The sequence below is a fragment of the Pteronotus mesoamericanus genome, unplaced genomic scaffold (assembly GCF_021234165.1).
Source record: "Pteronotus mesoamericanus isolate MK-2021 breed Mesoamerican mustached bat unplaced genomic scaffold, CSHL_Meso_final contig_78, whole genome shotgun sequence".
NCBI classification, from domain to species: domain Eukaryota; kingdom Metazoa; phylum Chordata; class Mammalia; order Chiroptera; family Mormoopidae; genus Pteronotus; species Pteronotus mesoamericanus.
The window spans coordinates 23985743-24057831 of record NW_026555258.1 but is presented as its reverse complement, the minus strand read 5'-3'; the positions used below and the strand labels follow the sequence as shown (position 1 = coordinate 24057831).

General features: G+C 35.6%; 1 protein-coding gene across 1 annotated transcript; it reads left to right on the top strand.

Moving 5' to 3' along the window:
• Positions 1-14992: 14992 nt before the first annotated feature.
• SMC2 (structural maintenance of chromosomes 2) lies at positions 14993-63534 on the top strand. Its single transcript, XM_054584593.1, is given in 27 exon segments — positions 14993-15114; positions 15949-16174; positions 16799-16948; positions 18555-18677; positions 20315-20353; positions 23063-23173; positions 23332-23376; positions 24722-24955; positions 25148-25297; positions 30418-30651; positions 32068-32227; positions 32710-32827; positions 33631-33769; positions 34144-34263; positions 38751-38955; positions 40834-40969; positions 43612-43736; positions 47475-47668; positions 48643-48786; positions 50783-50854; positions 50856-50904; positions 50907-50977; positions 52716-52916; positions 54958-55074; positions 58047-58207; positions 62184-62331; positions 63308-63534. Coding segments are annotated over 26 exon segments (3603 nt in total). The 5' UTR covers positions 14993-15114; positions 15949-16006; the 3' UTR covers positions 63497-63534.
• The last annotated feature ends 8555 nt before the right edge of the window (positions 63535-72089 follow it).

Here is a 72089-nt window from a genome sequence, read left to right as displayed (position 1 = left end):
TCCACATTTTCCTTTCTAAAATGAATTGTGTGTTTTGTTGTTGTCATATAATGACACCTGCAGTAGACTGGGACTCCCTTTTTCTCTTTCCTCAGACTGCCAAACGCTCCTCATCAAGACCATGGGTTACGATGACACAGTAGGCAGGAACCATAGTAGTTTCACCTCATGGTTTCCAGCAGAGAAGAGGTTTATTTTGTGGGAGGAAGAATCAGGAATGATGAGTATGGGCAACTCTCTCTGCTTCCATGTGGAAGGAGTGCGTGCTTAGTTAAAGGCTGACTGTATCCATGTGAATCCTCTACAAATGAGCATAGGGATCTCACAGGGCAAAGCTGTAGGTATTCTGCAGCATAGAAATCAGTAGTTAAGCATTCTTACCTCTCTGTCCCCAAGGTCTCCCAGAAAGCATGTATATTGGGAAGCTTATCTTGTCTTTGGAATAAGACACTTTTGGTGTGTGTTGTGTTACAGTCCAGGAGCCAGGAATGTGTGCCCCACCTCTATTACCCAGAAGGTAATAAGCCTGTTTTGCCTACTGCTCTGATTCTGATCTCCCATGTAGCATTAGCTTTGCCTGATATAAAAATGTATTAACCTCATCAATTCCCAGTTGCCTTATTTATTACAGAAGATGCAGTTGGAAATCAGAGAGGGAGAGCGTTTTGTCAACACAGCCAGTAAATACCAAAACAAGGAATGTAACTCAGTCGTTCTGCTTCTTAAGAAAAAGTTCTTTCTGCTATACTGTTCTTCCTAAATGATTATTCCCTTTGGTTTCACTGTTTTTTCCTCTGAGGTTTTATTGGTATTTGCTAGACAAAATCGGGTTTTATAATGTATTTCTAGAAATAATGTTATGTAAACATAAACTTTAGTCTCAGTATTATGTAGGTCCTCGGCATGCAATATTCTATCCCCTGACAGGCTTACAGTCACATAATTTCAGAGCAGGAAGGGAGCCTCAAAATGATGGCTGGACACTGTCAATTTTCAGATAAGTCAAAGGTGAAAAGTTAAATGTAAAGAGGCTATTTGCCCAGTGTAACACTGCTAACAATTGGCAGGACCACTATCATATTAGCTTTTTCTAATTCTAATAGTGAAGAATAAAGTAAAATTCAGCTGCAAAATCCTATGGGGCAGAGATAACTACTATTAAAATATTGTCTATTTCTCCAATCTAATTATTCATTAATAGGAGTATAGATAAATAGATAATGGTATGTACTTAATACCATACTAATTACTACAGTCCTCTTAGGTTTGATTTCAATTTGAGCATTTATTAGAAGTGTGACCTTGGGTAATAATACTTAATTTCCCTGACTCTCAGTTTTCCCTCAGTTTACAGGGAAATGGTTTTGAGAATTAGATGTAATCCATGAGGAAACTATGAACAGTATTTGCCAATTATCAGTTTTTGATAAAGCATAGCTATTACTCTGTCCAAACAAGTGAATACATAAACCATGCATCATTATAGTAGGAAAGATATTTTTATATTTTATATATATTCTATTCTATACACATATACTTATACATGTATAACTCTATATTTTAAAAATATGTGTGTTTCTCCTTTGTTAAAAAAATCTGTCAGATCAACAGAAACGTGAACTCTGTTGACCATGATTTTATCTTAGAAAACGGCATCCTGTCGGGTCACTCAAAAAAAAAATTAGGTCCTGAAACAGTTCAGTGGAAGCATTTAGATCACAGACCCAACTGCACCTTGGTCTTGGGCAATTAGATTCATATTTGCATTATAGTTAAGAAAAAGTAACAAGGCATGTAATATATCACCTTAGCTATATATTTTAAATTGTTTATTAATATTAGGAATATGTATATAACACACAAGCATACATTTAATTGGGAGAGAATATGCCAGAATGGTATGTACTTTTCTATATTTTCTGAATTACCACTATGAATTGGAATACATTTATAATTAGAAAATTTTAAAAGAGAAATAAAGGGCTGCCTTCTCTCCAATATGAATTGTTTAGATATGAACCCGTAATACATTTTTCTTTTTAATTGAAGACAAAGTCAAACCTTTGGGTGTACAACTTAGACGGATTTAATACATTGCAACATGTCATGAGCTGGGGCACCCCTTTGTGTTTTTGCCTATGTTGCCCCCACTGCCTGTATCCCTTTTTTTTTTTTTTGCCTCAAAAGCTCCATCATCACCCTAAAAAAAGACCTAATCATATCTCCAGACAAAACTTGTTTCTCTTTCTGAATTAAAATTTTATTAATTACTCACAAATGACCTCTCCCACCTTTGTGACCCATTGGAACTTGAACATATATTTGTCATAAACCTGAAACAAATCTTTGTACCTTTCCAAGTATATGTCAGTACCTTGGGATTGCAGAATCTGTCTAATTCATCTTTGTTTCCTTAGTATTTTGCAGAATATGTGCTCTCTGAGTATTTGTTACAGATGGGTAGGGAAGGAGAAACAAAGGAAGGAAAGGAGACTGGACTCCGGTAAATTGGAGCAAGTGTATAAGTGATTATAAAGGACTCTACAAGAGAATTTTCTTGAAGAATGGAAGGAATTAGTATGAAAAGAAGCTGGTCCCTTTCAGTGTTTCATTTTTATTCGGATTTGTCCTAACCCAACTATGATTGTGTATAGGTCCAGGGAGAATGAAAGGGGCTGTGTGTCAATTGAAAGGTCTATTTCATTAGACTCAGTAATGATCTGGGACTTAAAATAACTGCTTTGGAATACTTCTTTCTACAAATGAACAAAACATACTTCACAAGTGCAGAGAAGTTTGCATTTTGGCAGCAGTAATGCTGGCTCATGCCATCCTGCGCAGCTGGACACGGTGCCATTAAAGTAAAGGCAAAGCAGCTTCGGAGGCCAACAGCTAGGAAATCCCCATCAGACTAGCAAATCCTGAGAGCGCGTGGTTTAATAAATGGCAGTCATAGAAATGGACTGATTCTAAGGACAGTGAGAGCTATCTCTGCTTTGAGCAGAGATATACCTTTTAGGAGTAATATCTCTTTAGAATTGTTGAAGCCAGTGGCTATAGAATCCTGAATTAGTTAAAAGAAATTAACTTCTTCACAAATTCATTCATCATACTTGTTTAGTGCCTACTCTAAGTCATAGCCTAAAGTTTTTGCCAGTGTTAGATACATACTTATGGAACAAAACAAATAAATGTTATGTTCTCATGCAGCTAAAATTTTAGGTGAAGGAGACAGAAAATAAATAAGTAGATGAGTAAGTAAGTAATGTAATTTCAGGTATTCATGCCCAGAATGTGAAAGAAAGGAATCAAGGATGAATTCTAGGTTTTAGAGAATGGTTAACTAATTTCCTGAAATATAGGAACATAGGGGTTTCTGTGGGAAAAACCAAGTGTTTGGTTTTGGACAAGTAAATTTTGAGATGCTGTCTCGATATTATCAGAAATATTGATTAAGCAGTTGGATATGGGAGTGTGGAGTTTGATGGACAGGTTGGAGTACAGCAGTAAATCTCCTCTGCAACAGGCATGGAATTAAGGATAGGAGCATTCGTAATGCAGCCTGGAGCATAAATAAAGGCCAGACTGATTCACTATCCATCTAGATGCGTTCCCACAAATGTTTAAGGATGGTTACTCTAAAAGAAAAGAAGCTACACTTGTTCGGGGAGCATGTGGGAGCTTGAAATGAGCAAGATTTGAGCACTAATGCTGAGGAGATCTTAATACCTACAAATTTGTAAGGTATGTCATTCTTTGGTAATAGATACACATGCAAAATGCTATGTAATTGTTAAACAAAGTGTCCCAGTCTGATGATTCATTTGCACTGTATAATTTAACTTACGATTAACATTTATTAATGTCTACAGAATAGTGATATTATACTAGTGGAGACAGGGATGTATAATGGGAAGGTACTGGATTCAAAGCCAAAATGAGGTGATTTTTCTTTCATGAAGAATTTGCTGCCTCAAGCTGCTGGGAGTCCTTTTGGCAGTCAGCCTTCCAGCTGTCACCGCCTTCAGGGATTGCTTTGGCTGCAGAGAACCATGTTCCCCAAGTTCACACCCCTTGGGGATGGGGGTGGCACATCCAATGTGGAGGGACCATGTCAGGAGGCCAGAGAGAGAGCTGTGCTTGAGGAGTCCCAACTGTTCTCACACCAGATGTTTGAGTCTTCTCAGCCCAAGAGGCATCGCACACGTGAGTGAAGCCTTCAGGTGACCTCAACCCCAGCCATCACTTGATTGCAACTGCGTGACAAATGGCAAGCTGAGCCTAGTTAACCCTCAGGTGAGCAAAATAAATGAGTGCTATTATTTTAAGCCACTGTTTTAGAGTGGTTTGTTCACAGCTATAAATAACCACAAATACAATTAAATTATTTCCCTTTTTTCAACCTCAATTTCTCTATCTGTGATATGGAAATAATTTTATTAAAACTTTCTGAACCTATCTCATGAGCATATTGTGGAAATAACCTTAGAACTGTATGTAAACTTGCTTTACAAACTCTGAGAGGCAACTAGAGGTACAATTTATTATAACTATCATCATAAATCATCTGTAACTTGAAGAATAGTGTACAGAATACCAAAAAAGCATGGCTCCTGACTTCAAGGTACAATGATACAAGCTTTCAGTTCACAGTAAGTTATCCTGACCACATAAAGACTTGTGGCATCATCTATGGAAAAAATTTTAAATAGAAATAGAAGGATCTGGAATGGGAATGGGAAATGGAAATCAAGAGGCAGACTTACAACTAATAATGCAACATTCACTTTTGTTTATCTAGCCCCTCTGTACAGCTCAGATCAGAAGGGTATTTTCAAGTATTCTTGTAGAAGCACAATCTTGTTTGCTCCAACTTCAGACATGGAAACTTGGCACTAGACAATTCCCTCTTACACTCTCTAAAACATTGCTCTGTCCTTTTTTGTTCTCTCACTTATATCCTTCGAATGCATGGCTCTCCAACTAGGTATGTGCCTTTAAAAAAAATATCAATATGTTTTCATAGTCGTGCCCCAAGCATAACCACCGCAGCACTTTGTAAATAGAAGGTAACTAATATGTGTGTATAATAGAGATAAATATAAAATCTAAACAATACAAACATGATTTGAAAGGTGAAGGATTATTGATTACTTACTACTAAGCTTCTTTTTATTATTTGAAAATTGAGGATTTAATTACGTTTTAACCTGATTTTTCTTTTCTTTTTAAAAAATCTTCTATATTCCAAGTTTCCCCCCAAGTCTTTATCAGAATAGCTTGCCGAGTGGTCCAGTCCTCCTCCTCCCACCACTGTGCATTTCCGGGCACATTTTGGGATGGCACTTCCCTAGCCCCGTGTGGTAAAAAGTTGCTGTGAATTGTAAGTAACATGTGTCATTTCGGATGGAGTGTTTAAATTCTGGTTCTAGACCCCCCCAGAGCTCTTGTTCCCTCTGGCAGGATCTGCAAGGTTCTAGGTACTTGGCTGCACCGTTAGACTGGCTTCCTTAGTGATTATGATGATGATAAGCCAAAATACTTCCTTCCCTGTTGACCCCTAATAGATAAGTAGCATGAACAAGAAATAAACTGTTGCTGATTTTTAAGCCCTTGATATATATATATATTTTTCTTTTCTCACAGCATGACTTCCTGACAGAGCCTTCAACAGTGTCCCTAAAACTTAGTGGTCAGAACTGATTGATGAGTTTGGCAAAGCTGAGAACAGAAGAAAGATTTTTCTCCTTTCCAGATTTTAGTCTTTGGAATATAAACGAGTTTAGTAATTCAGCACTTAACTTGGGACGCCTACTTGATACCACACAGACCACAAGTCAGCACTTCTAATGACTGAATCATATGTATTCTTTCAGCTCTCCAAAGTTTAAGTTAATTTGTGTTAAAATTGCCTGTAGTGTCTCAGGTTATATCTGGAATTGTCTTGGGTTGGTTCCATGGAGAACAGACTGAGGTGAGACAGATTTGTATGCAGGTTTGTGTGGGAGTGCTGTGCAGAACACCTGTGACCTAATACAGAAAACAGAACTGGCCACAGGAAGGAACCACAGTATGATGTGGTCGCTAGGCCTCAGCTGATGGTATGGGAGCTGTTTAGATGGCCCTTTATAGTTTTCCTGGTTAAAGAAAGAGGCTTTTGTGTCCCTGCATCAACCAGTCAGTCCCTGGATATGGGTGAACACAGAAGAGGTGTAACTTTCAGCTTCCTTCAGTGGAGGGCAATGCCTGGAAAGTGAGCCACCTGCAGTCAACACTCCTGGCAACGGGAGGATCTTGTGCCTTCGTCCTAAGGGGGGGATTCTGTGTGGAACAACATATTTTCCACTACGAGAGTAGTATATATTTCTAATGAAATCACTGGATGTCTGTCCTAGGTTATCTGCTATTGAAACCATTGCCTGTTAGTGTTTGTCCGCAACGATCTGTCCACTTGGACTATTTCCCCATCTCCAACTGTCAGAAGCATACTTATCCTTAAGGATCTTTAATCCTCTCAGAAAGTATCTCTTGATGGTGATCCCAGCCATGATATTTTTTCTTCTTGTGGACTTTCTTGGCACTTTTGTACCAGTCCTGTTATAAATTTGCCTTGTGGGAGCAAAAGGTCTGCTAAGTGGGTGACTACGGGGTTGCTTCTCAAACATGTGGCATAGAGAAACTAAGAAGGAAGGTGGGGGATGGGGGGATAACAGGAGGGATTTGGGACACTAGTGCCATTTGTTTCTCTGGAGTCCCACACAGATGACACTAAGCCTGTAAGTCCCAGAGTATCTTGTTGCTATAGTGTCTCGTAAGCTAGATTCTCCTTTTTACCATATTCTATGGCTTGTTCTCTCATTATTGTTATTAAATCTTTAGTAAAGGGTTGTTTACATATTTCATTCTTGACTTGGTCTTGTTTCACAACCTTAAAAGGAGAGATCATTTCAATTCCTTCTCAGGCCTCCTGTTCTCATTCCCACCCCCGACTCCATCCCCATCCATGGCTGAAGCCTGCAGGGTGGCTGCGGTGTTACTTTCTGAAGGATTTCATGGAGGGAGAGGGACATGTCAGAGAGTAACAGCCTGGGCTGTCAAGTCTTACTGTTCTTTTGCAAGTATAAATCCTCCCTCAGAAGCTAGCTCTGATTATCTCATTATTTTCATTTTTATTTTATAGGGAAGCAACTTTTTACACTTTGAATTAAAATTATTCATACATATATTTTACTACCTTATTAGACCTTCCTTAATTTACTTGAGATAAAGAGTAAATTTAGGAAAATCACTAGAAGCTTTAATTTCCCGATTGGAAAAGGAGCGGCTGTAATTCTTCAAGGGCTCTTTCAGTTGCAGAACTTGCTGATACTATGTGAGTCAGCCAAGATATCATAATTCTGGAAAGGTTGAGAATACCTTATCTCCCGTTTCCATATTAGTTTGCTGGCAGATATGCTGCTTACATCTTTTTGTTACTGTCAAGTGAAATAGCTGCTCTGGAACAGAGGGCGAGAATAACACAAAGAAAGAAAACAAAGAAATTCCACAACAGCTATCATCAGGAGCTCAGGGGCAATTTGACTTAAAGGAGCTTCAAATTTTAGAAGAAAAAGTGAAAATGCAATCAGTTTTTTCATTTGCTTTTTTTCTTCTTTAAACAAGCACACTCTCTCTCCTCAAAGATTTTCCCCTAAAAAGAAATACATTGCACAGCTTGACCTGTAATTTAAATCACAATTAAGCTTCCAGTTAGAATGTGTCTTCATCATAAACCTGCTATAAATCCCCTAGTGTTGTTAAAGTCCCTTATCCTCTTAAACAGCATGACCCCAGTTTTACTTTCCTATGACATAAAATGCTGAATTATAGCTTATTTATGAGTTTCATGAATAAGACTAATTTGATTGCCATTTTCAGAGAAATTCTCACCAGGTTATTACACTCCTAGATCCCATTAGCTAATAAAAATATACAAAATAAGAATTACTCCCAATTAGTTATACAAGCAGAATTGCTGGCAACATTTCTTTGTATTAAAAAGATGCCACCAACCAGCACTAATAACGTTTCCTCCTGTTCCCTTGGCTCAGTGCTCCTACCTAGGCTACATCCCATCTGCCTTTTATAAATATTTACAAATCTACATTTTAGCCTGTTACAGCATTTATTACTAGTGCGGCATTGCTTCTCCACAAAGAATTCACTTTCCATGAGCAGTGTTCAAAGTGGTTCAGGTTTCAGTACGTTCATGTAAACCTGGGTACTTCATGTAAATCCAAGCTTGACTGGAAATGTCCAAGCATCTGGTAAAAATATAGGTCAGCTGGGGCTTCAGTGACATGAAAAGGACAATTTACTTAAGTGATTAAGACTGATAGCTACTCCTAAGGCAGTATAAGATTATAGTACAAAGTTATACTTTATAATCAGTAAAATAAGAATTGATATCCACTACAAGATCCATAAAGCAGAAATTTTTGTTGTACTGCTCACTGATGTTGTAAGTACTCAAGCATGTGCTGACTAAATGGATGGACTTTGGTCCTAGTGCTGCTCTATGATCATAGTCAAGTTCTATGATCCTGCTTCTTCATCCATCAAGTTGAGATAATAATAATAGAGCTGTTGAATTACATGAAGTAATTTAGGGAAAGTGGAACTCAGCACAGTACAAGTAGGTATCAATATTTTAAGTAATAAAATTACTTAACAAATAAAATGGCTTCAAGCTAAGTCTGAAATAAAAGATTATTTTGAATCCTCGAAGAGAAATGATGAGGAAAACTTGTTTAACAGTTGCAAGCATTGTTCTTTTCCCTAAAATGTGAAGGATTGAGTAAACTTTTAAGTACAAAACGCCTCTGTTTTTGTAATTATCTGAATGGATACTCGTTTGTACAAATGTAGAGCAACAGGACCCTGCTGGAATAGAAAGCTTTTAGACATGTAGCACCAAAAGAATAAACAGCCTTTGCTTAATATTGTAACGTTGATATTGATGTAGGCAGAGTCTTTTTCTTTAAAAAACATGCTTCTTTTCTATTTGTTGATCTAGACCATTCTATGCCTATAGATTATTGCTTGTCCTTAGAGAAGTATATGAGCATTGGTGTTTTGTTTTGTTTTGTTTTGCTTTTTCCCCAAGTGTTACCTGTAGTGCATTGGGAAGGAGGACCTGGAAATGACTGGAAAGACTTAGAGACATGATCTTTATTACCCACTAACATAAAGAGAACCAAATTTGGATTGCTGAAGCCCTACCCAAACTCTGCTGTGAAGATCTAACAAGTGCTTATATTTTGAAGGAAATACCCCTCAAACTCTTAGAAATGTATTGATGATTATACCAGCCTGGGAACCAAAGGGCAAGACCCCACCCTTGTGGGTAGAAGTGGGATTTGGGGAGAATGGAGTATAGGGAGAGTGAAGACTGAAAGGGAATACATTGAGGGCTATGGAAGTTAATATTTGGAGATAAGGCTGAATGGGAAAGGGAGGAGAGAGAGTGATAGAGATAATTACTGAGTTTCTATGCATGCTAATGTTTGATAGAATGTGCAGGTAAATACCTAGGAATTTAAATAAGAGTAAAAATAACCAATGTTTATTTGAAAGAACTAAAAAGCAGAGACTGAATATTCCCTGGTTTAGGAAGAATGACTGCTTTTATAATCTTTATCCATTCATGTAGTTGTTCCTCACTCAATAAACATTTATGGAGCACATATCTGTGTCATGAACTGGCCTGGATGCTAAGTTGCCAACACTAATAAGGAAAGGACATTGACATCAACGTGCTCACAGTGGGCAGAGACAAGGATATAGATGAATAAATAAAGTAACAGGAGTCTGTGTGAGTAATAAAGGAGCACAAGGGAGGGGTGGTAATTATACCTGGGAAGCAATTAAGAAATGGTGATAGAATTATGTTCCTTCAACCTGAAACTGCAGCTTTTCCATAGCATAGTAGGAGCTTGTTTTCATTTTACAGGTCAAAATATCAGAACAGGAGAAGTATATGGTGCTGAGAGCCCTGAGGCAAAAGCTGGACCGTGTATTCCACGCCAGTCCTCAGCCTTGTGAATGTGACAGTGGTCGCCGATGGTATGACACAAACAGAACATGTTGCTAGATGGCTGAAAAAAAAATGTATGTCAGATCAATGAAAATAATCACTAACATTAACTTGTTGAACCTTATAATATTGAATAGTTTGTAGACTATATCACATATTTCGATATTCAACATTTTCAAGTCTTTTTTTTAAATCTATTCTTTGCCTTTACCTTAATCAGAAAGTAGCAAATTAACCTTCTAAACTTACTCATATTCAACGAATATTTATTGTATGCTATGTGCTAGGTTCTGAGGTATGTCACAAAGGAATAGAGGTCAGAAGAAAAATCTGGATGAAGGATTAAGGAATTACAGAAGAGGTTGCAAATAATTCTTCCAGAAAAAGTCATATTCAGGCTTTGAAATATAAATAGAAATACACATGGTGGGGAGAGGGGATGATTATTTCAAGTTCAGCACATGCAAAGACACAGAGATAGAGAACATCAATATTTCAGCAATGACAAAAAGTTCTTTAAAATGGCACATTAAATCCTCCGTAGTCTGGCTTCTGAGCATTTCCTATACTAAATCTTGTTACTTCTTGCCTCATATATTGTGTTTATGTTCTATGTCCTTGCCTGTGCAATCTTCTCTGTTTATAATAGCTTTCACTCTTCCTCTGGCTATGTCTTTCTATGTGTCATCTCTACTCAACTGTAGACTCCTTGGAGACCAGCCCATATCTTATTTATCTTTGTATCCCAGCACCTAACACAATCCTTAGCATAAGTTAGGCATTCTATAAATGCCTATTGGATTCCTTCATTCATTCATCTATTACTTACCAAAGTTAGCTAAAACAATTTTTTTTTCTTTGTAATTGGTAGGTGCTTGGTTCATCATGGTAAATAACAACAAAACAGCAGGAGAAGAATCTGGAAAGGTAGGTTGAGAATAAATTGTGAAAGGCCAGGCACGCCACCTTATGTGGTTAGAATTTAATTCAGTAGGCAGTTTTCACTAAGGGTTTATACAAAGTGAAGAGATACCATACTTTTGATGTAAAAGTTTATTTTGTAGACTCAATCTTTAGAGAGGGCAGAGATAGGAAGCTAAGTATTGTTGAAGTCAGAATTTAAGTCACAATTTGAAGACGGTGACTGCAGAGGACTGTAGAATGATGTAACAGGCAAAGGAAACATCAATTACAGAAGAGGCAAATCTTGTGGGGAAAAAAAGATTAGAATCAAGCATCTTTTGGGGTTTGGTAAAAACTGAGTTGGTATGGATTTGAAATGAAAGGTAATCAGGGACGACGGTGACAGGGAGAATGATGAAATGAGAAAAAACACTTGAGAAAGAGAAGCCAGTGATCAACCCCATAAAGGAAAGGATGTGGCAAAGCAGAAGAGAGATGAGATGAGTAGCTTTGGCTATAATCCAGCCAGGAAGTGAGAAAAGCCAAGGAGAGCTGGAAAAACTGAGGGAATAGGAGATAAGTAAGAAAAGACTGGATTTTATAAGTAGTGGGTAAAAATATTTTCTTAGAGCTGGTACCAGATTTCTTTTGAAAAAGCTACCTTGATTTTGGAATGTCAGAATCTGAAAGAAAGTCTTGCCAGGAGTAAAACATAGATCACTGATGTTTTCCATAAAAAGAAAATGAGAAGACCCCCTCCAACATAGCTGACTGAACCCCCTTTTAAAAACTCATATTTATTCTGAGTAAAATATAATTATTGTTATGTGAACTACATTCCAAGCTCAATAACAGAAAACAATAAACAGGAGATTCTTAGGCTTGCAACTGATATGTTATGGTACCTGGATAATTCAGGAACCACCAACAGAAAAAATCATTTGCCGACGCTCCCAGATCTTTAAGAACCAAAGAACTCCGGCAGAAGCAAATACATAACTGTTCCGAAGGGACTCTTTTTCAGCTTGGAGCATAAGAGATTCCCATAAACAAAACAACCCCATCCCAGAAAAGCATCACAGGAGGAAATAAATCACTATGAGTAAGAGTCAGCAAGTATTAAAAGTGAAACTCAAAAGCTTCAAATAATAGAAGTGCCTGAAAGAGAAGATAAAATACAGATATCTACCTTGATTAAAGATGCAACGTAATAGAAATAATGAAAGAACAGGTGGATTTCACAAAGAACCAATGGAACGTGTGGTGTTGAGAACTACATTGCCATTGAAATGAAAATAAATGGGTCTAACCAGATGTGGTGGTGAATAAATGTAATCATCTCCTTTCCTAGTCCTCATTCTAAATTATGTTCAGCTGCATTTCTTCTCAAGTTTGTCAGACAGGTTATACATGGTGCTTTCAATATGTGCTGCTTCTCAATACAATTTTATGGTATGAATTTCCTGTCATTATCAGTGTATCCCCTTGGAGCCAAAATTAATCTCAACAAGTTGAATTGTCTTATTTTTTTTTTTAAAGATTTTATTATTTTTAGAGAGAGGGAAACATCAATGTGTGGTTGCCTCTTCTGCGCCCCATGGTGGGGATTTGGCCTGCAACCCAGGCATGTGCCCTGACTGGGAATCGAACGGGTAACCCTTTGGTTTGTAGGCTGACACGCAATCTCTGAGCCACACCAGCCAGGGCTCAACTTATCCTTATTTCTACAGTGAAGTCCTTTCACTTTTTCTTCTGTCCTCAGTTCCAGGAAAGGATTCACCCAGGTCCTTATAAGAACTACTTTGGGACTCCAACATTTGCGAAGTGTACCTGGGAAAGAGGGTCCCTCCCAATGCCCTGGAAGAGTAGAAGGCCACATCTTTTTCCTGGGTCCCACTTGATGACTTTGATGATGCCTTTGCTGGTGCTGCTATGTTGCACATAAGGACTCAGACTCCTCTGGCCTGACAGTTGAAGCTTTCAAAAGCTTTTGCTGCATGGCTATAAAGCAAGAACAGTGTCCTATTTATACTACATCTACCCTACAGTCTACCTGTACTGCCAGTCCTTACCGCTCCCAATTTGGGGGGTATCAGTGCCTTTGTGCCTTGGTCTTCTCTACCTCCCTGTAATCTTAGGAAACGGTTATAACTGAACCATTAGTGATTCCACCAGCACTTCCTTAGTGTTTCTGGCCTGCACTAAAATTGATCTAGATCTCTCCCTTTATATGCAATTTTCATTTTAATAAATAACTTTCAGTAGCAGTACTTAGAAGTGTATATTCTTCTGCTACCCCTAAGTCTTTATCTGGCAAAAGTGCATTTGCCTTTGTTTTCATCCATTTATCATAACTATATCTGCTAGTTATCAATCTATTAAGTGCAAAGGCTAATAATATGTCTTAACACCTGTATTTCCACCCCAAAGAATTATTTCACAATAAAATTCATGTTAGAGTTCGTTGGCAAATTAAAATTCTTTATTCACAGATGGAATGAAGGGGACATTACTGAAAATAAATGTATTAAGATTAAATAGGATCAATACAAGTGAACAGCTATGGAGTGGAGGGGATACAGGAATCAAGGTCGACAAAAATAAATGCTTAATTGAATTGATGTCAGGCCTGTAATGATTAACATTACCGAAGTGGGTGGGATATGAGAGTAAATAAATTCTTTCTTAAACAACCCTCCAACCCCCCCAGAACTTATTTTACACTTTCAGGTAGAGAATCTCAAAACATAGGCACATTCTTGGTAGTGTAAGACTGGTGTCAAATATTGCAAAGCCATTCCAGGGCCAAGAAACGAACTCTGAACATAAAGCCTAAAATATACTGGCAGCGCCGTCTTTCTTTATCTTAAGATATAGCACCACAGTGCACTCTCAAAACTAAGCTCTTCCCAACCTACTGGTATCAATGTGCTCAACTCTGAGAAAATAGGCCAGGTTTTTGTCTTTGAAGGAAAAAGAACAATACACACTAGTAAATAACAAGATCTGTTACTAGTACTGGATTCTGTGGAATGAAAAAGGATACTGTAAAATATTTAAGAGAACGCGCGCTGGTAGACTGGAGCAAACCCCAGCTTCTCCGCTTTCCACTTGGAATAAGATGCTTAACTTTTGTGACTCTATCCGTGTGTAAAATGAGAACATCACGGATTTCAAACGGTACCTACGAGGGCTTTATAAAAGCCCTTGAAATCCAGACTGGCATACTGAGCTCAAGAAGTATTAGCTGTCGTGAGGATGTTTGAAAAAAAAAATTCTCTGAAACGTTAATTTTGCTATTGTTTACGATCAAACAGCTTTTCGATGTAACGAGGCAACACCTCTTGGTCAAGCACCCACTACCCCCCCACACCTCTCTGGGCCCCAGGTAACGAGTAGAGTCGTCCGGTCCGGACCGGAAACTTGAGCTGAAAAGGCCGCCAGGATTCGAAGTCGGCGAGGGGCGGAGCCAGGACGCAACTCGTCTGATGGCCGGCGCCTCCTCAGCCCCAACAAGGTACTACTTCCATGGTTTTTTTTTTTTTAGGAATCCGAGCCAACGCGGGGAGATTCTGAGGCTTCTAGCCTCCCTGCCTCTGTCGCTCTGAGAAGAAAGCGGACTGCATCTCGGAGCCCGCCTAACCCGCGAGAAGGCGGGACCCACAGTACGCGGCCCACAGCCTGACAGCGCCCGAGGCTGGGCGGAACCAATGAAGCGCGAGGCCCCGAGGCTGAGGTGAGGGCTGCCCGGGGTGTGCCGGACGCCGACCTCAGCGTGTGCCACCTGCTCCGCTGTCCCGAACCTTCGCTTCCCAGGAGCTGGCATTGTTGCAACCCTCTTTCCTATCTCTTTGTCTCTTTGATTGCTGGATGGGAGGGGAAGATGGAACCCTGAAGTCAGGCACCTCCTAGACACCAGTCAGTGAACCGGGCCGTGGAGGTGGGGTCCTTTGCTCGCGCCGAAATTCAAAGGTATAAATATTTCCGGCAGGGCTGCAGAGCTGGTAGCGAGCGTTTTAGTTGCCATGGTGGGAATCGCTCTGTAGCGCCCGAGGCCGGGCCAGGTTGGCCTGCTCTCTGCCTTTGTGACTAGGAAGAGCATTTGGGGGCCTCAAGCCAGGCGTCCGGACGCAGCGGTGAGGCGGTGCGTGCGCGCGGTCGCGAGGGCCTAGCCTGGCCTTCCCGGCCGGAGGTGGCCGCTGCGGGGCGGGGAAGAGGGATAGTAGCCGGGAGGGACCTTAGGTTAGTATTAACCCTAAAGGGTTCTTGACTGAGTGGCTAGCTCCTATCCAGCCTTGGATTTGGGCGAGGAAGTGTGGACAGGAAGGCCTGGTGGGGCGAGCAAGAGGCTGGAGACTGTATTTAATAAATGTGTACTGACGCCACGGCATCCCCCCGCCCCGCACGCCCTCCAGTCCAGCGCTATTTGGGCACCTAGTGGGGGACGGAGGCGAAGATAGACGAATGAATAACTACTGTTTGGTGTCCGTTTTAAGTTCAGCGAAAGAAAAAGGAAGCAGAGTAGGGGCATGTACAGTGGCGCTCTTTTATATAGAGAAGTCAGGAAGGACTCCGGTGAGGTGACAGGTGGGCAAAGACCTGTGGGAGGGGTAAAGCAGAGTGAGCCAGGCCAGCACCGGCGAGGACGTAGTGGGCGAAGAGCATGGCTTGTGAAATAACCAGTGGTCTGTTAGCGAGGGTATCGCAGCGGTAGAAGATAGGCCTGGGAAAGTAAGTCGTTGACTTCCAGGTTGAATTGGTGGTTTAATGAACTTCCAGGGGAACGGCTAACTCTTGCATGTTTTTAAATTGGAGAAAGATTTCTTTACATCAAAGGAAGTAGCTTGGCTTGGCAAGCAGCTGTTTTGTTTGTCTTGGGCTGTCGTTCTTACGATTTAGTCTTTTGCATTCTCTATGTATGATTCCAGGTTTCCATTCCACTTACGTGTTGTTATTTCTGTTTTGCGCAGAACTGCTTTGTGGCCTATTTGATTCCCTGCAAAGGTTCACCTGCCCAAGTTAGTGAAAATGTATATAAAGTCAATCGTTCTTGAAGGATTCAAGTCCTATGCTCAGAGGACTGAGGTCAATGGTTTTGACCCCCTCTTTAATGCTATCACTGGCTTAAATGGCAGTGGGAAATCCAACATATTGGACTCCATCTGCTTCTTGCTGGGCATCTCCAACCTGTCTCAGGTAAAGTTTAAGCTCTCTCGCTTACGTGAATTTCACTGTGGGGAACCTAAAGTTGACCATCGCTGGACTCAGAAACTGTTGCCAGTATTAACATTTTTTACTTTATGTGAATTATCTTACACTTCACTACAGTCCTTTAAAGGTTGGGATTATAACTCCATTTTTAAGGTGAGAAAATAGAAACTTGCTTGGGTTGCATAAAGTTCATCTTCTTATGATATATGGAGCTATACTCAAACTCAAGCTTCCTTACTTTAAGGCAGTCTCATTCCAGGGTCTGTTTTCTGCGCCCTTTCCCCCCAACCCAAGCATTAAAATGCCTTTTCAGGATCTGCTAATAGGATTGGATGAATAGTGAAATTCTTAGACAATGTATACCCTTAAATATAAATGAACTTTTGTTAAGTTGAATTGAGTAGAAAGCAACTCAATTCAAGGTTGAAAAAGTCCTGTGGAAAAAGGCGTTCAGTTCAGGTGATTGCCCAGTTAGCTGCCTTCCCTGCATGAGTGCGTCTGCCTGCCCTTGGCTGTTTGATGGGTGGTTTTCCAACATCATGAAACCCATTGGCAGTGCCATTTTGTGCACTATGGGGTTTTATAATTGATAATCTTTTTTTATTTTAGGTTCGGGCTTCTAATTTACAAGATTTAGTTTACAAAAATGGGCAGGCTGGTATTACTAAAGCTTCAGTCTCAATCACCTTTGACAATTCTGACAAAAAGCAAAGTCCTATAGGATTTGAAGTTCATGATGAAATTACCGTAACAAGGCAGGTGAGTGGCTATTAAGTATTTGGATACCGAAGAACTTGTAAGCACTGTATTTTTTGTTGATAAGACTTTGCTGGAGAAAGTTTATGAGGAATCTGTGCATCAAATACTGACTAGATTCCTTAAGAATATCTTCTTGTGTTAAAATTTTGATCATGCAAATCTTACCATTCACCATGAGGATTGAAAGGGATTTGGAAAGTCATCTATTACTCTAAGCACTCATCCATGCTGCAGTCCTGAACCACAGTTGAATCTTCTGTCTGTCCTGGAACATATAACAGTACTTGGGAGCTTGCTATCTTCAAACCCATTCTGGTTTTGGACAGGTCTAATTAGTCAGGTCAGGATTAGAATTGTCATTTCTTTCATTTTAGGTACTCTACTTCTATTTTTCTCAATATGATACTGGAGAGTTAATAATACCTTATGAATTCAGATCTGACTTAAAATTGCACTAATTTTTTTCATGTGTGCTATTAGCCATGTTATTGCCATTTCTGTATGTAAGCAAGTTTTTGAAACTAATACAGGACCTTACATTTATCCCTTAAAATCTTTTTTTCTTATAGTCAGTGTTTTTAGTTTGTCAAAGTTTTCATTTTTAAAAATTCTAACTTCATTTCCTCTCCATCTTAATAAATATAACTTATAGCTATCCCTCTATTTTAATGAAAGTCTCTGGTAAAAACAACATTGACTAGGTTGGGACAGAATCCTGTTCTACCATTAAGTATCCATCAAATAAGCACTCTTCAGGAATCTTCAGTAAGTTTGTTGCTAATCTCTCTAAAATCTCTGTTCTCCTGTCCATATGCCTGTTATCTTCATCAAAATTTTGTTATAAAGACTGTCAAATTCCTTATGGTTATACTAGGTCTTTTGTTCAAATATATTAATATATGTTCCTTCAGTCTAATAAATAAATCAACATTTATTCAATACTTATTAAGTGCTTGATATATGTTGGACATTCTAGAATGCTCTGGGAAATACAGGTAGAAAGAAGAATGAGAAACAGATCTTGTCTTTACAGACCTAAAAATATGAGTGAGACAGCCATACCCAATACATGACAATGGAAGTGCTATAGTAGAGTCTAAACAGGCTGGTGTCTGATACACGTTGTTAATGAATCCATGCTGAAGCTCCATATTACTCTTTTCTTGCAAGTATGCACAAGTCGTATCTTTATTAATCCATTTTAGAATCTTGTCAAAGATTGCTATCAAACTGCTTATCTTTAGTTTTTAGTATTTGACTTACTGTTTCTTTGAGAATGAAAGGTGAAAGAAGAGGGATTAACCTCTGAGTGTGGAAAAATTGCAGAAAGACAATGACGGGGATAGAAAATATGTTTTACACATACTTAGAAACAAAGTTAGAAGTGACCTTAGAGACCTGGTCCAGTGACATTAGGAGTCTCATGAGTGGTTACATAACTAATTTAAAGTCCCTGGAATAGAAGCCAGTTGTCGTGAATCAATCTTGTATTCTTGACCATGTTACATATCCTCACAAAATGTAAGATAATATATTTGAGAATTTATTATGTTAGCTAAGATGTGTGTGAGTTTGTTTATGTCTTTAAAAATACTTCCCTTTTTAGGTTGTTATTGGTGGCAGAAATAAATATTTAATCAACGGAGTAAATGCAAACAATACCAGAGTACAGGATCTCTTTTGTTCTGTTGGACTTAATGTTAACAACCCTCACTTTCTCATCATGCAGGTATTTTGTTTGTGATCCTTTTTATCTCTTTCATAATGGTTTTGACATCTTTTATTGTTTGTTATTACAATAGAAGGACTTTTTTTATTTTTCCATTTACTATTATGCTGGTGTTTGGGCATCTGTTAAGAAGTTGGGGTTAGTTATTTGTATACATTTGTATTTTGAAGAGCATCTGAAGTAATTTTCCTTGACTGACTTTGTTACTATAAAAACAATACATGTTCACTATAAAAAACATTTTTCAAAATTTTGTCATAGTATATCTTTTTAAAATGTTGGATTTAATATATATTTCAAATATACAAGGTCTTCCCAGAAAAAGTCCAGCCATTGTTAATATAATGAGAACAGTTTGCGCCACATCTAGTAGGGAGAGTGGGCTGGAATGCGCATGCATAACAATGATGACTTCACTGTAGTAGCCAGTGGGGGTGGTGGACACCATTGAGTGGGCATGTGTACTGTGTGGCTGTCAACATTCAAAATGACCGAGTGAGTGGAGTAACGAATCTGCATCAGATTTTTGCATGAAGCTTGAACATTCCTTGGCTGAAATTATTCAGATGATTCAAAAGGCTGCAGTAATTGGCAGCTTCATCACCGCAAAGCTTGCCCACTCATGCATCATGTCTTGTACAGAGTTTTTTGATGAAACATCAAATCACCCAGGTGACTCAGCCCCCCTACAGCCCAGATTTGGTGGCCTGTGACTTCTAGCTTTCCCCAAAACTGAAATCACCTTTGAAAGGGAAGAGATTTCAGACTGTCGATGAAATTCAGGAAAATATGACAGAGCAGCTGATGGCAATTGGGAGAACTGTGTGAGATCCCAAGGTGCCTGCTTTGTAGGGGACTGAGGCATCATTATCCTGTGTACAATATTTCCTGTATCTTCTTCGATAAATGTCTATATTTTTCATAGCACATAGCGGGATACTTTCTGGAAAGACCTCATATTAAATTTTAAATAATTTTTTTTGAATGAAAAATAAGAACTAATATAATCTTGCCCTTACATTATCTCACTTGACACATCCAGCTATCCTTTGGGAAAGTTACGGCGAGGTCAGTGGCAGGATCTGTATAGACCAAAATAAAATTATTTTCCCTATATCACAGCCTCAAAACTGAAAATTTACTTCAAATTAAACTAAACCTTAAGTAATATTCTCAGAGAGTCAGCAGCCTTTTGTGGGGTATTAACTTGTCTTTGGGCACTGAATGATTTTGATGATTTTTTGGCATTGAAAGAAAGCATTTTATTATTCAATTTAAGTCATAGAAATAGGCTATCATTCAAAAAAATAAAAGAATGTTCAATAATTATGCTATGATTTATTGATAGATCTGTTTTAGAATTGGATACTACTACATCATTAGTATTAACTGCTGAGTTAACTTTGTGTCATTTAATAACTTCTGTGATTTGTATCACTGTTACGTAGGGAAGTGAATAGCAAGATTCTAGAATTAAAAGATAACTTTAGTTTCAAATAAAAGAAACATCTTTTCATGTGTGTAGAAGAAAGAATTCCCAAAAGATTGATGTATTAGGATATAGTAGCTTCAGTGCAGATAAACATGTATGCCTTTAATTTGTTATCATTATTGTAAGTTTGCCATTTTATTTTCAGGGACGAATCACAAAAGTATTGAATATGAAACCTCCAGAGGTAAGATAACTACATTACTGACAGTAAAAATAATAATAATAGATATTGTTTTAATTCTCTAGATAATTTTTAACATACTTTCCTCCATTATTAAATTGTTAGAAACATTTAAGAGTGATTAGCAAAGACAGTAGTTTTTAAAAAAAATTTGCCCAATATTTTTATTGCTTTAGTTTTATTATCCATAAATTGGAGTCAGTAATCCTAAACTCAGGTCTGTGCTAAGGATTAAATGAAAAGGTGTAAGAAAAGGCGTGAGACATTGTTAAGCAGATTTTTAAAAATTATTTTATTAACTTAAATATAATTGACACAGTTTCAGATGTACAACATAATGATTCAATAAAATATGTATATGGCAAAATGATCACCACAATAAGTCTAGTTAACATCACCACAGTTAGTTTTTTTCTTGTTATGAAAACTTCTAAAATGTATTATCTTAGCAACTTTCAAATATAGTATCATTAACTATAGTCACCATGGTGTACATTACCTCCTCATGATTTATTTATGTTACAACTAGAAGTTTATACCTTTTAACCATACATTTTACCCACCTTCAGTCCCACACCTCTGGCAGCCACCCATCTGTTCTCTATGAATTCATTTTTCTTTTTTCTTTTTGAGAAAGAATATGAGATTACATGGTATTTGTCTTTCTCGTTTTTGTTTTTTAGCGTTATGCCCTCAAGCTGAATGTCCATCCATGTTGTCACAAACAGCAAGATTTCCTTTTTTAAAATGACTGAATTGTATTGCATCATATATATACACTAATATACATATATGCACATATGTATATATATACAGGCATAGCCCAGAGACCTTGTGGGTTTAGTACCAGACCACTGCAGTACAGCAAATTAAAATCTTTGTGCTGGTGGAGGGTCTTGCCTTCAATTTGTAAAAAACACATCTGTGAAGTGTAGTAAAGCAGAGCACTGTAAAGTGAGGTTGCCTGTATACCTCGTTTTCTTTATCTGTCGTTGTTTCTATGTCTTGGCTATTATGAATTATGTGGCGTTGAACATTGAGATGTCTTTTCAGTTTAGTGTTTGTCCTTTGGATACATACCCAGAAGGAATTGCTGGATCATTTGGTAGTTCTATTTTTAATTTTTTGAGCAACTGCCAAACTATATTTTTCCATAGTGGCAACCCCAATTTACTGTCTCACCAACAGTGCACAAGTTTCCCCCTTTCTTTACATCCTTGCCAGTACTTGTTATTTCTTATCTTTTTGATATTACTGTCCTAACAGGTGTGAGATTATAGCTTGTGGTTATGATTTGCATTTTCCTGATGACTAGTAAATGTTGAGTGCTTTTTCATGTACCTGTGGGTCACCTGTATGTATCCTGTGAGAAAAATGTGTATTCATATATTAAGCCCATTTTGAATTAGATTTCTTTTTCCTATTGAGTTCTTTATACTTTTGAATATTAACCCCTTATTAGATACATGACTTAAAAATGTTTTCTCCCATTCCATAGGCTGTCTTTCTATATTTATAAATGGTTTCATTTGCTGTGCAGAAGTGTTTGTTTTTTTGTTTTTGTTAAGTTTGATATAGTCCCACTTTTTAATTTTTGCTTTTGTTGTCAAATCCAAAAAATCATTGCTAAGATGGATCTCAGGGAGTTTACTGCCTATCCCCTTATTCTAGGATTTTTATGTGCCCAATATTAAAAGAAATTTTGACTGCATAAAGCAGCCTTTCTCAACCGGTGTTTCATGTCAGAGTTCAACCCTATAGAAAAAAACTACAGAAAAAGAATGAAATTAATTCATTACATATGATAGATTACTTAGGGCATTAAAGCTTAGTTTCTCTTGGATTCCCATTGAGAAGAGTTGGTATGAAGGAATGAATGTTTTGAAGAGAACATAAGCTCTTTAGTTATTGAGAAGAACTAAAAAGACTGATAAACGGTAACACCTATCTAGTTTGAATGTGGGGCATGCTTATTTTCTTTAGATAACATCTTATAACTTCTAATTTAAAAACTGCCAAATACGTAGAAAAGTGATTTTCAGAGACATAATTCTCTTGAGGTAGAGATTGGTAGTGAGTAGAAGCTTCTGAAAACAAGAGTGCTGGCAGAATTGCCTATATATAATTATAATTGATTGATATTTGCCTTTTTCAGAGTGCCTTTCACATGAATTATTTTGTTGAATTCTCAACAGTGCTGTGAGATATTATCAGTATTCTGTGGATGAAAAAACTGAGGCACAGAAAAAATTAAGTTACTTGCCCAAGGTCTTGAAGCATGTGCCACCGTTGGGCTACAGACAGCTTCATCTCTGTAGGCATAGAATGGCTGGTCTTACTTGGGACAAGTTTAAGTAGAGACTTCCAAAATGAAAGCTGAATGGCATTAGCCTTTACTGTTTTTAGATTTGTATTTGAAGGAAGAGAGAAGTGAGGAATTACTGGCTTCAATTTTAAAAGACATGTACTCCGGAACCTTGGTGTAGCATAAAATTTGATACTATAATTGGAGTGAAGGCCAGAAATGTTTCTGGAAAGCAAGGATTATGGCTAATATGTACATTTTTCTGTACTTATCTTTTCTGGTCCATTTGGTCCATTTATGGTAGGATGCTTAGTGAGGGGATGGCTTTAAAATGATATACTTAATGTAAATTCCTATGAGATTTATTGTTTTAGATTCTTAAAACAGTAACACAACTGTCTTTCTAGATTTTGTCCATGATAGAAGAAGCAGCTGGGACCAGGATGTATGAATACAAAAAGATAGCTGCCCAGAAAACTATAGAAAAAAAGGAGGCTAAGCTAAAAGAAATTAAGACGGTAATTACATTTATATAATTTTGTGTTTAAAGTTTCTTTTCTCTACAGAGGGAAAGTCCCACCTCCAACCCCATCCTTGGTTCAGTTTTCCATGCTACTTCTCCTTTTTTAGTTTTTTTAATGATAGTTTACATCATTGATTTTTCTTTATTTTTCAGATACTTGAAGAAGAAATTACTCCAACCATTCAAAAATTAAAAGAGGTATATACTGTACATGTGAGGACAGCCAGCTAGAATCTCTCACAGTTGGTGATGTATCCAAGATCATATACACAGAGATGAAATGTGTACCGTGTCTTAGGATTTATTTTCTGGGATGAGATGAAGAGAGTCGGTACCCCATACCCAGCCTTCTGGTCGTAGAGGACATGTACCTTGTACCTAAGTCATAGTGACTTTGGATAATCTCAGATAATGATATGCCAGATTTTAATACCTTTTTGAAGAGAAACACATCCATTTTTTTTTTTTTTATAATTAGAATTGAACAGAACATTTCTGAAAGATACAGCACTCTTAGTAAGTGGTGTTGGTAGAGTGAACAACTTGTAGAATACTAGAAGTATCACTACAATTACTACTTTGAAGGCATTTGGGTAAAGAAAGGTATTGAAACATAATTAAGTTTTCTCTAATCTTTACAGCTTCTGATGTTACAGTGTTTCAGGAAAGGAATACATTTATATAGCACATTGTTTTTAAAGTTATACATATCGGAATTTATTAAATTCTCATTAAAATTTTTTTCTTCTCAGAGCTGTTTTGTGGCTCCGTATAGTACCATAAGTATTATTAGAAAAAAATGGAAAATTGTGATCTTGAATGCACCCTATTTGTAAGCATGATTTAGTAGAAAACACTAGATCACAGTTTAAACCTAGACTTCACATCTGATTTTGACAACATGGAGAGATCATTTAACCACTGAAATTGTTTCTTTATCTACAAATTAGGAATTTTAATTGTTACTTTGTGTGCCCCAGCAGGGCCTCAAGGGAGTTGGGTTTAGTATTGTCTGAGTAAATGCTTGTAAATAGTTACATGAATGAATGTTGGGTAGGCATTTTGGTAATACTACATTTTGTACTATGCCATTTTATATAAGGTACTTGAGCATCTGCAGATTTGGGTATCCACAAGGGATCCTGGACCCAATCTCTCATGAATAAAGAGGGGTGATTGGACTATTACAAAATACATTTAATAATGTATCATTGGTAGTTGTATAAGTTGTATTTATAGACTTACTATGAACCCCAGTCTCTATGAACGTGTGTCCACATTTATGTGTTAAACCCAACTGCCTGATTATGTATTAGAAGAAATAGCCACATAGGCTTCACTAGAGTTGGTGTAATGCTATATAAAAGCCAGAGTTCTGATGTTATTTCAAGTTTCCTAAAATTTATTATCCATGATCACTTAGTCTAAGAAAAAATCTATTATGTAATGGGAAATTTTATACATGTTGCTGTAGTTTGAGTCTTTTCCAAATTTGTTTAAAAATACAAATTTTGAGTTGTGCCTATGTGATGATTTCTTTCAGGAAAGATCTTCCTACTTGGAGTATCAAAAAGTAATGAGGGAAATAGAACATTTGAGTCGTTTATATATTGCTTATCAATTTTTGCTGGCTGAAGATACCAAAGAACGCTCAGCTGAGGAGTTTAAAGAAATGCAGGAAAAAGTTCTAAAGCTTCAACAGGAATTGTCTGAGAATGATAAAAAAATAAAAGCACTTAATCATGAAATAGAAGAGTTGGAAAAAAGAAAAGATAAGGTCAGACATACATTTAAGACAGATAACATACTCTGAACAAATACTCAATTATATATAATAATTATTTAGGATTCTCTGGGCATTGTCAATCTAATCTTTTAAAAAGTAAATAATTCATATGGAAATCATAAGGGAATGATGACATGAACAAATTTTAGGTATGCTGATTGAATTGGGTACATTTGATTACAGGAAATTGGAGGTATACTTCGATCTTTAGAAGATGCTCTTGCAGAGGCTCAGCGAGTTAATACCAAATCTCAAAGTGCCTTTGATCTCAAAAAGAAAAATCTGACAAGTGAAGAGAACAAACGCAAAGAACTGGAAAAAAATATGATTGAGGTCAGCAAATAAGCTTAATTTAATTTCACTAGTAAACATTTATCCATTCTTTTAATATTTATTGAGTGTCACCAGGTGTACTTGTTTGGGCTGGGTATATAGCAAAGGACAAAATGACAGAAATAGACGAAATGCCTTGTGGGTCATTCTAGTGAGAAAAAAGGTGATAAAATAAGTGAAATATATAGCATGTTGTGTAGTGATAACTGATGTAGACAGAAAATAAAGGAGAGGAAAGGATTAGTAGTATATGAGAGTGTTGCAGTTTCGGCTTTTACTTTTGATAGCCATTGAGGATCTCATAGAGCGAGTGATATTTCTTATAGACCCAAAGGAGGTCAGAGAACCATCTAGATAAATTGGGAGGCTCTGGGCAAAGATGGTCCAGGCAGAAGAACAAGGAGTCCCCCAGGGCCTAAGGTGTTGGAAAAGCGAGGGCATCAGTGCGTAGCACTAAGTAGAGGAATGAAGAAAGGTAACGGGATGTAGGTTCACATGTAGTTTTATAGGGGAGTGTGAGGGACTTGGACCTGTATTTCCAGTGATGTAGGAAGCCACTGGAGTTGGTTGAGGAAAAATGTGACATTTTTTGTTTTAATTGGACTATTTGTATTTTTGTTTATTTTTAAATTATAATTGACATACAATGTTATATTTGTCTCAGGTACAGCATAGTGATTAGACATTTACAAAACTTACAAAGTATTCAACTTAATAAGTCTTATACCCATCTGACACAATACATAGTTATTACAATATTACTGACATTCCCTGCGCTCTACTTTACATCCCTGCAACTATTTTTATGACTGCCAAATAGTACTTCTTAATCTCTTCACCTTTTTTACACATCCCCCAAACCACCCTCACGTCTGGCAAATGTGATTTTGTTTATTTGCTTATATTGCACATATAAGTGAAATCATATGGTATTTGTCTTCCTCTGATTTATTTTACTTAGCATAGTACTATCTAGGTCCATCCATGTTGTAGCAAATGGCAAGATCTCATATTTATGGCTGGTTATACTCCATTTTTTTATATATGTATTTTAAAATGTATACCTGTGTGTGTATATATATACATGTATACTTTATATATGTATATTTTATATATCTATAATTTCTTATATACATATGTATGCACACACACACTCCCCACCCTCATCTTCTTTACTCCATTTGGTGTATGTATATGTATATGTATATAAAATCTCACATCTTTATTCATTTGTCTATCAAGGGAAACTTAGGTTACTTCCACATCTTGGCTATTGGAAATAACTCTGCAATGAACATAGGGGTGCATATCTCTCAAATTGGTGTTTTGGGTTTCTTTGGATAAATACACAGCAGCAATGGGATTACAGGATCATATGGTAGCTCTAGTTTTAATTTTTTGAGGCCCCTTATACTGTTTTTCATTGTGGCTGCACCAGTTTACAATGCTGCCAACAGTGCACAAGGTTTCCCTTTTCTTCACATCCTTGCCAACACTTGTGTGTTGATTTAATGATGATAGCCATTCTAACAGATGGGAGGTTAACACATCTAATTCTTTGCAGTTTTAATTTGCATTTCTCTACTAGGGACATTGAGCATCTTTTCATATGTTTGTTGGCAGTCTGTATGTCCTCGTTGGAGAAATGTCTATTCAGGTCCTCTGTCCATGTCGTAATTGGGATTGTTTGTATTTGTTGGTGTTGAGTTATATGGGTTCTTTATAAATTTTGAATATTAACTCCTTATCATATGATCCCCTCTGGTGAATATGTTCTTCCATTGAGTAGGTTGTGTTTTTGATTCGCTGATCGTTTCCTTTGCTGTGCAAAAAATTTTAATTTCATGTAGTGCCATTTGTTTATTTTTCATTTGTTTCCCTTGCCCAAGGAGAAATATCCAAAAAAATATTGCTAAGAATGATGTCAAAGAGTTTACTGCCTGTGTTTTCTTATAGGATTTTTATGATTTGGGGTCATACATTTAAGACTTTAATTGGTTCGAGTTTGTTCTTCGAGGTGGTATAAGAAAGTGGTCATTTCTTTTTTTTTTCCTAAATGCATGTATCTGTCCAGTTTTCCCAACAGCATATATTGAAGACTGTCTTTATCCAATTGTATATTCTTGCCCCCTTTGCCATAGATTAGTTGATCATATATGTCTGAGTTTATTTCTAAGGTCTCTATTGTGTTCCATTTATCTCTGTGCCTCTTTTTATAATAGTACCATGCTGTTTTGATTAATATAGCCTTGTAGTATAGTTTCATATCAGGTAGCTTGATACCGCCAACTTTGTTCATTCTCAAGATTGCTTTGACTATTTGGTGTCTTTTGTTGTTCCATGTAAATTTTAGGATTATTCTAGTTCTGTTTAAAATGCTATTGATATTTTGATAGAGATTGCACTGAATCAGTAGGTTGCTTTGGGTAGTAAGGTCATTTTAATGATGTTAATCCTTTCTGTCCACGAGCACAATATATCCTTCCATTTATTTGTATTTTCATTTTCTTTGATTTCTTTCTTCAGAGTCATAGTTTTTTGACTGGAGGTGATTTAGCTCCTTGTTTAAATTTATTCCTAGTTATTTTATTTTTTATATAATTGTAAATGGGATTGTGTTCTTAATTTCTCTTTCTGATAGTCTGTTATTGCTGTATAAAAATAGAATCAATTTCTGAATATTAATTTTGTATCTTGCTATTGTACTGAATTCATTTATTATTCTAATAGTTTTTTTGGTGTAATCTTTAGGGTTCTCTGTAGTGTCAAGTCATCTTCAAGAAATGATCGTTTTAACTCCTTTCTTTCCAATTTGGATGCCTTTTATTTCTTGTTCTTGCCTAATGGATTTGGCTAGGACGTCCAATACTGTGTTGAATAGCAGTGGCAAGAGTGGGTACCCTTGCTTATTCCTCCTGAAGGTAGAGGAAAAACTTTCAGCTTTCACCATTGAGTATGATGTTAGTTGCGTTTGTACTATGTGGCCTTTATAATGTTGAGGTATTGTCCTTCTGTCCCCACTTTGCTGAGAGTTTTGATCATAAGTAGAGGTTGGATTATGTTAAATATACACTGATGTGATCATATGATTTTTATCCTTTATTTAGTGTATGTGTGATATATCACTGTAATTGATTTGTGGATATTGTACCAACTTTGTATCCAGGAATAAATACAGTTTGATTGTGGTGTATAATCTTTTTAAAGTATTGCTGAATTTGGATTGCTAATATATTATTTTGATGATTTTTACGACTAAATTTATCAGGAAAATTGAATTATAATTTTGGGGGTTTTTTTGTAGTATTTTTTTCTGCTTTTGGTATTGGTAATGGTCACCTCATAAAATGAATTTGGAAGCCTTCCCTTAACCGCAGTTTTTTGGAATAGTTTGAGGAGGATAGGTATTAATTCTTTGAAATGTTTTGTAGAATCCATCTGCAAAGCCATCCAGTCCAGTACTTTTGAGAGTTTCTGGGAGTTTTTTGATACTGATTTGAATTTATTAGTAGTTATGTATCTGTCTAGAACTTATTTTTTTCCAGAGTCAATCTTAAAAGATTGTATGTTCCTAGGAATTTATCCATTTCTTCCAGATTGTCCAATATGTTGGCATATAATTGTTTGTAGTATTTTCTTTTAATCCTTTGTATTTCTGTGATGTCAGTTATCACTTCTCTTTTATTTCTGATTTTATTTGGGTACTCTCTTTTTTTCTTTAGGAGTCTGGCTAAAGGTTTATCAATTTTGTTTATCTTTTCACAGAACCAGCTCTTGGTTTCATTGATCTTTTTTACTCTATTTTGTTTATTTTCACTCCGATATTTATTATTTCCTTCCTTATACTCATTTTGGGCTTTGTTTAATTATTTTTCTAGTTTCTTTAGTTGTAAGGTTAGATTGTTAATATTTGAGATTTTTTTTGTTTCTTGAGGTCAGGCTTGTATTGATGTGAGTTTCCCTCTTATAACTGCTTTTGCTCTGTCTCATAGATTTTGGTTTGTTGTGTTTTCATTTTCATTTGACTTTGGGGTGTCCAACCGTGGCCTGTGGACCATGTGTAGACCAGGATGGCTATGAATGTGGTCCAACACAAAATTGTAAATTTACTTAAAACCTTTTTTTTGCTCATCAGTTTTTGTTAGTGTTTGTATATTTAATGTGTGGCCCAGAGATGCCAAAAGGCTGGAAGTCCCAAAGGTATCTTTTGATTTCTTCCTTGATCTTGTTGTTAACTCTTGTATTGTTTATAGCATATTATTTAGCCTTCATGTGTTTGTGTCTTTTCAGTTTTTTTTCTTGTAATTGATTTTTAGTTTCATACCATGTGGTCACAGAAGATGCTTGATATGACTTCAGTCTTCTTAAATTTATTGAAACTTGTTTGTTGTCCTAACATAGGTTCTATACTAGAAAATGTTCCATGTTCTAGAAAAGAACGTATATATTCTGCTGCTTTTGTTAAGTGCTCTAGAAATATCAAATCTGTCGGATCTAATGAGTCATTTAAGGCCACTTTTGCATATTAATTTTCTGTCTGGATGATCTATTCATTGATGTGATTGAGGTGTTCAAATTTCCAATTTTTACTTTATTACTTTCAATCTCTCCCTTTTAGGTCCATCAACATTTGCTTTATGTATTTAGGTGCTCCTATATTGGGTGCATAGATGTTTAAAAGAGTTATATGCTCTTACTGTGTTTATCCCACCATCATTATGAAATGCCCTTCTTTGTCTCTTATAACACTACTTAATGCTAACCATCGCCTCTGTTTTAAAGTCTGTTTTGTCTGATGTAAGTATTGCTACTCCAGTCTTTTTTTTTTTTTTTTTTTACAATTTGCATGAAATATCTTCCAATTCCTTTATTTTCAGATTCTTCTGTAGCATATGAAAGTGTTTCTAGGAGGATAAGAAGTACATTTATCCTAAAAGCAGGGTGAATGTCAAAATGGAAATAATGTATTTAAAGTAATGGTTAAATTGTTTTTCTTATTACCATGCCTACTTCAAATTTCTATGAAATTTGATGACATAAGTGTACATGTTTCTAAGAAAAATGGATTTTTTTCCCTAAAATGTAATATAATTTTCATCTAAAATCTTTACTTCCTAAAGGATTCTAAAACTTTAGCAGCAAAGGAAAAAGAGGTTAAAAAGATAACAGATGAGCTGAGCACCCTTCAAGAAGCAAGTACTAAAGATGCTGAAGCTTTGGCCGCAGCGCAGCAACACTTCAATGCTGTCTCTGCTGGCCTGTCCAGTAATGAAGATGGAACAGAAGCAACTCTCGCTGGTCAGATGATGGCCTGTAAAAATGACATAAGTAAAGCCCAGACAGAAGCCAAACAGGTAAATGTAGACATTAGGCACTGTGTGAATATTTTTTTGTTTTTGAGAAGATGCTTCACATTTATGCTTGGGAAATTGTTATAAAATGTTAAAAAAATAATCAGATCAATGTCAAGGAACTTACTTTATTCTGCTACTATATAGCATCTAATACAATGAAATTCAAGTATGTTCATTGCTAAATATCGATGATAGTTTAAAATGCTTTAAAACCCATAATCCCTTTTTATAGTTTACTGAAATTTTTAGTGCAATAAATGTTTCATTCTGTTTCCAGCAATGTATGGAATATTTGGGGTTATTCGATCTATTTTTATTTTTTGCCGTATTTATTGACATCATAAACTTGAAGTGCTAAGCTTTAAGAGGAAAAGAAAAGCGTCCTCTCCATTTCTGTGCCCACTACATCTAGTTCTTAAAGCCTTGGTTCTGAAACTTTATAACATACTCTTTGGAAGTATCTCTACCTCCCATTTACCCCTGTTCTATACTTTGGTTTTCCTACTCTGATTTCATAATCTTCAGAGGTTTGTCAGTCTTCTAGAATGGTTTTCAAATTTGTTGAGATAGTCGTACAACTTAAAGTCCTATGAATACAAGAATTTTGATGGCAGAAAGAAAAAATGTATATATACATATTATTTTAGTCCTTTTTGAATGGAGGACCGGGCTCTAAAAATATATACAGACGTGTGTGTTTGTGTGTTAACCCTATTCAAATTTTCTATTGCATATTTGCCACTTTTTCATTCAGCGACGGTGGTCACAAAAAATCTGTAAAAAATCAATAGAAAGTCCTCTCACTTTTTCTGCAAACTTATTTTGTATTTGGAGAAGTCCATTATTACTCAGTTTATGAGGGAGGATATAGCCATACCGACAGAATACTAGTTCATGGTTTTAAGGAATAGTGCTCAATTATATAAACTAGCATTTAAATATCAGACTCCTTGCATTTAAATTACTGTCAATTTAACTTCCCTTTTTTATGTAATGTTATTTCTAATAGCTCAGAACAGCTTCTCCACTGTTAGACGGCACAAATATACACAAATACAATCTCGGTGGAAAGGAAAAGAACTAAAGTTAGGATTTCTGGCTTTCTGTTGTGTTTTTAATTTAACCACCTGATGGACAAGTATTCCTTGATATAATTTTGAACTCATTAATGTCATACTTTATAAATGTTAAAAATGTGGATTTAAATTGCAAATTATTTAATGATTTATGTTAAGCATATATTAGTTTATACTCTAAGTTTTTGAGAAAATTTTGGGAAGTGATTGATCTGTTGAGATACTAATCCAAGTACCCAGTTACATTTTTAAGGCTGATTCTCTTAAACCAATCTGAATCTGTGAGCATTTAATCACTAGCAGCATCTGTTTCAGATATCTGTTACCTTTTTCTTTGCAGGCTCAGATGAAGTTGAAACATGCCCAACAAGAATTAAAGACGAAGCAAGCGGAAGTTAAGAAGATGGATAGTGGCTACAGGAAGGATCAAGAAGCTTTAGAGGCCGTGAAGAAACTTAAAGAAAAACTTGAGGCCGAAATGAAAAAGCTAAATTATGAAGGTTTGTCTTTAAAGCATGCTATTAGATAATTAGAAGGTTGTGATTGTTGGTAGAAACAAATTTAAACGAAATAGCAGGTAGGAAAATTAGGTATTAGTACAAGAAGTTTGTAAATACAGTAAAAAATAATCTAAGTATAAAACAGTGCTTTGAATTTTTGAAAACTCACTATTCAGGATTTCCTGCTTCATTCAGTCTGAAGTGTCACTTGAAAACTCAAAAATGTCATTTGTACATTTTTACATTAGTAGGCATTCAGTTCATGTGTTGTTTTTTGGAATGGAAGTTGTATTACTTGTCAGAAATGTCTCCTTGACACCTGATAGAAATTTGAATGTTAAGCGTGGTTTTTATTTATCAGAAACTTGAATTTTGCTTCTAGAAATGCTTTGGAAATAGAGGTTACTAATAATTTCCTTCTTACAGTAGAATATTGTAATTTTTAAAACTTGGTTTTAATTTACTTATGATTTACTATTTAGAAAACAGGGAGGAAAGCCTTCTGGAAAAGCGAAGGCAGCTATCCCGTGATATCAGTAGATTGAAAGAAACATATGAAGCTCTCTTGGCCAGATTTCCCAATCTTCAGTTTGCCTACAGGTAAGAGATTTAAATCTTGAATTCTAGTGTAGTAATAACCAAGATACATTTTTATTTTGGCTGGGAGACAATCTGAAAATTGAGATTTCGTGGACATTAACATTTTTGTTTGAAAATTATTATAAACTGCTTTATTGGAACTTTTCCTTAAATGTTTCTTGAAATGTTTCAAATGTGGACAGACAAAATTCTTTCTTGTGACATTTAATGGCTGTTAATGCCACTAATCTTAAAACCAAAATGAGGGGAATTTATTCTCAGTTGAAAGTTTCTTTAAAGTTTTTCTGTCATTAATGTTAAATGTCTACATTAACATTTTACAATTTGATTTCCTACATGGGATTTTTTTCATGGAATGCTATGGTAACATGTACAGGGTCTGGCAGAGGTAAGGCCTGCTTGAGTGTGGTTGGTAGGGTAACAATATGGGTGTAATTTATAGTTTTAATTTGAACATTTCACCTAAAATGTCATATGGTGTGCTTGAGTGTGATATTGTTTAGGTATATAATTGACATGCTTATGATTTTGTAATAAAAAAGTGGCGTTTTTTTGTGCCAGACCCTGTATTACAAAGATTAAAGAGTCTTAAGTTCTTTTTGATACTAAAAGAGCTGTTGATTGATTTAAAAGCAATAGCTTTGGTAGTCGTCTGGGGCATTTTAAAATTTTTGTTTTGTTAAAAGTGTATGAGTCTTCTGCTTTCAATTTACTGTGTTGTCAGAAAGAGCTTGAGTATTAATTTATATGCAGTTTTTTCTATTTTTTTAGTGTAAGATTAATTTTTGTAACTTCCATTTTAGGGATCCAGAGAAGAACTGGAACAGAAATTGTGTGAAAGGACTTGTAGCTTCTTTGATTAACGTGAAAGATAGTTCTGCAACCACGGCTTTAGAATTGGTGGCTGGGGAACGACTTTACAATGTTGTAGTAGATACAGAGGTAAATTGATTTTAGTAAAGTGAATTTATAATTGCTGTTCAACTTGAAAATCATGTGCTGCTAGAAGATTTGGGTACTTGATGTTTTAAGCTTCTCCCAGGGTTGCTTATCTTCACAAGGTAAAACTATTCAGTTAATGACATTTTTATTATTGGTTATTACTGTATTTGATTATCTGTATTTCAGAGAAAGTATGCTTACACAGGAATCCAGAATGCATATTATCAGTCTTAGACTTTGAATTGTTTAGAATAGTAGGTACTAAACATTTAATTGATTATGGATTCCTAAAGTGTTTATTTTTCCACTGGAATGTTTTCTGTCATAGTTAATAATGCATATGTATTTTTTATTTCACACTCACAATGTTTCAGGTTACTGGAAAAAAGCTACTAGAAAAGGGGGAATTGAAGCGTCGATACACCATAATTCCACTCAATAAAATTTCAGCCACATGTATTTCTCCAGAAACTCTGAGGATTGCTCAGAATCTTGTAAGTGTTATTTATGTTTTATCTCTTTTCTTGCAGAACCACAAAATTGTATTGTTGCCACACTTTAAAAAATTAAGATACAAAAACATAGAGTTGGTGTTTGTGAAATTAGATGGAAAGAGAATAAAAATGTTGCAAGACTAAAACTCTCTTTGATGTTTCCAAGTTGTAGTATTAGAATGTCTTTAATCCTTAAGTCACATGACTATGAGATAGTAGTAAATACAGTCACTCACCCCATAAGGACATTTCAGATAACAAAGGACCCTAAGTAAGGCCTTGGTCCTGTGAGATTATAATGGAGCTAAAAAATCCTTATGGTTTAGTGGAGTCCTAGCCTTAGTAATGTCATAGCACAACATAATATAGAAATACTTAGCATTATGTTACAGTTGCCTACAGTATTCCATATAGTAACATGCTATACAGGTTTGTAGCCTAAAAGCTATAGGGAAACAATGTGTCACCCCAAATATGTCCATGTAGCATAACAATTATTTTAGGTTTGTTAATTTTAAGAAACTGCAGACCTAGGAAAAGGTCTGCAAAGGAAGTAGAAGTCACCCTTTGTAAAAGATATTTACGTTTGTAAGGAGTTTCTCCATTTGTAATGGCACCTCCCTCTACATAGGTATAGGGGGCTGACCTTATCTTTGGAAACTCACAAGGCAGAAGACAACTAGTTAAATCTGCATAGGGACCTTACCTTTGTTTACTGTGCTCTTTCTGGGGACCTCCCATAACTGACTCTCCTCACCCCAGCACCTTTTGTCTTGCACCATAGATGGTATTTAAGGTGAAGGCTTGAGCCATTTGAGGAGTTACTCAATTTTCCTGGTTATCTCTCATGTCTAGAAGAGGTATATATGTCATTAAAGTTTTGGGTTGTTTTTTTTTTCTCCTGTTAATTTTTTTTATAGGGATGCCCCAGACAAAAACCCAAAGGGTAAAGGGAAAACTATTTTTCCTTCCCTACAGATCATTAGGCTAGTTGTGTAGGCTCTACCATACCATGTAGGTTTGTGTAAATTACACTCTAGGACGTTTGCACAATGATGAAATCACCTGAAAATATATTTCTTAGAACATATTCCTGTCATTAAGTGGAACTGGATTGTATTAAATTTCTGTTTTCTTAATAGTGGGAATTACAGAGTTTATAAATACCAGAATTCATTTTTTTTTTCCATGCCATTCTTCAACAGCAAGAACCATAATGTATCTATTAGACTTGCAGAGAAGATTCTCTGTTAGAGTTCTTCTACATTGCCTTTCAATCTGTGGACGTTGAAAACATGTGACTGAGATATCTAGCCATTCAGCTGCCGAAGTGTATATGAAGTGGTATAGCTATGAGTAAAAAAACAGATGAGTATAAGGAAACTAATTTAAAGGGCTATTACGGTTGTATAATATTAAATAGAAAAATGAAGTCATACATAACTTTCATCACCAATCTAAGGTTATTTTTGAGAAGTCATTTCAAGAGCGTGAGTTGAAAATATAGTTCTGCGAGACCTAGCCGTGCATTTGCAATTAAGATACTAAATAGATATTCAGTGTATTTGCTGAAATTGAGAAGCCTTCAATGAAAATTACTTCAAAGCACAATTACATTGATCAATGCACTCACTGTCAGGAGATAGAAGATGAATGCACAGTAACTGAAAGGTGGTATTTTTCATTAGTACTATTTTTACTTTGAAGGCTTTGGAAGTTATTTTAGCCTTAGGTCAAGTCCCAGTGTTGGAAGTAGATTGGGGTTTCAAGTAACAGTCTAGATTCCTTAGCCAGATGTGTCTAATGGTAGCTGCTATGTCAGGGTACAATGCAGAACATATGTTATATAGAGCTGCCTTTATTTTGACTTCTGCTGCTGCTAAGCTTCATGAAGAATGCTTAATTGTTGAAAATGATAGGCAGACGTAAACACAAATTTCTCTGAGCCTTAGTTTTCCCACCTAAAGTGTGCTATTTCATAGCTTTGTTTTCAGGGAAAAAATATTTGAAAAAACAATTAACTGCAAAATATTGTATACCATAGCTGGGGAGACTATATGTCCCAGGTTTCCTGGGATAGATGTATGTCCATTATTCTGGCTTGATTTTTTAAGAGTGCCTTTCTCACTGTCAAAAGTTGAGATGTTGAGATGAGACAGTTGGATCCAAATACAGGACAGAGGGATTAATTTTTTTTTTTTTTTAACTCTCAATTATTGTATTTTTATTTTTGAAACTGGCAGGTGGCTGCCCTGGCATATTTAATTTCAGTGAAAAAGTATTCACCTGTGGAAAACCATACTACCAAAAATTGAAACAAACTATTTTATGTTATAGTGTTGATCCAGCAATTGCTGTACTTTAATAAAGAAAGTGTGCCCAAATAGTCTTTTTTGTATTTAGAAGCTTGGTGGTAGCTCTTGCTTGATAGAAACCCTCATGATGCTTGGTTCTTTAGCTAAGTATTTTACTTCACAGTAGTGAAGTAAACACTTTCAGTGTTTAAGTTAGAATTATTTCTTCTAAAATTCTTGAGGTTTCCATAGCATTTTAGAAAGGCCAAAGGAATTATAGTGTTAAGGTAAGAATTACCTAAATGTTTTTAATTTCACTTTTTATTTATTTTTAAATATATTTTATTATGCTATTACAGTTGTCCCATTTTATTTCTCCCCCTTTATTCCCCTCCATCCTACACCACCCTACTCCCCAGCATCCCCCCGCGCCCCCCTCGTTTAGTTCACGTCCATGGTTGTACATTTAAGTTCTTTTGCTTCTCCATTTCCTATATTCTTAACCTCTCCCTGCCTATTCTGTACCTACTATTTATGCTGTTTATTCCCTGTCCCTTTTCCCCCATCGTTCCCCCTCCCCGTTCCCTGTTTTACTGTTCATTGTTTTTGATCTTCTTTTAGAAAAGTCCCTTTAACATTTCATATAATAAGGGCTTGGTGATGATGAACTCCTTGAACTTGACCTTATCTGGGAAGCACTTTATCTGCCCTTCCATTCTAAATGATAGCTTAGCTGGACAGAGTAATCTTGGATGTAGATCCTTGCCTTTCATGACTTTGAGTACTTCTTGCCAGCCCCTTCTTGCCTGCAAGGTTTCTTTTGAGAAATCAGCTGATAGTCTTATGGGAACTCCTTTGTGGGTAATTGTCTCCTTTTCTCTTGATGCTTTTAAGATTCTCTCCTTATCTTTAATCTTGGGTAACTTAATTATGATGTGCCTTGGTGTGTGCTTCTTTGGGTCTAAATTCTTTGGGACTCTCTGAGCTTCCTGATCTCCTGGAAGTCTATTTCCTTGGCCAGACTGGGCGAGTTCTCCTTCATTATTTTTTCAAACAAGTTTTCAACTTCTTGCTCTTCCTCTTCTCTGTCTGGCACCCTTATGATTTGGATGTTGGGTCATTTAAAGTTGTCCCAGAGGTTCTTAAGCCTCTCCACATTTTTTTGAATTCTTGTTTTTTCATTCTGTTCTGGTTGAATGTTTATTTCTTCCTTCTGCTCCAAATCGTTGACTTGAGACCTGGTTTCCTTCTCTTTACTGTTGGTTCTCTGTATATTTTTATTTCAATTTGCGTAGCCTTCATTTTTTTCCCCCATTTTGTGACCATACTCTACCAATTCAGTGAGCATTCAGATTTGTAGTGTTTTGAACTGTGCATCTGATAGTTTGGCTAGCTGTTCATCACTTAGCTGTTTTTGGAGTTTTGATCTGTTCTTTCATTTGGGCCATATTTCTTTGTCTTGGTGCACCTTGGAAATCGTTGGAAGGGGTGGAGCCTTACGTATTTGCCTGGTAGGGGGCAATCCAGGTCACTGCATTGTGAAGCTGTCTATAGGGAAGGGGTCCGAGAGGGAACAATGCCACTTGCTCACTTGGCTCTTGGCTGGCTTTCAGTCACTTTCCCCACTACCCACAAGCAAATTGGGCCCTTCTGGTGTTGATTCCCTGGGTGAGTGGGTTTTCTGTACATTCTAGGACCCCGTAGGTCTCACCAACGGACTCCCCTGCGAGGCTGGGAGTTTCTCCTGCCACCACAAGCCCCACAGGTTTTTACCTTCAGAGGTTCTGAGGCCTTCTTTTCATGCACTGGAACCCTGGGTTGTGCAGTCTGTCTTGTTCCCCAGCTATTCCTCCTGGTTTATCTACATGCAAATGTGTAACTGCCTGGTCCTCTCCGCCACAGCTGCCCGTCTCTCTGCCCCTCCTACCAGTCTGGATGAATGTTTCTTCTTTAGCTCCTTTGTTGTTGGACTTCCATACAGTTCGATTTCCTGGCAATTCTGGTTATTTTTTTGTTTTTAAATTTGTTGTCCTTTTGGTTGTATGAGGAGGCAAAGTGTATGTATCTACGCTTCCATCTTGCCCAGAAGTCACAATTACCTCAATTTCTATTACAGTAGTTCTTACTATTTTATAAAATAATTTTTGAAAGGGAAGGAGTGATATGTACTATGACGTATCTGTTTTCACACAGGTTGGCCCTAACAATGTTCATGTGGCACTTTCCCTGGTTGAATACAAACCAGAACTTCAGAAAGCAATGGAATTTGTCTTTGGAACAACGTTTGTTTGTGACAATATGGATAATGCAAAAAAAGTAGCCTTTGATAAAAGGATAATGACTAGAACTGTAACTCTAGGAGGTGAGGTATTTGATCCTCACGGGACATTGAGTGGAGGTAGGTTTTATATCGTCTTGTCCTCATAATTCTGTATGGTAAATAGGATGGGGTTGGAATAACTTAATCTAGAGTTTTAGTCCTAATCTAGGGATTTGGTTTTCTTTTACCTACTCAATCCCTAGGTAGATAGGGAATACCTACCATGTGACAGGTATTAAGTAATATTGAGAGATTATATGATGTCATAGTCGTCAGGGGTTCTAGTCTAGGAATCAATCTTACAGTATTTTTATTCATCTCCAGTAAGTGTATTACTCTTTGTTTATTTTCTTTTGCATATTGCCCTGTTAGGATATTCTAGTCACTGGGAAATAGAAGTCTTTTTATTCGGTTCCCTTTTAGCTTAACTACCCATTTCTCCTTTAGGGAACATTAATTTCTAATTTGTGTATATGTCATTGCTCCTGTCAAAAGTAAAACAAAAATAATCTGTCCTTGAGACTGTACTTTTTTAATGCTTTAAGAAAGGAATTCTTAGGAAATGATAATATTTTTCTTGTTCTAATTTTTGCCACATTGAGATTCCAGATCTATATAAAGTGACCATATAATAACAAACACTGAGTAATATGTGCTGTGTACCAGTGTTGGAAGTCCGTGCTGCCCAAAATAGTATCTGTTAGCCACTTAACGGCTCTTTACATCTAATAATCAAAATTAACTAAAGTGAAAAACAATTTTCTCAGTTGTACAAGTCACTTTTAAGGGCACAGTAACCATAAATGGTTAAGTGGTAACTGGAAAGTGTAGACATTGAATATTTTTATCATCTCTCAAACTGTAAGGGCTTTAGATAATTAACTCATTTAATCCTTATAGCAACTATGAGGTAGGCATATTACTATCATCTCGAGTATACAGTTATAGAGAATAAGGTACAGAGTGGTTAAATAACTTGATGGCAATTGGCAAAACTCAGAATTTGAATTTAGGTAGTCTAAGTACAGAGTTTGTGCTTTTAACCAAACCAAGAGGTTGTATAACACCTCTTAAAATATCAAGTGACTTAATTTCTTTCTAGGCCAAAAAAACAAAAAAATGAATCCCATGATCAAGTATCAGGTTCCTTGGTACACAATAAGATGACTAGTGATTACAATTGGAAGATAGACCAAATATTTGTAAATATCTAAAACAGAAGAAGCTAGATTTCATTGAAGTTCCTAAGGGATGGCAAATATATAACCCAGTATCATACTAACAAAGTACTCATAATGGCATTGCTAATTGACCTTTGTATTCTATCAAACCTACAGTTTTCTTGCCAGTATAACACGTCAGCCTGTTATTGCCAGACAAATACAGTTGCTTCTAAAGTGCCCAATTTTTTCTGCTGTATCAGAGCTCAGACAAGGCTATGATGTTATAAACAGCCCCCAAATCTCAATGGCTGACAAGTGTTTTTCATAATTACGCTACTTCAACTGTAGGTTAGTTGTTTCTGTTCCATGCTAATTTCATTCTGGGACCCAGGATGCAGGAGAAGTGGGCAAGGGGGGAAATATGGTGAATTAGGTGCTGCCTCTTAGGGCTTACTTTCAGAAGAGGCACATTTCCCAGCTTGTTAACCAGAGTAAATTACATGGCTAAACCAGATGTTAGTGGAGAGGAAAATGGGAGTGGGAGGAATGGGCCCTATGGGCAGGGGGAGTGATTATTTTAAGTAAATAATCAAGCACTTCTACTTGGATATAGGTACCAAGTGTGTATAGTCTAAGAGTTAAGTGATGAAGTGAATTTTGTAGCTTTATAAGCTCACTATAAAAGATTGAGTATGAAATCATTTTAAGTATAATTCTCTTAGAAAACTTTTTATTGTTTACTAAATATGTGATAACTAACTGTCCAAGGCATCTTTCAATTTGCTTCTGTCAGGTGCTCGATCCCAGGCAGCTTCCATTTTAACCAAGTTTCAAGAGCTCAAAGATGTTCAAGATAAGCTGAGAATCAAGGAGAATGAGCTACAGGCTCTAGAAGAGGAATTAGCAGGTCTTAAAAACATTGCTGAAAAGTAAGATTTATGTTAAGTTATACTTGATATCTACATAGATCAAAGATTTGCATGGTAGGAAGGGAAACAAATTTTATTTAGAGAAACACAGCTTCTCACTTTTTTCTTAATATTCCCAGTTTTAGTTGAATAAATTGTGAGTTGATAACTTGTTTATCAGTTCTTTATTTTTCTCTAATGAAAATAATATCTTTGTTATAAGAAATTAGGGAAAGCTAATTAAACAAAAGGAAGAAAAAATAGCCAAATATATTCCCTTTTCCTTTTGAGATGCACTGTGCTGGGATTGGTGAGGAAACCCCACAGGTACTCTGGAGGTTGCTAGATACTTGAGTCTTTGATTTGAACTGATGTGATACAGTGTAGCATTGATCAGGTATCTGCACTAACTTCAGCAGCATTATGGCTGTCCTATAGCTCTTGAAGATCACTAGCTTGCCTATGGAGGAGGTAAACAAGTTTTTGTCAGATAGTTACTGCTAAAATTAAAGTGTGAGGCATGTCCTTACCGTGTTTCTTTTGTGGGGTGTGGATATAGGTATGTATGTGTAACTTTCAGTATTACTTCTGATTCATGGGACCATGCTGTTGCCTGTAACCATTTTGTCACATTATTCACTATGGAGTGACTCCTCTTATGTGCCAGATTCTTAGAGGAGCTGGAATACAGTGACAAATCAAACAAATCTCTTCCTTCATATTGTCTATATACATATATATGTGTGTATATATGTATATATACACATATACACGCATATATACATATATGTATACATATACATATATACATATACATATATATATATAGTTGGGGGAACAAACAATAAAAATTAAATTGGTAAAACACATGTTAGAAAAAAGTAAAACAGGAAAGGAGATATCAGCTATCCAGGGCAAACAGGTGCTGAAATTTCAGACTGGGTGTCCAGGGAAGGCCTTGCTGAGTAGATGGCTCTTGAATAAACACAGAATGATGTGAGTGAACTTCACATGTGGTTATCCTGGAGAAGAGTCCTTACTTGCTTTAAAAGCTTCAGGAGTTAAATGCCACAAACTTACAAAGTATAATATTTGGAAGTTGGGGTTTTTTTTTTTAAAGATTTTATTTATTTATTTTTAGAGAAGAGAAGGGAGAAAGAGGGAAACATCCATGTGCAGTTGCATCTTGTGCGCCCCCTACTGGGCGCCTGGCCTGCATCCCAGGCAGGTGGCCTACACTGGGAAGCGAGCCAACGACCCTTTGGTTCGCAGGCCGGCACTCAATCTACTGAGCCACACCAGCCAGGGCAGAACATTTAATTGTAGTTTTTTCCCAGTCCCTCTGAAGTGGGCAAATGGCAACTGAGATAAAATTAAAATCAAACATTTTATTTAGGATTCACAATATTGAAGTAAGGATTTCAAAAATCTAAATAAACCTTGAAATGAAATATTTTGGTAAATTTGTTAGCATTCATGTTTAATAATATCAAAGCTTAGAATGGTAACCAGAATTTTAGGACACTGTATATTGAAGAAATTGTTATAATTGGTTAACGTGGTTATTTGAAATAAATTGTATCAAAATGCCTTATTTTTATAAACATCATATACATGTAAAGCCTGCATTTTGTCTTCAGTAACATAAATTAACCATAAAGTGGCGGAACTTTTTCTGAGAGAAAAATGCAACAAAATTTTTCTGCGATGTGTGGAAGCTCTGGCAAGGCAATGAGTTTTGGCTTCGAACTCAACTTTGTTCAGCAGTATTGGATCATTTATTTTGCAGAATTCTCTTGTAGGCTAATTGTGGCGCTGAGGTCAAGGAAAGGAAATGGATTTTGAAAAAATGTGAGTGGAAGGGTCAACTAAAAGCCATTCTTTCATAGACCATACATATCAGGAACATAACTTTTTTTCCCCAAATTTCTACAACTATATTTTTTAAGAATGGAAAAGTGACTAACTTAAAATTATGGTTTTAGTGTCATGCAGACTCAGGCAAGATACTCAAGGGAGTACTTGTTTTATACTTTTTTTCTCAAATTTCATGAATTTCTAATGACAAGATAATTTGTGGATTTATTATGACTTGAAATTTTGCTGTAGCTGAATTAATTAAATACTTCCTAAGGAACTGGAATAGAAGTACAGGGTTTGTAAGAAAAGTGCATTGCAAATGTTTGTTGAGTACTGTATACTTTTAAACTATGAGTCTCAGAAAATGTAGGAAACATTTTTTTTAACATTTGAAAATGGAGATTAATAGACAACCAAGTTTGTGAAATTGTTACAGTATTAATCTGATTTTAAGTGGGGGGCTGTTGAGTTTTTCCTTTCAGTAAGGATTAATAGAAGGGATTGTTTTTAAGGAAGCCTGATAAGATAGGCTGATTTTATTGTTTTAAAATCATAAAGGTGATTTTAATGTTTTCTAAAATTGAGCATTTCTGTAAATAGTTATTATTAGTCTTGGTCATTTAGAGTTATTAACCTTCAATGATCAAATCAGACTTGAATTTAATTGATGCCTGAAAACTATTCTTGTAACCAGTGGCATGTTATAGTGTTTATATTTAGTATATGAATTTTAGGTAAAAAGCCTGTAGTTCGAATCACCTCTTAAATCAGAAAAATTGTGTTCGAATTTCTGTTTTTCTAAGGTATCGCAAACTGAAGCAGCAGTGGGAGGTGAAAACTGAGGAGGCAGATTTATTACAAACCAAGCTCCAGCAAAGCTCGTATCACAAGCAACAAGAAGAATTAGATGCTCTTAAAAAAACCATTGGTAAGATAAAGAACTTCTGTGCTTAATCTGTTTCCAGTAACCTTACTTCAGGTATTCATATCTTATCTTTTTTATATATTTATTTGATTTATCTTTAATACTTACTTTAATTATTAACTATTGTGATTATTATATTGCCAAATTCTGATTTGTGGCAGTACACATTTGCCCCAGTGGCATATGAAAGTTCTCAATTTTCCAAATCTATCCCTTTTCAGGCTTTTAAAATCCTCCAATCTGTTGTGAAGAGGTAGTTCATTAGCATTTTAATTTGATTGCTGGTGAAGTTTGGGATATTTATTGTATGTTCCTTTGTTTCTGCTTTTGTGAATTTTCTTTTTCTTTTGCCTATTTTTCTCTTGGGTTGCTTATAGTTTATTGTTCTCATATTCTGATTTCTTATAAGTTATCTGTATTATTAATATTCTTGGCTTATGTGCTTTTCAATTTGTTTTTAAGTGTATAGTATTTTTGTTATACAGAGATTTTTTTTTATGTTTAATGTGATTCCTTTATAGCTATCTCCTTAATTTTAAGAATATATCTTACAGTTTTAATCAGAATTTAATTGTATATGGTAGTTTTAATTTTTCTTGTTCCTTAGGACAATATCCACACACCTATTTCCGCACTAATATTTGTATTTTTTTTTCTTTTATAAAATAAGAAATTCACCCATTTTGTTCATCCCACACCCCGACTCCCTGCCTCTTGCAGTCTGTTCTTTGGGTCTGTGAGCTCAGATAATTTGTAGTCATTGTTAAGATTCCACATACAGATGAGATCATATGGTATTTGCTTTTCTGACTTATTTTACCTAAAAATATATTTTAGTTATGAATACCTTATCAAATACGGATTGCAAATATTTTCTCCCATTTAGTAGGTTGCCTCTTTATTTTGTTGATGGTTTCCTTTGCTGTGCAGAAGTATTTTAATATGATGTAGTCATACTTGATTTTTGCTTTTATTACATTTGCTTTTAATGTCAAATCAAAATCGATAGTGAGATTCCCCTGTGTTTTGTTCTAGGAGTTATGGTTTTAGGTCTAATGTTCAAGTCTTGAATCAATTTTTGTGTATGGTGTAAGATAGTCCAATTTCATTCTTTTACCTGTGGCAGTCCAGTTTTCCCAGCACCGTATTTTGAAGAGATTGTCCTTTCTCCATTGTATATTCTTGGCTCCTTTCTTGTAAATTAATTGACCATTTTTATGTGGGTTAATTTCTGGGTTCACTCTACTGTTTCATTGAGCTATGTATCTTTTTACGCCAATATCATACTGTTTTGGTCACTATAGCTTTGTGGAATAGTTGGAATTCAGGGAGCATGATACCTCCGTCTTTGTTTTTCACTCTTAAGATTGCTTTGGCTATTCATGGTTTTTTGTGGTTCCATACTAATTTTAGAATTATTTGTTCTAGTTCTGTGAAAAATGCCATTGGAATTTTGATAGAGATTGTATTGAATCTATAGGTTACTTTGGGTAGGTAGTATGGACATTTTAATAATTTTCTTACAGTCTGTGAGCATGGAACATTTTTCCATTTATCCGTGTCTCTAATTTCTTTTATCAGTGTCTCATAGTTTTCATTGTACAAGACTTTTAGCTCCCTAGTTAAATTTATTCCTATGTATTTTATTGTTTTGATTCAGTTGTAAATGGGATTGTTTTTAAATCTCTCTAATATCTCTTTCTGATAGTTTATTAGTTTAGAGGAGTATTAACAGACTTTTAGTATGTTGTTTTTGTTTGCTGCAACTTTACTGAATTCATTTATTCTAACAATTGTTTAATAGAATCCTTAGTGTTCCCTTTATACACTATGTCATCTGCAAATAGTGACAGTTTTACTTCTTCCTTTCAGATATGGATGCCTTTTATTTCTTTTTCTTGCCTAATTATTCTGGTCAAGACTTCCAATACTATGTTGAATAAAAGTAATGAGAGTGGGCACTCTTTTCTTGCCCCTGATCTTAGAGGAAAACTGGGTTTTTTCACTGTTGAGTATGATGTTAACAATGGGCTTGTCATACATGGCCGTTGTTATGTTGTGGTACATTTCCTTCACACACATTTTATTGAGAATTTTATCATAAATGGATGTTGAATTTTGCCTAATAGTTTTTCTATACCATTGAGATCATATGATTTTTATCCTTCATTTTGTTAATATGGTTATATCACATTGATTTGCAAGTGTTAAACCACCCTTGTATCCCAGGGGGAATGATCCTTATAAGACATTGTTGAATTTGGTTTGCTTATCTTTTGCTGAGGATTTTTTGAACTTATATTCATCAGAGATATTGGCCTGTAATTTTCTTACGGCATTCTTGTCTAGTTTTGGTATCATGGTAATGCTGGCCGCATAAAATGAATATGGAAGAGTTTAGGAAAGACTGGTATTAATTGTCCTTTGAATGTCTGGTAGAATTCATCAGTGAAGCCCTCTGGTACTGGACTTTCATTCTTTTGTTTATTGAGAGATTTTGATTACTGATTCAACCTCCCTACTAGTAATTTGTCTATTCAGATTTTATATTTCTTTGTGATTTAATTTCCATAGGTTGTATAGGTTATCCAGTTTGTTGGCATATAATTGTTTACAGTAGTCTCTATGATATTTTGTATTTTTATAGTATTGGTTTTAACTTCTCTTTTTTTCTGATTTTATTTATTTTGAATCTTCTGCCTTTTATGTGTGTGTGAGGCTAGCTAATAGTTCGTTGATTTTGTTTATTTTTTTAAAGAAGCAGTTCTTAATGTTAAATTTTCTATTGTATTTTTAGTCTCTATTTCCACTCAAGTCTTTGTTATGTTCTTCTTTATGCAAACTTTGGTCTCTTTCTTTAGTTCCTTGAGATGTAAAGTTAGGTTGCTTGTTTGAGATTGTTATTTGTTTCTTGATGTTGGCATTTATCACTGTGAACTTCCCTCTTAGAACTGCTTTTACACATTCTATACATTTTGGTAGGTTGTATTCCCATTTTTCATTTGTTTCAAGGGTGTTTGGGTTTGGTTTTGTTTTTTGGTTTACCTTTTGATTTCTAGCAACAATATTCTGCAGTGAACAGTTTAAGAAATTGTGCAATCATGGCATCCAAGGTTGTATTTGTACCTAGGTTCTATCACAGTGTGTCATTTGTGATAGTAACATACTCATATCTTACCTTTTTTTTTTATTTTATAAATTTAGAGACAATATATTTTACTATGCTTCATTCTAGGTATGTTCTTAAAATATTTCTCTTTAATAAGAGATTCCTTGAATCAAAGTAAATGAATGAAGAACACAAAGTAAGCTTGTTTATAAAATTAATTATAAGCTTTCTGGCAACTAAAATGAAGGAAAAATATAGTTATTCTTTCAGTTCTGGTTTTAGTAACTATACAGGTATATAAAAAGGATGGTATGTGAGCTTTTTAATAAGTTGTTTGAAAACCTTGTTAAAGTAAATGAGTTGTATGTAAAGTTTCTATTACTCACTTTCATATGACTGGAAATAATTTCATCATAGATCTTCAGATAATTCAAATATGGCTCTTATGCAGGATCTGTGTTTCAACACCCCATTTCTACAATAAGGTTGGAACAGTTACTTTTTTTAAAAAAACTCTAGCCTTTCTAGACCATTCCTTCTATTATATTAAAAGTTGAATTTGTAAGCTATTATCTATAACTGTTAATCGTTGGGGCACCTCATTTAGCCATGGTTATCTACTTTATAAACAGAGGAAAGTGAGGAGACCTTAAAAAACACCAAAGAAATTCAAAAAAAAGCAGAAGAAAAATATGAAGTACTGGAAAATAAAATGAAAAATGCAGAAGCTGAAAGAGAGAGAGAACTGAAGGATGCTCAGAAAAAACTTGATTGTGCCAAAACAAAAGCAGATGCTTCCAGCAAGAAAATGAAAGAGAAACAACAGGTAATAACCTTTCTTGAAAGAGAACCAATCTTTTTATATCAACGTAGAGCTAAAGGTGGTACAACATCATCGGTTGGCCTTATTTATCAGTGTTCATCACGACTGAGTCTAAAACCAAAGTGTTTTTTAGGAAATAAATTACACATCTTAAAAGTCAAATTAAAATATCGTCTTCTCTGAAAACCAAATAATTGAGTGTCATATAAGTGTGAATTGCATTGGCTTGCTAATTTTAGAGAAAGAGCAAAGTTGCCTTTTGGTAAATGCTTCATTCTAGAGTGGACAGAACTTACTTATGTGGTAGAGATATTTCATATCAGACATTTGTTGTTGATTTTTTGTTCATCATTTTTGTGAACGTATGCTGTGAAAGAATAAAGTAGGGCAAAGCATGTTATTTTTATGAAGTGCCATTCAATTGTAGCCTTGTGATACTTGATTATCTTTTTGATAGTACCAAAGCTGGAAATTTAATCTATGTTTTTCCATCCCCAATGGCTATGCTGTGAATCACTGTTCCATACAATTTCACTTTTCTTCATAATTTGTTTTTTTAACCCAGCTTATGGTTAATTAAATAGCTGCTCAAATAATTTTCTAATGAACTAAAAGCTATAATAGGAAAGAAGAAAATTGAGAAACTCATTTTTGACATTGAATAATTGTCTAGAAAAGGCTTTACCTCTACTTAATTTATCTGTTATGTAGAATTCTATATTGTTTTTCCATATGGGAATAAAAGGATAAATAGCTTATGCTAAGCTTTTTGAACCTGTAAACATTGTACATTTATCATTTTTTAAGTATAGTAAAGTAAATAATTCTCTCTCCCTCCTTTATTCTATGCAAATAGCCTACATGTATTTTTAGTAGTTGAGTAAGCTGCATGAGATTCTTGCTAATTTTGTTGATATATATTTTATTTTTTAGTAGTTAATAACCTGTTGAATACCCAGACACTGTGTTTCTTATAGGAAGTTGAAGCTATCACTCTGGAGCTGGAAGAACTCAAGAGAGAACATGCATCCTGTGAACAACAGCTTGAAGCTGTAAATGAAGCTATCAAATCCTATGAAAGTCAGATCAAAGGAATGGCAGCTGAGGTGGCTAAAAGTAAGGTAAGATTTGCTTACCATACTGAAGAAATTGCTTCGAGTTAATGTATTTATGTTCAACATTGAAACATTGGCTTGAAGATATTTGACTTGAGAGGTCACAATCTCTTTACCCTTTTCATAAAGAGAAACAAAAATGATGATTGCCCATCCGGAAAGAGTCCTGAAATAATACTAGCAATTATTTTAGTCCAAGTCTATTCAGATGACAAAAACTACACAGTAATTTTTTTTTTAATCCTCACTTGAGGATTTTCTTGTTTGATTTTAGAAAGAAAGAGAGGGAGGGGGGAGAGAGGGAGCGAGAGAGAGAGAGAGAGAGAGAGAGAGAGAGAGAGAGAGAGAGAGAGAGAGAGGGGGGAGGGGGGAGAGAGAGGGAGAGAGAGAGAGAGACACCAATTAGTTGCCTCCCATACCTTCTCCAATGGGGATTGAACCTGCAACCTAGGTGTGTACCCTGGCTGGGAATCAAACCCTCAACCTTTTGGTATACAGGAAGATGCTCCAACCAACTGAGCCACTGGCCGGGGCTACACAGTAGTTTGGGCAAATTTTAAATACAAAATTATTAACTATAATAGGAATTTGAAATGATATGGGATTGATCACTAAAGGGTAAAGAGAATCTGAAAATAGGAATAGCAGATAAAAGGAACAGCGATTACCTGAAGGGCTGAGGCAGTGCACCCATGGAAGAGCACCATTCTTCCTGCAGGGCTGAGAGCCAGATGTGGTAGAGAAGACATGCGTGGCCCGCTGGTGGTGCGGGTTGGTGTGCCAGGGGAAGCTGTCTGTAAAGAAGTGCTGCACAGACGGCACTTTTTGGGACATAGCTTTCTTGGATGCCAGGGGAGACTGGCCATGGGGAGGTGCCCAGCCTGTGACCATTCTGAGAAGGCCCCTCACTGGGGATGTCGGGGAAGCCTTGCAAGCTGCTAGCCCTTGCACATGACAAGCTTGTCCTTGAGAAGCATCTTTGATTCACAATGACTGGCTGCTGTTGTGTTGGCATATCAGTGCCCCTGACTAAATAGTCACGTATTGCTTGTTTTAAAAATTCTTGCAGCACACTGGTTGAAAATCGCTCTTTTAGGTGAATGCTATGTTATGTTCTTCTGCAAAAGCCCTCTAGTGACACAAACAGTATAAGGAAATTAAGGTGGTCTTTCTTCTTTGTTTTCTATCACCTAAAACCAGTTGAGCTAGGTTTTTTGTTTGTTTGTTTTTTAGGCTTTTAAGATCTGGGATGAAGCATTACATGTTTGGGTGGCTGGGAAACAAGCATTGGTGGTAGGCTGCATTCCAGTTGTAATGACCACTTTGGAGGTAGAGTAGCTTCATCTTGGGAGGTAGCGGGGGGCAGAAGTCAAACCGGGAAGTTTTTCTTTGTGCTACAGATCTATTTCTTCAGAAAGGTTTTCTTCCCATTTCTCTGTTTTGACTCCTGTGCTAGAGCCAAACACTGCACCCTCCCTTTGCCACTGGTAAAGTTTATATGGCTTCCATCTACAGACAGGAAAAGGAACAAATCCCAGCCTACCTTCTACCCTTGTTCTTGGCCCCTTCTGATAAATGTCATTTGGAAGTCTATCAGATTATCTTATTAACTACCCAGAAAGGCCACTTTCTTGAGAGACCTCACAGGTCGGATTGCAATAATCTTTCCCGCTTCCAATCCTAACTACAATATATTCAGCAAAAACTTGGTTGCCTCCAGCATGATCACTGCGTCCCATCTTTTTTTTTTTTCCTTTCTACTGGAAATCCCAGTTTTCTCCTATGTATAAAATTCATTAGTCACTTTAATGGAGATATAAAATATAGCGGGTTAGGTGACCATTTGCCTGTGATGACATTGCCATCTTACCCAGAAGTCTGTTAAATGATCTTTTAGTAAACTAAAAATATCTCCATATTACCTTGCTCGCTCGCACTCTCTCTCCCTCCCCCGCCCACACGTTTGTATGTATTTATATTATCTCCTAATTATTTGTTTCAGGAATCATTAAATAAAGCTCAAGAAGAGATGACCAAGCAAAAAGAAGTGATAACAGCCCAAGACAATGTAATTAAAGCTAAATATGCAGAAGTAGCAAAGCACAAGGAACAAAACAATGACTCTCAGCTTAAAATTAAGGAACTGGACCACAATATCAGCAAACATAAAAGGGAAGCTGAAGATGCTGCTTCAAAGGCATGTTTGTGTTCATTTGTACCCTTAAGCAAATCTTTGCTTCTGGGTTATTGAAAAATTCCAGTAAACTAGATGAAGAATTAAGTGTAAATGGCAGAACTACAGTGTTAACATAATTTTGAACCTTTACAGCTAGGTTAACTGCTTCTCAGCAATGCTCATTTTCACCAAATGTCACAAATGTTTTGTTTTTTAATTTATTTCCATCTACAAGATGTTTTTACCTCATATTTAGTGGTCTCTCATGGAAAAGACTTTTTCCCCCCCAATGTTCATAGAACTATTACTAATGTATTTGTAGTAATAATGTGTATTTTTTTACATTATTTCAACTTGAACTTAAAGACTCACAGAAAAATATATACAGGCATCTTGTAAACTTAATATGCTTCTGGATATGGATATCCTTCTAAGGATCATTGTAATTCTTGCATCCTCCTCTGAAATCTTTTACCAAGCAGTTATCTTTTTGAGATTATCTCAAAGTTTTTTTGGTCACTCTTAGTTTCTTCCTTTTGTGTATCACAGTGTCTTTGATGCTTTAAGGAAAATACATGCTTTTGGAGAAATTCACTGCTTGCTTAAGAGGCTGCACCCATACAGTCTTAATAATTTACCCATTATGTTTTCCTATGTGTATGTAACAGTTTGGTACCTTTTAAAACTCGTTAAGCATCATAAAAGCCCAGTAGATTTAACTTCAAAAAGATCACAGCATACAAAATACCCCCTGAAAAGTCATGTTTAGGTTCATTACTTGGTTCAAAAACATTTTATGGCCACATTGTACTATTCTAATATTTTACTAGTATTTATATTTATCATTAGCCAATTTGGTAATTAATGGTAATATTGGTGATTACTAGGGGACTTTATTTACAGTTAAGGGGGTAAAGGGATGTGGAAGTAGAACTGCTAAAAGTCAAGGATTCTGTGAAAGAAGCAGTTTATTGAATATTTATCACATACAAACTAGTTTCAGAAACTGTTGCAGGCACTTAAGATATATAGATGAGCTGCATGTACACAGAATGCCTTCAAAGAGTTGGAAGTGTCAGCAGGGCAGACAGACCAGAAAGGATCGTTTTACTTTGGAACCTAGGGGTGAGACCATAACTGGGAAATGCATGAGAATAAACAAACTGACAAGTATTAATTTCTACCAGTAACAATTCTAGTAGAAGAAAGCCTTCCTTAAGCACTGCAACTTAAATTTTTCAATTGGTTATGTATTTTACTGTGTCTGGTCAAAAGAGAGCAACGGGAATGGAAACAACATTTAGGACAGTTTTTTACTTAGATTATAATTCTAAAAATTATTAGACATCAGTCAGGAATAGGCTTCCACAATTTTATCTAACCTTGAACTTTAGTAAAATTCTGTAAGAATTTTAACTTTCACAGCTTTTTTTTTTTTAAGTGGTGGAATTTAGTAAAATTCGAAGAAGCCTCATTTGACTTAAATTTCATTGTAAAAATTTGAGTTGGCTTTCTTCTGATGCTTAAGTAATAAGAAGACCTTTTTCTGTGTTATCTCTTATTTCTTGAGCCTATCCTCCAGGTAAAAGTATTCATACAGTGAATCTCATTTTTTTCAGTGAATCTCATTTTTTTCCAAATGAGTCATGGGGTTTTTTTCTAAAGTGTTCTATTTAAAATGAGTAAGTATTTAAGAAACTTGGTTTTAAATGTAGGCTTACAAGCAGTGACAGATCCTTCTGTTATCATATGTGGCTAGGTATCCAAAATGTTGAAAGATTATGACTGGATTAATGCAGAGAAACACCTCTTTGGACTACCCAATAGCGCCTATGATTTCAAAACTAACAACCCAAAAGAAGCTGGTCAGAGACTTCAGAAGTTGCAAGAAATGAAGGAGAAACTAGGAAGAAATGTCAACATGAGAGCTATGAATGTACTGACAGAAGCGGAAGAGCGGGTAAGTCATTTTCCTGGTCGGCATGTGAGAACGTGAGTAGCATTGATGGTTCTGTATAACCTCTGACAGTGATTAGGGTCAACCTTTTGCATGATATTCTTGGTACTTGCTTTCTTCCTATTTTCCTTTTCTCCCTTTTCAGTTCATTGTTTTCTGATTTCCTTCTTTTTTTGCATCACCAGTTGTTTATATGCTCTATTGTGCCTTGAATGACTTTTCTGGTGGCTTTGCCCTGTGTCATAAATGTGTTCTGCTTTCATCTTATTCATGGTATAAATAAAAAATACTTTTTGATCATGTTAACGCCTCACATTGCTATCATTTGTTTCACTTACCTTGAAAGACTATGAAAAATAAGGTCTACTGCCTCCTCACCAATCACTGCACAACTGTTGTCTTCCTTTTAACTCTAGTGTATAGTGTATACTGACATCATTATATAAGTAGTCATTAAAAGTGTTATATACATAACCACTGTTACTATTCTATAAATCTAGCAGCATCTTCTTTTTTTAATGCTGTAAGTTACTTGATAGGATTATCCATCTCCCCTACCCTGGCAAAATTTTTATAGTCTGCCATGTCGCTAGAAAAATCCAGAGGGGAAAGCAATTCCTATCCTTGACAGCCCCATAAAAATTAGCCATTGAGTAATTTTATATTACACCCTATACCTTCTTTCGTTCTGCAAAATTCTCTTTGAATTTGCATAATAGCATTAATGAGAGCTCTGTAAAATTGATACTTATGATGAGTTCAGTTACTTTTAAGAAATTTTGTTGTAATGGTTCAAAAGAAAACAGTTACTGGTATTAGTTTCCACAAAGAATCTATATTATGTTAGATACCAAACAGGCTAACTATGTGTTGTGATCTCCCTATAAAATGTTCTTACTGGTTTTCATTTCTCCATTAAAGCTTTGCAATGTATAAGATATTTAGGGAAGTAAATCATTGGCCCAAATGTCAGCTGCAGAGCATCAGAAAACTTGTTCACTTTTACTTGTTGGCTTTTATTAGGTAATGATAACTGTTCATTTTTGGGTTTTTTTTTTTAAAGAATTCACCAACTTCTATCTCCTTACCAAAGAGGAAAGCTCCATTTTTGATAAACAGATGGCCTTTTGGGTGGTTTTTCTGTTATATTTTGTGTCTGTACCCATAAGGAACTGCTACATGGAATAATGCAAGGAATAAGATAAAAACATGGAGAACAGGTTTTAGGAGCTTGGCCATAAAGAAGAGGGGCAGTAAGGAAGCTAGCAGGACTGGCTGGAGTTTTAAGGAACAGAGTTAGAGGCCTTGAAATATGGCTTTGAGGAAAAATGAGATAAGAGGATTTTTAGGGAGTTTTGCTATTCATAGTGTAATTACCCCTCCGCAGCCTCCCTCAATGCCCCCCCACCCCCCAAAAATTTGTACATTAACTAGGAAAGGTCACTGTGAAGATGGGATGTTTGAGCTGAAACTTGAGACACTAAGTAAGGTCAGATATAGAGGGAGAATGTTGAAGAAGAGAGAAGAATACAAGGACCCTGAAGCTACAGTGAGTTTATTATGTTCAAGGAACTGAAAAAAGACCAAATGGCTGCAGCGTCAGGAGGAGTATGATGCCAAAAATCAGAGAGAAAAATAAAGACCAGATTATGTAGTATCTTACATTGTGGTGAAAAATTGAAATTGTCTGTCGCTGCTTAGATTAACCTTAAGAACTTAGCATGCAGGGCTTCTTTTGAGTTTACATATGACACATTTTTTCATTGTGTCTTGGCTGCTAGGAAGACAAGGGAATATTAATGGAGTCAAAATATAGGAGCTTGTCCTATAATTTCTCAGTTATAATAACTGAATTTTACATATTGATATATTTACTTTCCTCTTGATTGGTGTACATTATAGCTGTCAATACAGTATGTCTTTCTGGTAAATAAGAATACATAATGTACATAAAAATAATGAAGGCTCTTTATTACTGACTGAATTCTATAATATAAAAATGATTTCATATTTTTCTAATTAAGGATGCTTTTTATCTTGCCAGTATAATGACTTGATGAAGAAGAAGAGAATTGTAGAAAATGACAAATCCAAAATACTTGCAACTATAGAAGACCTTGACCAGAAGAAAAACCAAGCCCTAAATATTGCTTGGCAAAAGGTATTTGAAACAAAACTAATATCATTTATTCTGTGTGAGGCAAAAATGAAGAATATTGGCAGTAGGTTTATCTAAGATGAATTGGAAATGACTGATCTATGTTTGAAAGGGCCTCATGCATTTTGTCCTTTTGGACCTGACTACTGCCAGTTTGCAAAGGTAGGTTTGTGTCACTCCATCATACTCTCTCAGTCTCTTCTCTGGTTCCTAAGATATATTAAATTCCTAACATTTTAAGTCTCTCCATTTTTTATTCTTACCCTGTTTGCCAGTTCTTTATTATTTGAAAGGGGACATTCTTAGTCCTCTTTCCTATCCATGAGATCATAGGCTTTTATATTTGGAAGAAACTCTCCAATAAGATACTCTCCACTCACCCTCTGCTTAAAACTGGAAGCAGTATTATTTTCACATTGGGGAATCCCTAATTGGAAAAGTTCTTCCAAGGACCCCTTCAGTTCTAACCTCCATGGTATCTCTTGCCAAGACTCACAGAGTTTTAAGAATGTTTCTATGGCAAGCTTAGCATTTTTTTTAACCACTTACAAATTCTTAATTGCATTTCAGAATTCATAAATGTTATGCATCCTGTAGGTTTTTAACTGTTTTTGTACACATTGGATTAATATTAGTTAACACATTAAACAGTTTTCTTTGTTAATCAGTTTACATGAATTATCTTAAAACAATTCCATTACTTTGATAGTTCTTATCCCTATTTTATATGTAAAGAAACCAAAGTTTATAAAGATGAAATAGCCCAAGATTAAAAAATGGGATTCTTTTTTCTAAATTAGTACCAAAGTTACAACTGCTAACTGCCAAGTTGCTAACACTTGTCACCCTTTTGTTTAAGAATTGGGCAATAAACAAGGAAGGTCAGTATTCTTTTTTTACTGGATTCTTATTTAAAGAAAAAAAATAGTTACCATTTTTGTTTTGTTTTATGGCAACTTTGGAAGATTTCAGGGTTTTTTACCATTATTTCTACTTTCCTGGTTCTACATATTTGTCTCCTTTAGAATAATTCCTTAACCTATTTTTCTATCTCTACCATAGCAAAAAACACTTTTTCATTAAATCCTTAACATAGTGACTATGCTGTTTGGTACTTAAACAATCTTGTGCCTCTGGAATTTTGCTGGGCACCTTGCGTCTTTTTCTCTTAATTCTACAGAACTTCATTTTCAGTTATGGCAGCACAATTAACCCCTTTCAGTCACAGTGTTTTCAGGGTTAATGTTGCATTTGTCTGTCTTTTTTAAAATGCATGTAAGAAGTTGGCCCCATTGTTGTACACCATGTGGATTTAATACTGGATCTAAGAGGTTTTGTCTCTTGTTTCTTGTTTCCCCCATGATTCCTGGATTAATTCCTAGTATATATTTATCCTTTATACTGATTTTTCCCTATTTCTAAGGCTCTCACAAAGCTAGAATATTTATTGCGTGCTTATGTCATGCATTACTGTCATTAATTTTTTTCATTTAATTCTCACAGTAACCTAATGAGGTGAAGTATTGTTATCAGCATTATATACTTCCTTCTGGCTATAAGCATTCTTGATTCACAGAGCCTGCATATTTTAGGCACTGATTGAGTTCTTGTTTCTGTCTTAGCCTCACTGGATTTTCAAAATTTGATTGCTTAGATCTATATACCCATTAACATAATTTATTTTCTCTCTAGGACAAGGCTATATTCTTCTCTGAGCATTAACTAATAGGTTAGTTTCTCCTCTCCTTTGGTAGAATTTGTATATGTGGTCCGTGGCCATATTTAGGGTTCAGTGGCATTCCACTGTCTTAGTTCTGAACTGCCTCTTTCTTGCCTGGCCAAAATATTAAAAAGAATCTAGTGTGTTTATAAGTACTATGCTATCTTCCAGATCTCCCAAAAAGAGACTGTTGTTGTCTCTCCATTTAGCTGAAACTTGCCTACCTCTGAAAATCTATCCCAGATAAAACTAGAGCCTGTGTCCCCTGTGGGATATTTCTTAGTATGTGTACAGTGCTCTGAAAATATATACTCCTTGGTAAATCTATATTCAGGAAAACTGATTATGTCTAGAGATTTCCTTATTACTATAACTACTCATAGACAGTATATTTGCCCTGAATTTTGTACTTGAATTTGGAGATTTCCCTAGAGAACAGGGCTGTCCAAGCCATGTGGGTGTATGCTGAATTCTCAAATCATCAAGTGTATGTGCACAAAACATACCCAATTACAAGCCACACTATTGGCCTTAAATCTCTATAATCTCCTACTGTGGCTTAAAATAGGCCAAAAAGCTTCTTTAGCCTTTTTCTCTTGGGGTCCAATTCCATTCCTGTTCCTTGATACCTCAACTTCTTTGAGGAGAAACATAAAAGGAACCATTCATCATCTTGAACAGATCTGGTTGTTTGATTTCATGCCTTTTTCTCCTAGAACCACCTGATCATCCTAGGCTTTTTAAGGTTAGTTGACAACTAGAGGCCCATCCTAACCATACCAGTCAACAGAAAACAAGTTTTGTAACAGAACACTTTGTGGCAAAAAGAGTTTTTGTTTTGTCTTTGATTCTCTAACCACAAGTTCAGTCTTCTGTACTGTACAATTGTGTGGCTTTGAGGATTCCTGCATGATGGCCTACAGAACTTCAGGGTAGGGTCGAGGTATAGCCTCTAGTTCCCTTTGGAAGTTAGAGCAGGGCTCAGTAAACTGTTTCTGTAAAGGGACAAATAATTTTGTTATTGTTTTGCAAGCCAAATAGCCTTTGTTGCAACTACTAGACTCTATTGTTTTAGTGCTTGCAGCCATAGAAAATACATAAATAAATAGATACTGCCAGATTTGTCACATGGGCCATAATTTGACAAGCCCTGACCTAGAGTAACAAAAAAATGCACTGCTGGGTTGCACATACGCATGTTAAAATGTAATATTTTAGAAAACCTGTGATATTTTTATATCATCTTTTCACCCAGGTGAACAAGGACTTTGGGTCTATTTTTTCTACTCTTTTGCCTGGTGCTAATGCTATGCTTGCACCACCAGAGAAGCAAACTGTGTTGGATGGTCTGGAGTTCAAGGTTGCTTTAGGAAATACTTGGAAAGAAAACCTAACTGAGCTTAGTGGTGGTCAGAGGTGAGTAATCCCTTAGCTATATTATAATTACGAATTCCTCTTATTATAATCCATCATCTCATGGCCTATCAATTTCATGCCAGTTTTGCATTGCTTAGCTTTCTCTGCATATAGAATTCAAGAAGCCTAATGTGTAAGGCTACACATTTCAGTTAGAGCATTTGATTAAAATAGTAGACAACAAAGGAAATGTAAGGATAATTAACTAGAAAACTAGCTAAAATATATGAAAAACAATTATTTTCAGACATTGGAAAATGAGTAGTCCAGGAGTATATACCTGAGAAAAAGGAAACAGACTGTGAGCCCAGTGCTTACCCTGCTTTCTTACCCTGCTAGGAGCAATGTCTGGAATGCAGGTGGAGGGAGGGAAACACCCAGGAAGCCCAGTAGTCTCACTAAATTCAGGAAACAGACGTTAGCATTTGGAAGACTCCAGTGAACTATATCATAGAATTAGGTTTGTATTACTCCTGAAGTGAAGGCTACTATGGATGAACCTTAGCAAAGTTAATTGCAGGCCTTGAAGAATATAGCTAATCTGCATGTAACTTAATTGTTTCTTGGAACAAAGCCCAACACTCTCTAAAGAAAGAAAACAAAACTAAGTCTCTGAACAACATAGTAACTTGTCCGTCATCTAATAAAAATTACTAGAGAGAAATCAGGAAAATGAGATTCTTACCCTATAGAAAAATCAATCAGTGCAAACTTACCTACAAATGACAGGTGATAAATTAGCATATAAGGAGGGTAAAAGAGTTACGTTAACTGTTTCCAAGAATTACAGGGAAAAAAATGTGACAGAGAAAAGGAAATTTTTTTAAAGAAGTATCAAGTGGAACTTCTAGAGAGAAAAAAATATAACTGAAAGGAAAAGTCCATTGTGTGAAATTAACAGATTAGACAAAGTAAAAGAAACATGAATGAATTTGAAGACAGCTAAAGAATCTATTCAAGCTGAACTGAGAAACACAGAACACAAAAAAGAAACAGCTTCGGTGACCTGTGAGATAATATTAAGCCACCCAACATACATGTGATTAGAATTCCAAAAGGAGAGATAGAGGCAAAACAGAAAAGTACTTGAAGAAATAATGGTCCCAAATTCCAGGTTTCATGAGTTCTGTAAACCTACCGACTGCATTTCTGTTAACTTCAGGTAGTATAAACATCCCACATACGTATGATAATAATAGAGCAAGGTATGTCATATATGGTACTATTACTGTGGTTTTTATATGCCAGTGATTAGAAGAAAAATCTTTAAAGCAGCCAGAGGTAAGAAGACATATTACAGTGCCAAGGAACGAAGGTGAGAGTGACGTTAGACTTCTTCAAAAACTGCAAGCCAGAAGTCTGGAACAACATCAGAATTCTATGTCTTCAAATTGAAGGCACTAGAAATATTTTTTGATAAAAACAAAAATTGTAAGAATTTGATCCCAGTAGAACTGTACAGGTTAAGGAAGTTTTCAGGTAAAGGGAAATGATACCAGATGGAATGTGAAACCTGTGTAAAAGAATGAATGTTGAGTGTTGGAAATAGCATATTTTGGGATTCAGGGAAGTTTCTCCCAGCCTTGACTCAGTGATCTAGATAATCAGCTTACCAAGAAAAACTTAAACGCTCATTTGACATAACTCTTTACCTGCAGAGAATCAAACAAGTAAAACCTCATGAAAAATTTATGAATATTTACATAATTGAAGACGGTTATTTATTTTTCCCTTTGCATGATGTAGAATCCATATCCTTGAATTGTTCTCACATGCCCCCTAATGCCATCATGTTACTCTTCTCTCATATTCATAGAAAACACTAAGACTTGTTAGTTTCCTTTCTGAAATCTTCATCATTTATATGAGTGAAATACCAATAATACCAATCTACTCAGTAATTTTCATTATTAATAAAATTCGTTAATATTTTGAGTTTCTGCTGCCTGTCAACCAAAACTGAATTCCAGTTTAGATCCCAATTCTAAAAAACTTTTTGCCGAAGTCCTGGAAAATAGAAAATGTATGTTGATTTTGTTATTGGGACCTAAAAATTGTTTCCATAATTAAGATATAAAATTATTTGTAACTGTACTATTATCGGGCAAAGTACTTGAACTCTTGATGAGGATTTTTTCTTTTTTTTCCTAAATGGGAAGTTTAAAGCTCGGTGGTCTTAAATATTTGGCACAGAAAAAACCAGTGAGAAATAATTTTAGGTTGCTTCAATGACCCCAGCTATATATTTTATCTAGTTTGTAGTTGATTCTCCTTACTTTTCCTTTGCTGCCTACTATTTAAATCAAATGTTCTAACTAAAATTTGTAGTCTTACATATTAGGCTCCTTAAATTTTATATGCATAAAATAGAGGCAAATTTCAGTCTCACTGTTGTTTTTTATTCTACCATCTCATTCATTTCCTTTGCTAGACATTTCAGTTTCACCTTTCTAGGTCCCCTTTGGAAGCATTTTCTTTTATCCCCACTTACATTTTGGGTTGTTTTTTTTTTTAAGATTTTATTTATAGAGAGGGGAAGGGAGGAAGAAAGAGAGAGAGAGAAACATCAGTGTGTGGTTGCCTCTTGCACCGCCCCCTGTTGGGGACCTGGCCTGCAACCCAGGCATGTGCTCTAGACTGGGAATCGAACCAGTAAGCCTTTGGTTCTCAGGCCGGTAGTCAGCCCACTGAGCCACACCAGCCAGGGCTACATGTTTCTTAATAAATACCCTATTGGAGTACTGTAAGCATTGAGGTGACAGTTCATTCTAGTGCTGCTCACAGACATTACAGAGTGTTACAAATGTTTGTAATTTTTATCCTAATGTTGAAGAAGTATATGTATTTTGTATTAAAATAAACAAGGCTTTCTTATAAAATATGTTTAAGAAATAATGTTATAAAAATTACTGTGATTCTTCATACCAGAACCAGTTAAGAGGAGATGGTTAGCTAGAAAAGAACTTTAGATGAGCTACAGATCTGAAAGTGGACATAATAACAAATTTTAAATAAGGTATATGAGGGTTCTCCAGAGACAAAGACCCTATAGGGTTTTGTATATAATAGATATATGAAGAGATTTATTACAAGGAAGTGGTTCATTTTATTGTGGAGGCTGAGAAGTCGCACAATTTGCTGTCTGCAAACTAGAGACCCAGGAAAGCAAGTGGTATAATTTAGTCGGATGGTGAAGACCTGAGAATCGGGAGCACTGAGAGCAGAATGTTCATGTCCCAAATCAAGTAATCAGACAGGAAGGGAAGAATTCTTTCCTCTACCTATTTTACTATTCAGGCCCTTAGCAGAGTGAATGCTGTCCACCCACATGGAGTGGGCATACTGCTTTATTGAGTTGCACCTGAAATGCTATATTCATCTGAGCACACCCTCCCAGACACACCGAGTAATAATGTTTTGCCAGACATCTGGGCACCCTGTGATTCAATCAAGTTGACACGGAATTAACTGTCACAAAAGGATTGCTTAAACTTCTGGCAGTAACAAATATTTAGAGTAACAGGCCACAATCTATTCAACTTACTCAAATGGTGCCAATAAAAAAGAAAAGGATAGAGTGTATGTATGCAAGAGGATGCATATATATGAAAAGTTTGAAAGAGGGCACCTGTACCAGTCATCGCATTACCAAGACACTAGCATCTAATACAATTGTGGAAGGAAAGAAACTATTAATATAAATTTGTTTTCTTAAAGGTGGGTGACAAATATAATGTCCTGATTATTTGGAGAGAAGAACAAAAACCTGTTCTACTCAATAATAAAATTCGTTGAAGAGGAAAAATGAAAGGCAAAAATAAGACATTTTAGTGCAAGTGTTGAAGTTTGAAACTTAAGGTTCCTTTTTCTATGACTGTCTCCTAGCTAAATATGTGCTTTTCATAAGCTTCAGTGTTTTGATGAGTGGTAAAATCAAGTTTTGACAGATTTTTTTTTTTTAACATTCTTTTCTTAGGTCTTTAGTGGCTTTGTCATTAATATTGTCCATGCTCCTCTTCAAACCTGCTCCAATTTATATCCTGGATGAGGTAGATGCAGCCTTGGATCTTTCTCATACCCAGAATATTGGACAGATGCTGCGTACTCATTTCACACATTCTCAGGTGAGAACCAGGAAGAATATCTTTATTTTTTAAAACATTTCAATATTTAAGATTGAAGAATACTAAAGCATTGTGTATTTCTTTAAATATATATTAATATTCAAACGGGTTGAGAACGAAAGAGTATTTGGTCTTTCATTATAGAAAAAGCCAGACATTACAATTGTTAACTGTAATGTGAGGAGACTCTAATATTTTCATAATTTGTAATTAAGTTAGGGCTAAAAGTAATTATTTTTCTAGCTTGCTGCCAAAGACACACAGTCAAAACAAGAGTGTTTCGGGATACACCTGTGTGTCAACATCATGTGGCACTTGGTGGGGTACTTGTCATTTCTCCTGGCTGGAAAGAAAAGAAAGCCCCTTTAAACTAAAAACCGTTTGTTTTATTGAACTAGGGCTGCCAAATATAATTTATAGATAATCCATTGGACAACTATTGAGGGGCTTCACTTATTATAGTTATCGTAGACTGTGTATTTATTATAGCAGTTTTATTTTAGTGTACAGCAATGAAGCACTACCCATTCTTAATTACACAAATACAAATGTTTCGTTTGAGCTAGTGGTGATGCCATAAGAACTTGAAGCCATGATATTAAAATATCACAGGGGAAAACATTTTCCCGAGGCTTTGAGAGCCAGCAACAAAACAGTTGCCAGCTACAGAAAATAACAACAAGCATTCAACCAAAAGGAAGTAGTCAACTTGGGTAATGAAGCACTCAAGGTAAAATTGAGAGACTCCTAAAGATGGAAAGCTAGAATTAACTTAGGTGTCTAATATAACCAGTTGCAACCCGCATTTGAGGATGTGCATTTGCTTGGAACCAAGCATTTAAAGAAATAACAAAAATCAAAATATCTCCAAACAATTATTTAACCCCATTATTTAAAAAAAAAAAATTTAAAAAAAACTTCTGTAAGGATTTTACAAAAATTACTTTTATGCTTTTTTTCCCGTTTTTCCTTTAAGTTCATTGTGGTGTCCCTAAAGGAGGGTATGTTCAACAATGCAAACGTCCTTTTCAAAACCAAGTTTGTGGATGGTGTTTCTACAGTAGCAAGATCTACTCAGTGTCAAAATGGAAAGGTTCCAAGGGAAGCCAAATCCAAGGCAAAAGAACCCAAATGATCACATGTGGAAGTTAAAAGTATGAATTGACTCCTTCACCTTGACCTGTTTTTTAAACATAAAATTTTTAAGAACTTGGAATTTATTTAATTTGTTTATATAAAGATTTAAAGTTATTTTGTTACTTAATCCATATTTCTCTGTATCACTTTTAAATGACTATGATTCCTCTTTTTAAAATTAGTGTAACCGTGGCCCAATTACTGTGATTGTGATTTTATTCATGCCATCAATTATTTTTCTTACACAACTCTTTTATACAATATATTAGGGAGCCTGAGATACCCAGTTTGTGGGAAGTTCTTTTTGTAAAAGGAAAAATACAAAGAAACAGGTATAATTAGATTATAAGATAAATATAGCTGATAATCAGCTTTTAATATAATTCCTAAGATAATATCAATATGTTTTTCTATTGCTAATAAAGTCATAAAGGTAAGGAAGATTAATAAAGCAAATAGCTGGACCAACGAAGGGGACACAGAAAAAGTTATTAGGCATATTCTGAGCTATTTGTGGTTAGTTCTCTGAGGATACAATGTTAGATCCCTGCTTTAGCCTCAAATGACAGAATCTTTCAAGATTTATTTCCCATTTTATGATTTTTGACTATCATGTTTCTATATGCTTAGTAATTATCTGTGCATTTGTACATTTTTAAAATATCTTCAAATATCTCAGTAGACACTTAAGAGAAGGTGTGTTGCATGCTGCTCTCTGGCACAAGTTTATCTCATGTCTTCCAGTATTTTCGGAGATTTTTGTCAGCCTTTTCATAAGCCAATCAGTAATCTACTGGTGAATGAGAATGTAGGAGACAATAGATCTTTTTTCTTTAGTCTGATATGTATGTAAGTAAATTAAATCCATCTGTTCTACCACTAGGTAGGACTCAAAATTTGATGATTATAGTGTTTCTTACTGTCTTCACATTTCTGGTTCAAAAGGATGAAGTTTCTTTAAGATCTCAAAAGATTGTGTAAACAAACACCTAAGAATAGTTGTTAGTGTCTGTAGGTATATCACCAGTGTCTCCAAACTCTGAATCTTAAAAGCTCTGACATGTGCCAGTCTCATCTTGGGTCTGTTATTTTTATCCTACATCCCTTCTTCTTATTTCATTTTTTGTTCCTTTGTGTTACCTTTCTCTAACATATGCTCATATTTTTTGGCGCTGGGTTTAACATTTCTTATTTTTCATCCCTGTACATATGTGAGGATGTCAGACAACACCCAGATAACTGATACTATTGGATACATTGGAAAGGACTGCATTTGGAATTAGTTCTGACGACTCTGGGAGGCCAGGGAGACAGAGCTATAAATGCTGATTTACAGGGAGCCCAATATCACATGTAACAGATGTAAGAAGTTTTTTATTGTCTTTCAAATGCATTGTAAATGGTTTGCAAAAACAGCTTTGCCAATTTACACTGTCAGCAATATAGTATTCCTGTTGATCACAACTTAACACAGGTGTTAATTTTAATACTTGTAATTTACTAGTTATAAAATGTTACTTCATTGCAGTGTTAACTACCATTGTATAAATAATTTGTGGGGGGAATATTTTGCCTATGTGCTAATTTTCTTTCCTCAACCACACATGTTCTATGACTGCTTTCATAATTTTTGTCTTACATATAATTTGCTCTTTGATGAAAATTCTCTAACATTAAAGTTTGTGACTAATATTGTTGTTATTCTTTGATTAGAAGGCAAACATTAAGTGAGATGGGAACATTTATTCCACGCATCTGCAACAATATGAGTAACATTTATTGAGCTCTTTCTGTACATCAGACACTATTCTTATATGTACATATTTTCACATTTAATCCATTAATGATCCAGTGAAATGAATAACTGTTGTTGTCAGCATGATATAATTGAGGAAATTGAATGGAGCAGGGAAGAAACTTGCCCACAGTGATAACATGGTTTAGTGGCAGAGCCAAGGTACAAATGTGGGCAGTTGGTCTCCAGAAGCCATGATATGCTACCTCTCTGACAGTGAACATTTGTATTTATTGTACAGAATAAATTTGAGATGCTTAGATGAGCAGTATGCACAACATGTCAAAAGAACCGCAAACATTTGACAAGGGAATTCCTTGTGGGTTGGTTTTTTCCCCCAGCATTTCAAGTACACTAACAAATGCAAAAGCACAGATTTGAGGATCCCTTTTCCAACATGGTAGTCTTAACAGTCCAGCACTCCCACAATCGTGTCATCTTCAATTAGCAGTTTTATTTCTTTTTTTATCTGTATGCCTTTTCTTACCTTGTATAAGTTATGGGAACTGCCATATTTGTCTTTTGATGAAGCATAATGTTAGGTATAGGCTTTTGGTAGATGTTCTTTAAGTTATAGAAGTTCCCGTCTATTCCTGGTTTGATCATGGCTCTATAATGAATATAGAATTTTGTCAAAAGCTTTTTCTACATTGATTGATACAATCATGTAACAACTTTAGCCTAATTTCTAGTTTAGTTTTGTTATGGTCACGGATCATACTTTGTATCATTTTAATTTTTTAAAAAAATTGTTAGAAAATGATGTTTCTATTCGAAAACAAAGAAGTTCAGGATCAATGGTCTAAGATTCTGCTACGGTAAGATATATGCTAAATAAATAAGAACAAAGTAAACCAAAATTAAATAGATGGAAATAATAAAGGATAGAAATCAACCAGATGTAAAAAACAATGAAGGAAAATCAATGAAACCATCCAGTTCTCAGAAGAGCAACAGAATTGGAATATTTCTAATTAAACCAATCAAATAAACCAGAGAAATTATAAATCACTAGTATCAGGAGCAAAAGAAGGGCTGTCACTATGGATCCTTAGCCAAATTAAAATGACAAAAAATTAAGACTTTTTATGCTGATAAATTCAACAACTTTAAGACAACATGGAAAAACTAAGAAAAATAAGATTCGCCAAAACTGACACAAGGATATATAAAACCTGAATAGTCTCACATCTATTAAGGCAATAGGAATGATTAAATATCTTCCCACAAAGAAAACTCCAGTTTTATATGTTTTCACTTGTAAATTTTACCAACCAAGGAAGAAATAACATCAGTCTTAAAGTCTTTCAGAAAACAGATTTGCAGGGAATACCTCCAGCCTGTTTTATGAGGCCAGTGTTGTCCTAATACTAAAATTTGACAAAATAAGAAAATGAGGGGACTGTAGTCCTCAAACAAAAATGAAAATAGTAAATTGACTTTAACAACATCTACAAAAGATAAGCCATTATCAAGTAGTTTTCAGCAGATAGTACTGACAGCTAGATGTTTATATAGAAAAACACACACACCCTTCACACGTGCACAAGGCAAGGCAGCACTACCTGCAGTTTCCACTGCTATGCATCTGAAATTTTAATGGCACTTTCCCTTAAGTGTCTTTAAGCTGTAAAAATTATTTTTTATATCAACCTGCTGAGTACATATCTTTAATAATTTGAATGATAAAATGAGAATTGTGTATAAAAGCACTTCCGCATACCAAAACATAAGGAGTATTTTTCAGAAATGCAATTATTTCCTTTGGGGTCTGAAGTAACTTCTTGTTTTTCATGGAATATCATTTTTATTTGAGCATTAGACTAAAACAAATGTGGTTATTAAGTCTGGTATTTGGTAGAAATTTCTCAGAAATGAATAAAGTGAGCCTGTCATAAGAACCTGACATATTTGTTGCAAATAATAAAATTGTAGCTTTAAAATGAAACAATTTTGGAAAACTGGTATTCATTATTGTGAACTTGACATCTCAATACTTGACTTTTCTAATAACACTGGTGGTAATATTAACTAATGAGATTTTTAAATATTGTATTATGAGATATGTTAACATTTTAAACATCTGCATAACTCAGTGAATGGTTATTACCCAGTGTCCAATGTGAAATGTTAAAAAATCCTGCATGGGTAAAATAGCCATTGTAAGTACAGTCAAGACCGATGGATTTTAATGTTAATAGGGTACGAGAACTTCATTGATACAGTTTCAAGTTTCACATTGCAACTCACTTTTAAGAAACTTGTCTCATTGTGTAGCATCAAGGAAGAATATTACATTAATACAGTCAGACCTCGGCTCTTGAACCATCTTGGTTCTTTAACAATTTGGTTCTCAACCAAGTTGTTCATGGAAAAAATGTCTCAGTTGTCTTAACAAAAGTTTGGATCTCAAGTCTCTACCTGACAACCCTTTCATGCTCATCCCTGTATCAGTCATGTGCCTCTCATGAGTCAGGTGACAAAGGACATTTGATTTTCAAACAAATCACCTTGCAAACAGTTTTCTGAAATTAAGTTGAAGAACCAAGATTCCACTGTACTACATAGCTTATTCTCAACTACACATTTATTCTTAACTCTAGATGGGAAACTGCAATAATTTGCCCATTTTTATAGGTATGATGTTGCCATGGAGGATCGGGGTTGGGCATGATTTAAACTCTCAGACTGGCTGGCTGAAGAGCCCATACTCGTAGCCATTACAATCTTACTGTGAGTTAGGTGCACTCCTGAATTTGTGCCTGAAGCTGAGATAACATTCACAGAATGCCGTGCATAGACCTTAATCATGCATGGGCGGGAGCAAGAAGAGAGATTTTTAAATACATTGTAAAGAGAAAGGATGCAGTTCACAGTTATACCAAGCTAGTTAGATAGTATAGTGAATAACCCCTAAACATATGACAGAATGGTAGGCATAATCTGTCCCTTTTCTTGCCTACAGTTAAGAACAGGAGGTATTGTCGATGGATCGAGGCTTTAAGTACCCTTTGTGTGGTTTATCAGATGAGCTTTGTTACTTGAAGGTCCTTAGGCATTTTCTAGTCTCTTAAACTTTAAGCTCATTCTTACTCCATTCTGTATGTTGGTCCTAAGGCACATTACTACCTGTTTAAACAGTTTGGCACTATAAGCTTTCCTTTTGCACACTTTGTGGAGTTCCAGCCTATCTCAAACTGACAGCCTTTATGAAACTGATATTCCACCCTGTCTGCAATAGTGGCCACTCCTGAATACAGCTTTCTTCTTTGTCTTTATACTCAATGTGAAGCAGTCACTCTACCATTCCTATCAACAGTGTACCCATTCTTTAAGGTTTTACTCAAAAGTTACCACCTCTGTGAATCCTTCTCTTTTCCCACTCATTTCATAAAGCACCAAGTATTCCATAACAGTAGTAATGAACACGTCTTAGTTCTAATAGGCTATAAAGAGGTGAGTGCATCTTTTTAGAGCCCATGGCATATTAAATGCCTTGATCTCAAAGATTATTTGCTTAATAAGCAGAATCATAAAAGTTAAAGGTGGAATAGACCATGATATTAGCTCATGTACCACACTGTATGGATTAGCAAACTGACTAGAAGGAGACTGTTTGACTGTTCATGCTGAAAAGTTGCTATTAGGATTTTTGTCATATAACCACCCTTGTAATAAAGTCAGTAAAATTTTAAGAGCAAAGATGTCACACTGGAGAGTTCTCCAAAAAATTGAGTGTCGGTTCTTTTATATATTCTAATACTTCCTATTTTGTTTTTGTAAATGAAAATTGTCTAAACTTGTGTCCCAAAGATGAAAGGTTTTTATTTCACATCTTTTGACTTTAATCAGAGACAAAATTTTACCCCATTGTATGTTCTTGCCTTCTGTGTCAAATATTAATTGACAGATGTGGGTTTATTTGGGGTCTCTCTATTCTGTTCCATTGATCCTTATGTCGTTTTATGCCAGTATCATGCTGTTTTGAATACAGCATTGCCTAGTTTGATATCTGGTAGTGTGATTTCTTCAACTTTGTTCTTTCTCAAGATTGCTGAGACTATTTGTGTTATTTTATGGTTCCATAAAATGCCATTGGTATTTTGATAGGAATTGCGTTCAATCTATAAATTGCTTTGAGTAGTATGAACATTTTAATGATGTTAGCTCTTCCTATCCATGAACATGTTATATGCTTCCACTTATTTGTGTCTTCAATTTCTTCAGTATCTTATAATTTTCTGAGTTCAAGTCTTTTACCTCCTTGGTTAAATTTATTCCTAGGTTTTTAGTTTTGTTTTGTGTGGTTTTTTTTGTTTGCTTTCTTTTTTATGTTCTCCGTCACTAATTATCAGGGAAATGTAAATTAAAACCACAATGAGGTATCACCTCACACCTGTCAAAATGGCAATCATTAATAAATCAATAAGTATTGGCTAGAATGCAGAGAAAAAGGAACCCTTGTGCACCTTTGGTGGGAATGCAGATTGGTGCAGCTACTATGGAAAACAGTATGGAGTTTCTTTAAAAAATTAAAAATGGAACTGCCTTGTGACCCAGCAATCCCACTTCTGGGTTTTATCTGAAGGGACCCAAAACTAATTTGAAAAAAAAATAAATGCACCCCTATGTTCATTGCAACATTATTTACAAGAGCCAAAATATGGAGGCAACCCAACGACCCATCAAAAGATGAGTGGATAAAAAAGAAGTGGTACATATATGGAATGGAATGGAATATTTGGCCATAAAAAAGTGATATCTTACCATTTAAGACAGTATGCATGGACCTAGAGGGTCTTATGTTCAACAAACTAAGTCAGAGAAAGACAAATACCACACATTTTCACTTATATGTGGAATCTAAAGAACAAAATAAATGAACACAATTGAAACAGACTCATAGAGAGCAGACTGGTGGTTGCCTGAGGGGAAAAGAGTTGGAGGACTGGGTAAAAGAGGTAAAGGGATTAAGAAGTACAAATTGGCAGTTGTAAAATAGTCACAGGATGTAAAGTACTACATAGGGAATATTGTCAATAATAATTGTGACAACTATGTATGGTGCCAGGTGGGTACTGCAAACATCAGTGGAGAAATTGTAAATTATACTATTGTCTATCCACTACGTTATACACCTAAAAACAATACAAAATAATATTAAAAGTAAGCTATAACTGGAAAAAATTTTAAATCCCTTAGTAATTTACGTATAGAAGTTTGCTTTATTGCTAATTTCTTAGCATTGGACAAATAATTCAAGGCAGATGTTAATTTGAAGAAAATATCTGAAAAATTTTTTATCCTAAGATTGCTTCCAGCTCAGTGTAAGGATGTGTTAAGAACATCCTGATTACCTCTGCTATGGGGGACTGGAAAGAGCATATGTAATTTGCTTTGATAAGTAATTATAAATACTGTGAACCATATATTCCACTTCCTCTCTTGCATAATTTCTGTCAGGGCTAAATGGACCAAAAGTGTACTGTGCTGCTAATCTGTGGCCCTTGCTGCTGGTGGGTTCTATTGAGAAGTACAGGTGGCAAAATGTGGATTGAAGACAGAGAAAAGAAAGGAAGGAAACAAAGCATACATTGACTGCACAGTTTTATCTATTTCCTAATTTTAACAACAAAGTTGCTGTGTCATTCTCCTGGATGAGAAAACAGGCTCAGAGAATCTAATTTACTTCCTCAGTTAAGGTGCAACAGAATCAGAATTTGAATATGTCTAATTTCAAGGTCTCTGATCTTTCAACTTGTTTCCAAAATATTATTTAATAATATAAAAATGATATAAAGGAAACATACTTTCCACACAATATGCTTTCCACACAATTTAATATGTATGAACATAAACTTTGAAATGAACTCCTTTTGCCTTTCCTTCTCATAAAACTATAAAACAGAAAACACAAAATAAGTACAATCAACCACAGAAAAATACTTACCCTAATAACATTTATCTAATTATGCCAATAGTGGGTGAAATAAAATTGATGCAGAGCAGGTTCATTTGACTTTAGCATGTTCATGTGAACCATGTAATGACTCACTGCCCCCCTTATCCCTCACTGTACCCCACTCTCAAACTTTATACAGCAGAGTAAAATGTCATTTGGTCTTCATCTACTAGGAACATACCAGGTGCATACTAAGAACACCTCTTTTATTTGATGGCACATTGCATTAAAATAGGTCTACTTTATGCTAAAGAGATTGCTATACAAGTATAAATGCTAGTACTGAAATGGCCACACAGGGCAGAAGAAGCAAGTTGTTGAGATGAGCCCCAAATAAAATAAAAGCATATAATTTAAAATATTGAGGCACTCGCTGGGTAGCTCTGTTGGTTAGAACGTCATCCCCATATGCCAAGGTTGTGGGTTAGATCCCTGGTCAGGGCCCATAGAAGAACCACCCAATGAATGCATAAATAAATAGGATGACCACTAGATATTTCTTTCTCTGCCACTTCCTCACCCTCCCTCCCTTCCTCTCTCTAAAATCAATACAAATTAAAAAGTTAAATAAAATATTGAGAAGACATCACAGACTCCTAAGAATATCCTGAATTCTGCACCTCCCCGCCACCCCACCTGCCAGAGTTCCTCCAAATGCAATTTGAGAAAGACTGTACTATGACATATTGAAGCTACACTTGTGTAAGGGGATCATTATTCTCTGACAAAGGTAAGATTCCTTCCACAGTAGCACTCTTACTAGTATTTCTAAGCAATGTTCCACTGTGTAGTTTCTCCACCTCCCTGAAAGGTGACAGCTTCAGGACACTTACTTTAGATCTAAGGAAAACTCGCTGGAATAGC